Source organism: Oncorhynchus tshawytscha, linkage group LG11, assembly GCF_018296145.1.
Source record: "Oncorhynchus tshawytscha isolate Ot180627B linkage group LG11, Otsh_v2.0, whole genome shotgun sequence".
Classification (NCBI taxonomy): Eukaryota; Metazoa; Chordata; class Actinopteri; order Salmoniformes; family Salmonidae; genus Oncorhynchus; species Oncorhynchus tshawytscha.
The window spans coordinates 52,992,306-53,064,394 of record NC_056439.1 but is presented as its reverse complement, the minus strand read 5'-3'; the positions used below and the strand labels follow the sequence as shown (position 1 = coordinate 53,064,394).

At 43.5% G+C, this 72,089-nt stretch overlaps 4 protein-coding genes across 6 annotated transcripts in view; 2 read left to right on the top strand and 2 right to left on the bottom strand.

Annotated features, from left to right (window-relative positions):
- Nucleotides 1–9,506, top strand: part of rdh12 (retinol dehydrogenase 12) — a 14,168-nt gene extending 4,662 nt beyond the window's left edge. The window contains exons 5-7 of the mRNA XM_024404703.2: nucleotides 4,220–4,429; nucleotides 6,565–6,754; nucleotides 8,323–9,506. Of these exons, the coding sequence (XP_024260471.1) occupies nucleotides 4,220–4,429; nucleotides 6,565–6,754; nucleotides 8,323–8,428 (506 nt within the window). The 3' untranslated portion in view covers nucleotides 8,429–9,506. The remainder of the gene's footprint in view (nucleotides 1–4,219; nucleotides 4,430–6,564; nucleotides 6,755–8,322) is intronic.
- Nucleotides 9,507–14,820: 5,314 nt separating this feature from the next.
- On the top strand, nucleotides 14,821–25,683 carry si:ch211-10a23.2 (Galectin-related protein A-like). The gene is made up of 4 exons (XM_024404698.2): nucleotides 14,821–14,916; nucleotides 15,380–15,465; nucleotides 16,742–16,922; nucleotides 24,638–25,683. The coding sequence occupies exons 1-4, from the start codon at nucleotides 14,887–14,889 to the stop codon at nucleotides 24,779–24,781; spliced, it is 441 nt and encodes a 146-aa protein (XP_024260466.2). The 5' UTR covers nucleotides 14,821–14,886; the 3' UTR covers nucleotides 24,782–25,683.
- Nucleotides 25,684–31,846: 6,163 nt separating this feature from the next.
- On the bottom strand, nucleotides 31,847–40,120 carry plek2 (pleckstrin 2). 2 transcript variants are annotated; one of them, XM_042330337.1, is made up of 9 exons: nucleotides 39,965–40,120; nucleotides 39,650–39,814; nucleotides 38,859–39,049; nucleotides 38,236–38,327; nucleotides 36,675–36,862; nucleotides 36,157–36,258; nucleotides 35,421–35,504; nucleotides 32,644–32,722; nucleotides 31,847–32,221 (listed from the first exon to the last, which is right to left on the bottom strand). In XM_042330337.1, the coding sequence occupies exons 1-9, from the start codon at nucleotides 40,016–40,018 to the stop codon at nucleotides 32,094–32,096; spliced, it is 1,083 nt and encodes a 360-aa protein (XP_042186271.1). In that variant the 5' UTR covers nucleotides 40,019–40,120; the 3' UTR covers nucleotides 31,847–32,093. The 2 variants fall into 2 exon arrangements, 1 of the variants encoding a protein (XP_042186271.1); XR_006084659.1 differs by having other exon boundaries at nucleotides 32,182–32,221; nucleotides 33,013–35,504.
- A 21,654-nt stretch (nucleotides 40,121–61,774) lies between these two features.
- The window catches only part of LOC112236120 (tandem C2 domains nuclear protein), a 34,725-nt gene continuing 24,410 nt past the window's right edge, over nucleotides 61,775–72,089 (bottom strand). For both annotated transcript variants that reach the window (XM_042330336.1, XM_042330335.1), the window contains exons 10-12: nucleotides 65,761–65,866; nucleotides 64,601–64,797; nucleotides 61,775–62,174 (exon numbers count right to left, since the gene is read on the bottom strand). In XM_042330336.1, coding sequence (XP_042186270.1) covers nucleotides 62,064–62,174; nucleotides 64,601–64,797; nucleotides 65,761–65,866 — 414 coding nt within the window. In that variant the 3' untranslated portion in view covers nucleotides 61,775–62,063. The remainder of the gene's footprint in view (nucleotides 62,175–64,600; nucleotides 64,798–65,760; nucleotides 65,867–72,089) is intronic.

Genomic DNA, 72,089 nt, shown 5'->3' with positions numbered 1-72,089 from the left:
CCAAAATAAACGGACATTCACAAACCGAAACGATTGATTGATTGAAACTGAGACCCCCCCATGGCCTGCCAACCGGTCCGAACGTGACACGTGCACAACCAGTCAGCAAGTCTGAAACCCCCGCAGCCCCCAGCCCCGACCAACACGCTAATGCGGTAGCCTTCACCGTCACTCAAGCACCACACTTCCTGAGATGGTCCACATACGGACTCCAAATTCTGTTAAAGAAGTCTGGTTTTTGTTTCTTTATACTATATAGAATCTATGTAGATGGGGTCTTCCCTACAGCCGGGAGCTCCCGGGGGTCTTCCCTGCAGCCGGGAGCTCCCGGGGGAGGGTCAAAATTAGAGAAATTGGCTGAAGGACAATTTTGGGGGCAACCCTGCAGCTACAGGACAGTTTTGATTGGCAGCATTTTGAAGTGCTGGAAGATGACTATTCAGGCACGTTATGTCCAGGATCGGACGGAGGCCTCCGCCTTTTTTATAGGCACTAGAAAATAGATTGAGTAGAACTCGCAGTTTTGTTGCGCTGGTTATACTTCTTCAATTGCATGCTTTTCCAGGATCCAGGATATTTCTGAACAGGGTGTTTTTTGCTTTTGAGCAGGGTTGTGAGCTGTTGTTTTCAAAACACCCCTGAAGTGTTGGCGTCGCTGACAAAATTGTAGTGCGTAGCCTTGTGGTAGAGTGCGTAGCCTTGTGTTAGAGTGCGTAACACCCATCTGTTGGCCTTTGACCTTTTCCAGCTGGAAAAGGGGTGCTGTTGTTCTAGACCAGGCATAGTCATTGAACTATCCTCATGGCATTTTGTATGTTTATGGTAATTTTTTGTTGTTGTTTCTTTCTTGCCTCGTGGCATTTTGTACGTTTGTTTATGTGTATTCCTCCCATTAACAATATTACATGTGTAGCTACTGTCATGACGTGACTATCATTAATCTGATGACTGTTATTTCTTCAAATCAAACTGTTTAATTGTTACTCGATTTAAATTAATCATGTAACAATTAACTCATTAGGAATTTGGGGCACCACAGGAAACTAGTTACTATCTCCCGACTTAAACACTAAAGACATACATATCTTTTTCATCAATAACTGTTAATTATTACTTCATCAGTCTCGTTCTGAACGTTGCATAATCCTTGGATCCGCAAGAACCCGAGCCCTTCTGAATATTCAGTACTACACAAATCGATTTAATCATTTATTAACTAACTGACTTATAACACAGAACATGAAATAAAAGTCCCTAGTGGACCGACAAGACATGACTGCTTGTTACACATATGGAGAGGCAGGGGAAAGAGAGGGAGAGACCGAGAGACAACGCTTGGATACATTTGGAGGCTACGCTCATGGAAATATTAATGCTTGCCACCACTCATTCTGTTTAGAAATGCAATCTATACACGTAGCTGTCTTTCTCTGTTGAACTCGATGGGTCCTATTGTGAAGTTGTCGAGGGATGTAAGACTGGTTTGTCCACCAGACTTCACAATGTCCTTTGTAGAGCTTCTCTGGTAGTGGAGTAGAGTGTTAGAATAGATACTTCAGATGTACCAACTGTTGTCTGTGGGGATTTGTCTTCCCACCCTGTGTCATTAGTCAAAGTTCTATGACCTATTTTACATGCACAGCTGCAGACTGTGAATGTTTCTGGTCTCCAAGGTGACGTTATCTTCTCTTCTAGTGTTGAGGTTGAGAGCTACAGAGAAACTCACTATTTCAACGTGTAGACTATCGTCTCACGTCTTTTGGTATCAATGGTTGATTATTCAGGGTTCAACCATTTTATACGCCAGTTGTAACCCGGCAATGTACAGGTCTCACCTTTTTCATGGTGAGAGGTGTAGCCACCGCTCCATGCTGTCTGGTCTTGTAGTTTTAATCATTTGTAACGTTCAGTTCGCGCTGTACTTTGGCTGTCCTGTATGTTAATTCGTAGTGAGTCCTTTTAAGCACCCTGGCAAAAGGGGGCGTTCCGTCATGCTTACGTGAACTCTGAGCTCACTTGGGCATGACTCCTGACTAGTTTATATGAAAAACAATTATCTAATTAGAAAACTAAAATCACAGTTCTATCTTTTAAAAAAAAATACTCTCATACCTAACAATTTACTTTACACAACACTTAGATGTAAACTTGACAGAATGTGTGTCCTTCCTAAGTTAGTTACTTTGTCATACCATCCTTAATGACATCACAAAATAATAAACAATGACAGGATTATTCTTTACATCCCCCCCAAACCATTCTTAACATTCCTGTCTTATGAATATTGTTCCAAAGGTCATTTTCTTGGAGAAAAGGTTTTTGGAGGCAAGAGTCTCTGTAACAAAGGTATTTCAGTCTTCCAATACTGCAGGGCAAGGAAGAGAAAGTTCTCGCTAAATTTCTGTCCCAGTGTTGCAGTGTCAAGACTGGCACAGCCCCCCACCCCGTTGTCTTGGCTGTGTGCTTAGGGTCTTTGTCCTGTTTGGAAGATGAACCGCCCCAGTCTGAGGTCCTGAGCGCTCTGGAGCAGGTTTTCATCAAGGATCTTTCTGTACTTTGCGCCGTTCATCTTTTCCTCGATCCTGACTAGTCTCCCTGCCACTGGAAACATCCCTACAGCATGATGCTGTCACCACCATGCTTCACCGTGGGGATGGTGCCAGGTTTCCCCACAGCATGATGCTGTCACCACCATGCTTCACCGTAGGGATGGTGCCAGGTTTCCCCACAGCATGATGCTGTCACCACCATGCTTCACCGTAGGGATGGTGCCAGGTTTCCCCACAGCATGATGCTGTCACCACCATGCTTCACCGTAGGGATGCTATTTGCCAGGTGATGAGCGGTGCCAGGTTTCCTCCAGACGTGACGCTTGAAATGAAGGACAAAGAGTTCAATCTTGGTTTCATCAGACCAGAGAATCTTGTTTTTGTCATGATCAGAGTCCTTTTAGGTGCCTTTTGGTAAACTCCAAGCGGGCTCTCATGTGGCTTTTACAGAGAAGTGGCTTCTGTCTGTTCACTCTACCATAAAGGCCTGATTTGGTGGAGTGCTGCGGAGATGTTTGTTCTTCTGGAAGGTTCTCCACAGAGGGAACTCAGGAACTCTGTCAGCGTGACCATTGGGTTTTTGGTCACAACCCTGACCAAGGCCCTTCTCCCCAATTGCTCAGTTTGACCGGGCGGCCATCTCTAGGAAGTCTTAGTGGTTCCAAACTTCTTCCATTTTAGAATGATGGAGGCCACTGTATTCTTGGGGACCTTCAATGCTGCAGACATTTTTTGGTACCATTCCCCAGATTTGTGCCTCGACACAATCCTATCTCGGAGCTCTACGGACAATTCCTTCAACCTCATGGCTTGGTTTTTTCTCTGACATGCAGTGTCAACTGTGGGACCTTATATAGACAGGTCTGTACCTTCCAAATCATGTCTAATCAAATTGAATGTACGACAGGTGGACTCCAATCAAGTTGTAGAAACGATCTCAAGCGTGATCAATGGAAACAGGATGCACCTGAGCTCAATTTCTAGTCTCATAGCAAAGGGTCTGAATACTTATGTAAATAAGGTATTTATTTTTTTATTTTAAATAAATTAGCGAATTTTTTCCAAATAACCTGATTCCGCTTTGTCATTATGGGCTATTGCGATGTCATTATGGGCTATTGTGATGTCATTTTGGGGTATTGTGTGTAGATTTATGGAGGGGGAGGGCACTATTTAAATCATTATAGAATAAGGCTGTAACGTAACAAAATGTTGTAGGCTCTCATCTGTGAAGGGCTGTGGCCCTTATAGCCTCTCCCACTTCATATAGTAGATAGTGTAAGGGCACTCCTGACCTGTAAAACGAGTAAACAACATCTGAAACACCTTTCCTTAACTAATCCCTAACCTACATTTTAACCAGTTCTGAAATTAAATATTATTTTGAATGTCAGGAGTGTCCATTTAGCCTTTTCTGTATGAAGAACACGTGGGCAGCTAGCCTTAACAGTACTAACCATGTACAAGTAGTACTTCAATGACATAAGTGTTTCATTCAACATGATCCTAGTATTATTTCCTTTCTGACAAAGCAACAGCATCATATTACTGTTTCTTCCTGGTAGGTCACTTCCTGTTTGCCCTATGACATAAAAACAGTGTTCTATTCAACAACTCCAATAGTTTACGGATCGCATCATGTGTTGTTGTTTACTGTTTCTTCCTGGTAGGTCACTTCCTGTTGACGTACCTCCTGATTGGCCTGCTAAAGCGGAGCGCTCCGGCCCGCATCGTTGTGGTTTCTTCCCTGGCTCATAACTTTGGCTGGATCCGCTTCCATGACCTCCTCAGCCAGGGCAGCTACAACAGCGGCCTCGCATACTGCCAGAGCAAGCTGGCCAACGTCCTGTTTGCTAGGGAGCTGGCCCGCAGACTCAAAGGTAGGGTGGGGGAGGGAGGGGAAGAGGGAGGGAGGGAGGGGAAGAGGGAGGGAGGGAGGGGAAGAGGGAGGGAGGGGAAGAGCGAGAGGAAGGAAGGGAGGGGAAGAGCGGGAGGGAGGGGAAGAGCGAGAGGGAGGAAGGGAGGGGAAGAGCGGGAGGGAGGGGAAGAGAGAGGGAGGGAGGGGAAGAGCGGGGGGGGAGGAAGGGAGGGGAAGAGCGGGAGGGAGGGAGGGAGGAAGGAAGGGGAAGAGGGAGGGAGGGGAAGAACGAGCGAGAGGGAGGGAGGGAGGGGAAGAGTGGGAGGGAGGGAAAGGGTTAGGGAGGGGAAGAGCGAGCGAGAGGGAGGGAGGGAGAGAATTGCAACCTGCTACATGGATTTATTAACACACAAAATAAACTGAGGAATAGTGGCCATGCACATAGATTTTCAATGAGAAAACGTACCCAAAAGACATGATCAGAAAGGCAAAACCATATTTATGATGGTACATGCTACAGTGCATTTGGAAAGTTTTCCCACATTTTGCAACGTTATAGCCTTATTCTAAAATGGATTAAATAAAACAATCTACACACAATACCCCACAATGACTCAATACCCCACAATGACTCAATACCCCACATTGACCCACATTGACTCAATACCCCACAATGTCTCAATACCCCACAATGACTCAATACCCCACATTGGCCCACATTGACTCAATACCCCACAATGACTCAATACCCCACATTGACTCAATACCCCACAATGACTCAATACCCCACAATGACTCAATACCCCACATTGACTCAATACCCCACATTGACTCAATACCCCACAATGAATCAATACCCCACATTGACTCAATACCCCACAATGACTCAATACCCCACATTGACTCAATAGCCCACAATGACTCAATAGCCCACATTGAATCAATAGCCCACATTGAATCAATACCCCACATTGACTCAATACCCCACATTGACTCAATAGCCCACAATGACTCAATACCCCACATTGAATCAATACCCCACATTGACTCAATACCCCACATTGACTCAATACCCCACATTGACTCAATACCCCACATTGACTCAATACCCCACATTGACTCAATACCCCACATTGACTCAATAGCCCACAATGACTCAATACCCCACATTGAATCAATACCCCACATTGACTCAATACCCCACATTGACTCAATACCCCATCATTATTTTAGAATAAGGCTGTAAAGTAACAAAATGTGGAAAAAGTGAAGGGGTCTGAACGCTTAATAAAAATGGAAATGCAACATGCAACAATCACAAAGATTTTACTGAGTTACATTTCATATAAGGAAATCAGTCAATTGAATTAAATTCATTTGGTCCTAATCTATGGATTTCACATGACTGAGTAGTGGCGCAGCCATAGGTGGGCCTGGGTGGGCATAGGCCCACCCACTGGGGGGTGGGGCCAGACCCAGCCAATCGGAATGAGTTTTTCCCACAAAAAAGTCTTTATTACAGACAGAAATACTCCTCGGTTTCATCAGCTGTCCTGGTGGCTGGTCTCAGACGATCCCACATGTGAAGAAGCCGGATATGGAGGTCCTGGGCTGGCGTGGTTACACGTGGTCTGCGGTCGTGAGTCCGGTTGGACGTACTGCCAAATTCTCTAAAACAACGTTAATTTCACTCATGTTAAATCCTCTGGCAACGGCTGCAGTCAGCCAATTGCGCGCTCCCTCAACTTGAGACATCTGTGGCATTGTGGCACAAAACTGCACATTTTAAAGTGGCCTTTCATTGTCCCCAGCACAAGGTGCACCTGTGTAATGATCATGCTGTTGAGTCATATTCTTTATATGCCACACCTGTCAGGTGGCTGGACTTTCTTGGCAAAGGATAAATGCTCACTAACAGGGCCGTAAACAAATTCGTGCACAAAATTTGAGCGAAATACGTTTTTTTTTTGTGCGTACGGAACATTTTCTGGGGTCTTTTATTTCAGCTCATGAATCATGCGACCAACATTTTTTTTTTTTACATTTCACATTTGTATATTTTTGTTCCGTTACCAATGTGTCTCAGGGGTTTGGGGATCAAGCAAAAAGCCTGACAATAGCATGGTAACTGAATCCTCTCTTCTTCCCTCTCTCCAGGTTCCAGTGTGACGGTGAACTCTGTCCACCCGGGGTCGGTGTGTTCAGACCTGGTACGCCACTCCACCATCATGTCTCTGCTGTTCTCTCTGTTCTCCTTGTTCCTGAAGAGCCCTCGGGACGGGGCCCAGACATCCATCTACTGTGCTGTGGCAGAGGAGCTGCACTCTCTCACTGGGAAACACTTCAGGTGAGGTTACAGTATGAAGTTTTGACCCCTCGACCCTCGGTGTTTTAGATGGAACTGGGATTCCAATGGCTCAGTGGGTTATAGTGAGTGATTTTAGTGCTTTTTGAGATCGTTTCGGTTTGATATATGAAAAAAATCATCACTGTTTTCAGTTTTGGATAATAATAAAAATGCCTTTTGCCTTATGTGGGTTGACTGCTGTGACACAGAATTAAACAATGAATAGTTCCATGATGGTAGTGACTGCCCATTTACTGTTTAGCACTTATTATGATTATTATTATTATTATTTATTAACCATCATTTACTTTAATCATATTATTTCAGATGTTTTATTTGATGACTTAATTATTTAATTCCCAAGTTGTCATCATCTCTATAGAGCTGCTGTCTGACAACAAAAAAATCACTATTTTAGTAGTTCTTCGAAGTAAATAAGGCATCGTTTTATGACTGCTGAATACCAACTATCAATCACTTAGATTGTGTATTTTCAGGTAGCGATAGTGCTCTCTATCCCTCTTAATAGTGTGTTCTTCTGTCTCTCTCTGTTTCTGCGCTCCCCGCATAGACCAGACAAGTAGACGAGCAATGGGTTATGGTTATTGTAGTTAATTACCACATTTTCTGCGCGTAACTATGTAGAATATTGGCCTGTTGGAAACTACATTGCGCATTTCAGGCGTGATCTGATTCATCTCTAGAGAAACTGTGCATTGAGCTCACAGAAAAAACCCTAACGAAATGGAATCCAAATACTTGAATCAATGGCGTTGGCCAAATAGTTTAAAAAACGAAAAATAACACATTTCGGATAATCGCTCAGCACTAGGTGTTGGGGGTTAGAACAGGGTGCTGTGTGTTAGAACAAGGTGCTGAGGATTGTGGGTTAGAATAAGGTGCTGAGGGTTGGGGGTTAGAACAAGGTGCTGTGGGTTAGAACAAGGTGCTGAGGGTTGTGGGTTAGAACAAGGTGCTGAGGATTGTGGGTTAGAACAAGGTGCTGAGGGTTGGGGGTTAGAACAAGGTGCTGAGGGTTAGAACAAGGTGCTGTGGGTTGGGGGTTAGAACAAGGTGCTGAGGATTGTGGGTTAGAACAAGGTGCTGGGGGTTAGAACAAGGTGCTGAGGGTTAGAACAAGGTGCTGAGGGTTGGGGGTTAGAACAAGGTGCTGAGGGTTAGAACAAGGTGCTGAGGGTTGGGGGTTAGAACAAGGTGCTGAGGGTTGGGGGTTAGAACAAGGTGCTGAGGATTGTGGGTTAGAACAAGGTGTTGGGGCTTAGAACAAGGTGCTGAGGATTGTGGGTTAGAACAAGGTGCTGAGGATTGTGGGTTAGAACAAGGTGCTGAGGATTGTGGGTTAGAACAAGGCCCCACATCGACCACTTAATACATACTCTGTCAGTTTTGACAATTCTGTGAGTCACCATGGAGTAAACACCTGCTAGATGACCAAATTATTTATTAGAAACATTCTACTTTCATTTGATGACAGAATAAATCAAAAGGGAAGCACTGATCATGCAGATAACTAAAGTCCTCTTCCTCCCGCTCACACTCTCTCTCAGTGACTGTGCCCCGGCCTTCGTGGCACCCCAGGGGAGGAAGGAGGAGACAGCCAAGAAGTTGTGGGACGCCAGCAGTGAGCTCCTGGGCATCGTCTGGGACGACTGATCTGAACTACCCTGTTAACACTATCCACAGCTTGCATCGCCAAGTGCACACTATTCCCTTTATAGTTCACTACTTCTGACCAGGACCCACAACCTTGTTCCCTGTCTCAATTGCTTCTGGATAGGAAAGAGCTGGCTAGTAGATGAAATTAGGGCCCACGGGGCTCTGGTCAAAAGTAGTGAACTATAGATTAGTGCTCACACTATATATAAGGTGCCATAGGTGACGCAACTAGGCTCTCTGTTCTCAAATCATTATCATTTCATGACATTAATTAACCTCAAAACTACAGTTATGCCAACGGGACTTGAGGAAATGGGTAGGAACCATAGAGGTTGAAAGATGCCGTAATGGCACAGAGATGAGTCCTCTATCTCTATGGTAGAAACTGTAAAATGAGTCCTCTATCTATCTCTATGGTCGTAACTGTAAGGTCAAATGCATTACTGTACTGTGAAGGGTCTAGTCAGGGCATAACCAGGTCTAGTCAGGAAATAACCAGGTCTAGCCAGGACATAACCAAGTCTAGCCAGGACATAACCAGGTCTAGTCAGGGCTTAACCAGGTCTAGCCAGGACATAACCAGGTCTAGCCAGGACATAACCAGGGCTAGCCAGGACATAACCAGGTCTAGCCAGGACATAACCAGGTCTAGTCAGGGCATAACAAGGTCTAGTCAGGGTATATTACAAACTGTTTGTTTTGTATCTTATTATATTACAAACCATGTAGATTCAGCTTTATGTTTGGTTGCTTTTAAGCTCGCCTTTTCTAAACCATTGCAAGCTGTTATTTACCCTCCTGTTTGTTTGTTCCATTTCATTCCCCGTCAGCATTCACCACATGTTAAACTGCCAAGATTGTCTTTTTTATACAAATGTGAAACATGCCTTTTTCTACATTTTGGGGTTGGAAGATTCCTGAAATGATGAAGGAACAGAAAGGAAATCTGGGAATCCTCCAACCAGGAATTCTGGAATTTGGGGAAATTTTTCAGAAATGTGCAACCCAACTACATAGCAGTCATGTCAGGAGTTGAATGTTTACATCTACTGTAAATAAAGATTAAATGTTACTAGCTACTTTTCCTAATATTGGTTTGTTTAGAAACACAAATACGTGTAATAAGGAACGATTCAAATACCTCACACTCTTTAATTACCTCTCTGGGCTTCCAACATGGCCACGATAAGACAGACAGTAGCCCTCTGGGCTTCCAACATGGCCACGATAAGACAGACAGTAGCCCTCTGGGCTTCCAACATGGCCACGATAAGACAGACAGTAGCCCTCTGGGCTTCCAACATGGCCACGATAAGACAGACAGTAGCCCTCTGGGCTTCCAACATGGCCACGATAAGACAGACAGTAGCCCTCTGGGCTTCCAACATGGCCACGATAAGACAGACAGTAGCCCTCTGGGCTTCCAACATGGCCACGATAAGACAGACAGTAGCCCTCTGGGCTTCCAACATGGCCACGATAAGACAGACAGTAGCCCTCTGGGCTTCCAACATGGCCACGATAAGACAGACAGTAGCCCTCTGGGCTTCCAACATGGCCACGATAAGACAGACAGTAGCCCTCTGGGCTTCCAACATGGCCACGATAAGACAGACAGTAGCCCTCTGGGCTTCCAACATGGCCACGATAAGACAGACAGTAGCCCTCTGGGCTTCCAACATGGCCACGATAAGACAGACAGTAGCCCTCTGGGCTTCCAACATGGCCATAAGGGTCTTTAATCTGAGTTTTTGGTCGTCAGCCTAAATAAATTCAAAATGGTGCATTTATCCTCAGTGTGCGGAGATTACTTTTCATTTAAACATTTCACTCCTTGTAAATGCCAAACAAATGACACGGAAGTACAAGGAGTGAAATGTTAGCCCAAAACAGGTCTGGATTTCAGGCTAGGAAATAGCTCCTTGGGGATAGCTAGTGTGAGGTCAAGCTGATAATCAGTCGACTGTAACACGTCAAAGACAGGCAGACATCTGAAATCCACTCTTGTGATTAAAAAAAAAAAACACAGATACTCATAGGATTTGATACATCCTCCCTCGTCTTCTTCAACCTCTATGGGGATCGGTGTCCCTAAACCGGGACAGTTGTTGCTCAACATGCGATAATGCGACATCCTCCCTCGTTTTCTTCAACCTCTATGGGGATCGGTGTCCCTAAACCGGGACAGTTGTTGCTCAACATGCGATAATGCGACATCCTCCCTCGTTTTCTTCAACCTCTATGGGGATCGGTGTCCCTAAACCGGGACAGTTGTTGCTCAACATGCGATAATGCGACATCCTCCCACGTTTTCTTCAACCTCTATGGGGATCGGTGTCCCTAAACCGGGACAGTTGTTGCTCAACATGCGATAATGCGACATCCTCCCTCGTTTTCTTCAACCTCTATGGGGATCGGTGTCCCTAAACCGGGACAGTTGTTGCTCAACATGCGATAATGTGACTAGAATGACATTGTAAACAATGGCCAATTCCGGGACATAGACATGTCTTATTCGCGCAGAAAGCTTACATTATTGTTAATCTAACTGCAGTGTCCAGTTTACCGTAGCTATTAAAACATAGTGCACAACAACAAGATACTTTTATCACGGCAACTGGTTTGATACATTCACCTCTGAAGGTAAATCATGTACTTACATTCAGTAATCTTGCTCTGATTTGTCATCCTGAGGGTCCCCGGCTGGGATTAAAAATAAATATATAAATAAAATATAAATATAGGACAAAACACACATCACGACAAGAGAGACCTAAGACAACAAGGCAGCAACACATGACAACACATAACAACACAGCATGGTAGCAACACAACATGGTACAAACCTTATTGGGCACAGACAACAGCACAAAGGGCAAGAAGGTTAGAGACAACAATACATCACGCAAAGCAGCCACACCTGTCAGTAAGAGTGTCCATGATTGAGTCTTTGAATGAGGAGATGGAGATAGATGTTGTAGCACTTGGTCCCCTTCTTGATTCTGCTCCAGTAGCTCCAGTAGCTCTCCTGTTTCTCCTGCGCCTTGTCCATGGTCAGTCTCACCTTGATTGATAACATGAATAAATGACAAGCGTGTGCAAAGCTCTCATCAAGGTGGCTACTTTGAAGAATATAACATATATTGTGATTTGTTTAACACATTGTTGGTTACTACATGACTCCATATGTGTTATTTCAAATTATTGATGTCTTCACTATTATTCTACAATGTAGAAAATAGTTTTTTTTTTTTTTTACTTGAATGAGTAGGTGTGTCCAAACTTTTGACTGGTACTGTATACTCACATAACCAAATAATTGACTAAAACACACAATAAAGGTCTATAGTAGCCTCAACAACACTCTCTGGGGTAGTGCCATGGTCTAGCCGGAGGACAGTTGGTTTCCGTCCTCCCGTTGGTACATTGACTTCAACAGAAAACTTAGGAGACTCATTTTTCTCACTCCCTTCCATAGACTTACACAGTAATTATGATGACTTCCAGTGGACGTTCTCCAACCTATCAGAGCTCTTGCAGCATGAACTGTCGTTAGCTGACGTTAGCTAATATGGTGACAATGATGTAGGCTGTGTGTAGCGGTCATGGTATGAAGGTTTGGCTTTGAAAGTTTGTTTCTGTCCACAAGCCAAGGGAAAAGGTGAAACGAGACTGCTATTAAAGTGAACTGTGTGGATGATTAGGGATGTATTAATTCTGACAATTCTGTTAAAAACAGAAGGAAGCAGAACGAAACGTACCTGCATTTGTCCAATAGAAACTCTTGTTTGCAACTGTTGGACTAATGATTACACCCTAGATCAGCTCGATGCAGGAAAGAGTTATTATTTTACCTTGTATTTAACTAGGCAAGTCAGTTAAGAACAAATTCTTATTTTCTATGAAGGCCTAGGAACAGTGGGTTAACTGCCTGTTCAGGGGCAGAACGACAGATTTGTACCTTGTCAGCTCGGGGAGTTGAACTTGCAACCTTCCGGTTACGAGTCCAACGCTCTAGCCACTAGGCTACCCTACCACCCCAGTGTGCAAGGAGTTATTGAATGTGAATCTGTCATCTTGATGATGCCAATTTGTCTCGACATTATAAACTTCCATTCGCAAGCTAGGTTGTAGCAACCTCATGCTGGGTATAGTGAACATTTTATGTAGTAGCCAAAAACCTATCGATGTTACATTGAGCCGGGTGAATGGAATATGAATGACAGCCATCTGATATGCTGCTATAGAGATAAACCCATGATTAATAGGTCATAATAATCGTCCTCCCTAATCTTAAACGGCACCAACCGCCACTGGTGTACGGTGACGTTTTAGGCTCCTTTAGTCCAATATTGGGCTAGGCCGTGACTAGTTAACACAGCCACAAAGTCGTCAACCCCACCTATTTCTAAAATGTGATATTAAACCCACCTTTATCCGCACTGATAACCTTATGCCTAACCCTAACCTTAAATTAAAAACAAAAAGCATCCCCCCCCATACATTTTGTACGATTTAGCCATTGTTGACATTGTGGCTGTGGTAAATAGTGGGAACCCCTACGTGCCTTTTGTTTACACGCTTATCTGCCCTCTCATTGGCTAGAATGGTCCCACCTGATTCTGCCTGCCTTTTCCATCATTGTTAGAGTCGCTACTAGACTATCTGATTTTTTTTATGGATCATCTGGGGTGTCGCCTTTCTAACAAAGACAGTACAGCCACAGAGTTTCTTATTTGGTACAGGTTTAGAGTAGTGGCTGTACGCTTGCAGGATAGTCCATATCTCCAATTATTTTTTTGTTGATAGTGATGTTGTGTTTCCATAAGTGGGTGAATTGGTCTAATTTAACATGTACGATAAAGCCTCATCCCTTAGCTACATTGTACAAATCAAATAAGCGTTTTGTTTTGGGTGACTACAGCGCCAGCGATAAAACGCTAAAATAGAGACATTGTAATTGAGCGTGGCGTTAAAGCGTATAACCCGCCCAGCCGCCTTCGGATATGTCAATACATCAGTGCATTGTAAAACAAATTACACACAAGCTCGCCTTTCGGTGAGCTCAGGCCATCATTATATTGACATCGCATCATTTTGGCTATATCGATAAAAAAAAAATGTAAACAAAAACGACAGCTTTTTGGTCTTCATTTAAGGTTAGGCATAAGGTTAGCAGTGTGGTTAGGTTTAACATCAGATGTTAGGAAAATAATTGTAGAAACATACATCGTTTACCCATAATTATGACTTTGTAGCTGTGGTAATTAGTGACGCCCAAGCGCCATGGAGGGCATCATCTACTACTGAGCGCACAAAACATTAAGAACACCTGCTCTTTCCATAACAGACTGACCAGGTGAAAACTATGATTCCTTATTGATGTCACTTGTTAAATCCACTTCAATCAGCGTAGATGAAGGGGAGGAGACAGGTTAAATAATATTTTTTAAATCTTGAGAGAATTGAGACATGGATTGTGTACGTGTGCCATTCAGAGGGTGAATGGGCAAGACAAAATATTTAAGTGCCTTTGAACGGGGTATGGTAGCAGGTGCCAGGCAGCAGGCGCACCGTTTTGTGTCAAGAACTGCAACGCTGCTGGCCATTTTAGCATGGGCAGTGCAATTGAGGGTTTCGCCCATTTTCCCACCATTTTAAAGTAGTCAAAGTTGTCACCTTGGTGGGTATTCCCATGGGCTGTAGCCTCAATGGAGCTGCCCATGTTGTCACAGACGCTATAATGGCACAGACATAAAGATGGGTCCTCTACTTAGCTCTAGTGTCCCACCCAGTTGACTACTTCAAAATGGTGAAAGTCCTCAATGGCTCTGCCCATGCTAAAACAGGCTTTTGGGCACTAGAGTTCTCTATCTATCTCTATGGCCCGAGTGGCCATACAAATGTGTTATATATTGTCCAATATTGGCTAATAGTAGGCTAGGCCTTTTCTTAAACTTAAAGAATTGGGTATGGGAAGGGGGAGTTTTCCCCAAACCAAACTGGCAACCATAAGAAAGCTCATCATCAGACTTGAGTTTCTTTATCATATTATAGGCTATTAATGTTGTGCAAGGTATATATTCACCATTAACCTAAGCTTACTCAAATCTGAGTAACAATTATTTTATTATAATGGTTGCCAGGTTGGGAAAATCTCCGATTTGGGAGTTATTTTATGTTATGAGTGAACAGCATTATTTTAAAATTTGTTTTAAATACCCTATTGGAATGAAAGGGTCTCACACTTGATAAGTGGGATCGTGCACCCTCATCACATTAATATTTGATAACCATCATTCAGTGCCACTTATTTTATCAGGAGCCTGTCGCTATGACAACGAGCGGAAGGCGGGGTTTGCCAGCTCTACTATAGTATTTCGAGCTCCTCTTGGCATCACGCTCCCAACACCACCCGGTGCAGATATCACACATTGAAAGAAAGGAGAGGGGGAATGGCAGAAAAGGACAACAAGAAAGAAAATGTAAGTAACCTAGTCTGGTTTTTCCTATTGCTTTGGTTGGATTACACTTTTATTTTAGATTGACGTATATTGTCATTTCGTGATTTTTCAAATGAGATTATTAGGTTATCACAAAACAACTGAATGCAACTGTTTTTTTCTTATTCACACAATTACATTATATTGAATAAGAATGAAATCCATCTACCCGAATGGAATAATTGGAAGCAGTAATAGTGCATACTGAATTGTAGCCTGTTGTTTAGTGCTAAAGTTCGCCTGGAGCATTCTTAGAATTCTGAAAATCAATCATCAATTAAGACTGATCAGCTATTTCACTTATTTCAAAGAACCCCCTTCTAATCGATAAAGAAACAATGTATTGTCAACGGCGGCTGTCATTCAGCTAGCCAATGTGGTGATATCTAAGAATAATATGATGTATATGTTGCATGTAGCCTTATTTCCAGCCACTATGTTTCAGGAGGAATATGTCGGGACAATAAAAGGTGGGCTGCGGCCCACGATGAGACTGGTTGTCATGGGTATTGTTAACAAGAAGCCTCAGAGGTTGGTAAACAGACACCTGCTTTCAATGTCTCTTCTGTAGCCTAAGGAAATGAATTGTTTAATTTACCGTTTTAAATCTGAGTGTGACATGAGTGAATGAATGGACCGTCTGCGTTTGACATTTGCAAGTCCACCGTCAAGGCAGGCACAGAGACAATGGGAGGATTGTGCAGCGCATCACACCGTGTAGTTGAGTTGAGATCAGGAGGGATTGAAGATACTGCTATATCGAGATCCTATAGCTCTGGGCAATTTCAGAATACTGCAAGAGAAAATAAATATCTAAGAGTGCAAATTGTAGAATATAATTCCATGTAAAGCTTTTGAGCTTTCTGGTTTAGCAACCATGCAACAGGATTTTAACTCTCTTTCTTCACATCTTTCTTCACTCTCTTTGTCGTCGGGAATATTTCTCTAATTGACTAATGTATTGTTTAATTCGATACGTGGGAAAAATGTCAGAACCCATGAAGTGTTCGGTGAGCTGACCTCTCTGCTAGGAGCTCTGTGCGGAGATAAGATCATTTATCCCCTATTTATCTATGGGATGGAGTGGATGACGAAGAATATAAAACAATCTCAGTTCTAATGTTTGTATTTTAAAGTCACTATAGTGTTTTGATCCTTTGTGGCCTGCCCTGAAATACTTTACTCTGTAAATGATTCAGCCCTATCTGATTACGGTAGCCTGGTACTGTACTCACAGCTTGTGGTAATGTCAAATAGACAGACGATGTCACTATTGTATCTCTCTGTAGCTGCCTTTTCTTTGCTGTTTTTTATTGTCAACATCAAATAATTTGTGGTTAACCTTACCGTGATTGTTTTCTTTGCAAAGAGCCATTTCTCAAGCAATAATTTAGCTTTTAGACTGTCTGGGAGTGGCCTGAGTGGGGAGGGAAAAACTGAAAACTATCTGTTATTGGCAGAGAGGTTTGGAACTCTCTTTCTTATTGGTCTATTAACTAATTTACTGTGGTGATGTCACCAGGCAGGCCAAAAGTCCATCCCAACAAAACAGGTTGAAACGTCATACAGTCTTTACAAACAGCTCTTACATTTAAACAGCATTATTTTATATATATTTTATATATATATATATAATTTTCACAATTTCACAGTGCTATTTTACAACCTCATAATGTGGGTAATAAATATATATAACGCAGGAATATCATGTGTTTTGACAGAATGGTTTTTGACTGAGTCTTTAAATCAACAATGTTTAGATTGTTTGCCTGAATTCTACATCTGCACCACTGTTTATTCTGCCTAGCATGGTGGTGTCCCTGTCCAGTGATCCAGTGGAAGAGGACTTTGAGGGAGACGTGGGTTTGCAGTTAAAGGTCAACTTCCTGGCTAAAGCTGTGCAGAGGAACGCCCGTCTGGCTGGGAACTGGGGGACATCAGAGAACACCTTGTCATTCTTCCCCTTTGCTGCTGGGGAGCCCTTCAAGGTATAAAGCCTACTACACTCATAGGGACGGTACATTTATGAATATAGTTCTACAATCATAAATACGTTAATACACAGGCCTAGATATGTCTGGGAGCTGTTTAATACACAGGCCTAGATATGTCTGGGAGCTGTTTAATACACAGGCCTAGATATGTCTGGGAGCTGTTTAATACACAGGCCTAGATATGTCTGGGAGCTGTTTAATACACAGGCCTAGATATGTCTGGGAGCTGTTTAATACACAGGCCTAGATATGTCTGGGAGCTGTTTAATACACAGGCCTAGATATGTCTGGGAGCTGTTTAATACACAGGCCTAGATATGTCTGGGAGCTGTTTAATACACAGGCCTAGATATGTCTGGGAGCTGTTTAATACACAGGCCTAGATATGTCTGGGAGCTGTTTAATACACAGGCCTAGATATGTCTGGGAGCTGTTTAATACACAGGCCTAGATATGTCTGGGAGCTGTTTAATACACAGGCCTAGATATGTCTGCTCCCAGCCAGAGAATGCCAAGAGGGTGCAAAGCTGTCATAGAGGCAAACGGTGGCTACTTTGAAGAATCTCAAATATGAAATATATTTTGATTTGTTTTTTGGTTACTACATGATTACTACACATGTGTTATTTTAGAGTTGTGATGTTTTCACTATTATTCTACAAAATAGAAAATAGTAAAAAATAAAGAAAAACCCTTGAATGAGCAGGTATTCTAACACCTTTGACTGGTAGTGTACATCTACACTAATACATAGATCTACACTAGTACACAGATCTACACTAATACATAGATCTACACTAATACATAGATCTACACTAATACATAGATCTACACTAATACACAGATCTACACTAATACATAGATCTACACTAAAACACAAATCTACACTAATACATAGATCTACACTAATACACAGATCTACACTAATACATAGATCTACACTAAAACACAAATCTACACTAATACATAGATCTACACTAATACATAGATCTACACTAATACACAGATCTACACTAATACACAGATCTACACTAATACACAGATCTACACTAATACACAGATCGACACTAATACACAGATCTACACTAATACATAGATCTACACTAATACATAGATCTACACTAATACACAGATCTACACTAATACACAGATCTACACTAATACATAGATCTACACTAATACACAGATCTACACTAATACACAGATCTACACTAATACACAGATCTACACTAATACATAGATCTACACTAATACACAGATCTACACTAATACACAGATCTACACTAATACATAGATCTACACTAAAACACAAATCTACACTAATACATAGATCTACACTAATACATAGATCTACACTAATACACAGATCTACACTAATACACAGATCTACACTAATACACAGATCTACACTAATACACAGATCTACACTAATACATAGATCTACACTAATACATCTACACGAATACACAGATCTACACTAATACATAGATCTACACTAATACACAGATCTACACTAATACATAGATCTACACTAATACACATATCTACACTAATACACAGATCTACACTAATACATAGATCTACACTAATACACAGATCTACACTAAAATATAGATCTACACTAATACATAGATCTACACTAATACACAGATCTACACTAATACACAGATCTACACTAATACACAGATCTACACTAATACACATATCTACACTAATACACAGATCTACACAAATACACAGATCTACACTAATACACAGATCTACACTAATACACAGATCTACACTAATACATAGATCTACACTAATACATAGATCTACACTGATACACAGATCTACACTAATACATAGATCTACACTAATACACAGATCTACACTAATACACAGATCTACACTAATACATAGATCTACACTAATACACAGATCTAAACTAATACACAGATCTACACTAATAGAGAGAGCTCCACTAATACATAGATCTACACTAATACACAGATCTACACTAATACACTGATCTACACTAATAGAGAGATCTACACTAATACACAGATCTACACTAATACATAGATCTACACTAATACACAGATCTACACTAATACATAGATCTACACTAATACACAGATCTACACTAATACACAGATCTACACTAATACATAGATCTACACTAATACATAGATCTACACTAATACACAGATCTACACTTCTACATAGATCTACACTAATACACAGATCTACACTAATACACAGATCTACACTAATACATAGATCTACACTAATACACAGATCTACACTAATACACAGATCTACACTAATACATAGATCTACACTAAAACACAAATCTACACTAATACATAGATCTACACTAATACATAGATCTACACTAATACACAGATCTACACTAATACACAGATCTACACTAATACATAGATCTACACTAATACACAGATCTACACTAATACACAGATCTACAATAATACACAGATCTACACTAATACATAGATCTACACTAATACATCTACACGAATACACAGATCTACACTAATACATAGATCTACACTAATACACAGATCTACACTAATACATAGATCTACACTAATACACAGATCTACACTAATACACAGATCTACACTAATACATAGATCTACACTAATACACAGATCTACACTAAAATATAGATCTACACTAATACACAGATCTACACTAATACACAGATCTACACTAATACACAGATCTACACTAATACACAGATCTACACTAATACACATATCTACACTAATACACAGATCTACACTAATACACAGATCTACACTAATACACAGATCTACACTAATACATAGATCTACACTAATACATAGATCTACACTGATACACAGATCTACACTAATACATAGATCTACACTAATACACAGATCTACACTAATACACAGATCTACACTAATACATAGATCTACAACTAATACACAGATCTAAACTAATACACAGATCTACACTAATAGAGAGAGCTCCACTAATACATAGATCTACACTAATACACAGATCTACACTAATACACTGATCTACACTAATAGAGAGATCTACACTAATACACAGATCTACACTAATACATAGATCTACACTAATACACAGATCTACACTAATACATAGATCTACACTAATACACAGATCTACACTAATACACAGATCTACACTAATACATAGATCTACACTAATACATAGATCTACACTAATACACAGATCTACACTAATACATAGATCTACACTAATACACAGATCTACACTAATACACAGATCTACACTAATACATAGATCTACACTAATACACAGATCTACACTAATACACAGATCTACACTAATACATAGATCTACACTAAAACACAAATCTACACTAATACATAGATCTACACTAATACATAGATCTACACTAATACACAGATCTACACTAATACACAGATCTACACTAATACATAGATCTACACTAATACACAGATCTACACTAATACACAGATCTACAATAATACACAGATCTACACTAATACATAGATCTACACTAATACATCTACACGAATACACAGATCTACATTAATACATAGATCTACACTAATACACAGATCTACACTAATACATAGATCTACACTAATACACAGATCTACACTAATACACAGATCTACACTAATACATAGATCTACACTAATACACAGATCTACACTAAAATATAGATCTACACTAATACATAGATCTACACTAATACACAGATCTACACTAATACACAGATCTACACTAATACACAGATCTACACTAATACACAGATCTACACTAATACACATATCTACACTAATACACAGATCTACACAAATACACAGATCTACACTAATACACCGATCTACACTAATACACAGATCTACACTAATACATAGATCTACACTAATACATAGATCTACACTGATACACAGATCTACACTAATACACAGATCTACACTAATACATAGATCTACACTAATACACAGATCTAAACTAATACACAGATCTACACTAATATAGAGAGCTCCACTAATACATAGATCTACACTAATACACAGATCTACACTAATACACTGATCTACACTAATAGAGAGATCTACACTAATACACATATCTACACTAACACATAGATCTACACTAATACACAGATCTACACTAATACACAGATCTACACTAATACACAGATCGACACTAATACACAGATCTACACTAATACATAGATCTACACTAATACACAGATCTACACTAATACACAGATCTACACTAATACACAGATCTACACTAATACACAGATCTACACTAATACATAGATCTACACTGATACACAGATCTACACTAATACATAGATCTACACTAATACACAGATCTACACTAATACACAGATCTACACTAATACATAGATCTACACTAATACACAGATCTACACTAATACACAGATCTACACTAATAGAGAGAGCTCCACTAATACACAGATCTACACTAATAGAGAGATCTACACTAATAGAGAGATCTACACTAATACATAGATCGACACTAATACACTGATCAACACTAATAGAGAGATCTACACTAATACATAGATCTACACTTATAGAGAGATCTACACTAATAGAGAGATCTACACTAATACATAGATCGACACTAATACACTGATCTACACTAATACATAGATCTACACCAATACATAGATCTACACTAATACACAGATCTACACTAATACATAGATCTACACTAATACATATATCTACACTAATACATATATCTACACTAATACACAGATCTACACTAATACATAGATCTACACTAATACACAGATCTAAACTAATACATAGATCTACACTAATACACAGATCTACACTAATACATAGATCTACACTAATACACAGATCTACACTAATACATAGATCTACACTAATACACAGATCTACACTAATACACAGATCTACACTAATACACAGATCTACACTAATACACAGATCTACACTAATACATAGATCTACACTTATACACAGATCTACACTAATACATACAGGTAACTGCCAAAATGAGGGCTACAAAGTATATAGAAAGCAGGTGCTTCCACATAGCTGTGGTTCCTGAGTTAATTAAGCAATTAACATCCCATCATGCTTAGAGTCATGTATAGAAATGCTGGGCAGGACATTATTTTAGCTACCATGGCGATGCCTCCATAGGATGACAATGCCCCCATCCACAAGCCACGAGTGGTAACTGAATGGTTTGATGAGCAGGAAAAGGATATAAACCATATGCCGTTGCGGTCTCAGTCACCAGATCTCAACCAAATGTAACACTTATGGGGCTTAATCATACATACATGTCAGCCTACATTAATACACAGGCCAGCAGTCACACACAGGCCAGCAGTCATACACAGGCCAGCAGTCACACACAGGCCAGCAGTCATACACAGGCCAGCAGTCACACACAGGCCAGCAGTCATACACAGGCCAGCAGTCACACACAGGCCAGCAGTCACACACAGGCCAGCAGTCATACACAGGTCAGCAGTCACACACAGGCCAGCAGTCATACACAGGCCAGCAGTCACACACAGGCCAGCAGTCATACATGTCAGCCTACATTAATACACAGGCCAGCAGTCACACACAGGCCAGCAGTCATACACAGGCCAGCAGTCACACACAGGCCAGCAGTCATACATGTCAGCCTACATTAATACACAGGCCAGCAGTCACACACAGGCCAGCAGTCATACACAGGCCAGCAGTCAAACACAGGCCAGCAGTCATACATGTCAGCCTACATTAATACCCAGGCCAGCAGTCACACATGTCAGCCTACATTAATACCCAGGCCAGCAGTCATACAGAGGCCAGCAGTCATACACAGGCCAGCAGTCATACATGTCAGCCTACATTAATACACAGGCCAGCAGTCAAACACAGGCCAGCAATCATACACAGGCCAGCAGTCATACACAGGCCAGCAGTCATACACAGGCCAGCAGTCAAACACAGGCCAGCAGTCAAACACAGGCCAGCAGTCATACACAGGCCAGCAGTCACACACAGGCCAGCAGTCATACACAGGCCAGCAGTCACACACAGGCCAGCAGTCATACATGTCAGCCTACATTAATACCCAGGCCAGCAGTCATACACAGGTCAGCAGTCACACACAGGCCAGCAGTCATACATGTCAGCCTACATTAATACACAGGCCAGCAGTCATACACAGGCCAGCAGTCAAACACAGGCCAGCAGTCACACACAGGCCAGCAGTCATACATGTCAGCCTACATTAATACACAGGCCAGCAGTCACACACAGGCAAGCAGTCAAACACAGGCCAGCAGTCAAACACAGGCCAGCAGTCAAACACAGGCCAGCAGTCACACACAGGCAAGCAGTCAAACACAGGCCAGCAGTCAAACACAGGCCAGCAGTCAAACACAGGCCAGTAGTCAAACACAGGCCAGCAGTCATGCTACAGTCACAGTCAGGTCAAGGTACAGCCTACAGTCATCCTACAATATTAGATAGGCCTATAGTCATCCTACAATATTAGATAGGCCTATAGTCATCCTACAATATTAGATAGGCCTATAGTCATCCTACAATATTAGATAGGTCTACAGTCATCCTACAATATTAGATAGGTCTACAGTCATCCTACAATATTAGATAGGTCTACAGTCATCCCACAATATTAGATAGGCCTACAGTCATCCTACAATATTAGATAGGCCTACAGTCATCCTACAATATTAGATAGGTCAACAGTCATCCTACAATATTAGAAGGCCTACAGTTATCCTACAATATTAGATATGTCTACAGTCATCCTATAATATTAGATATGTCTACAGTTATAGACAGGCCTACACTAATATATATATACCTGCCCATCCAATAGTGTGTTTATTATTCCAACACTCCTACACGTAACTGATTTATGTTTATTCCTGCTTTGACCCTGCCCAAGCTCTTCATTATAATCTCTCTCTCTCTCTCTCTCTCTCTCTCTCTCTCCTCTCTCTGTCTCTCTCTCTCTCTGTCTCTGTCTGTCTGTCTGTCTGTCTGTCTGTCTGTCTGTCTGTCTGTCTGTCTGTCTGTCTGTCTGTCTGTCTGTGTCTGTCTCGCTCTCTCTCTCTCCCTGTCTCTCTCTCTGTCTCTCTCTCTCTCTCTTTGTCTGTCTGTCTGTCTCGCTCTCCCTCCTCTCTCTGTCTCTCTCTGTCTCTGTCTCGCTCTCTCCTCTCTCTGTCTCTCTCTCTCTCTCTGTCTCTGTCTCGCTCTCTCTCCTCTCTCTGTCTCTCTCTCCCTCCCTCTCTCTCTCTCTCTCTCTCTCTCTCTGTCTCTGTCTGTCTGTCTGTCTGTCTGTCTGTCTGTCTGTCTGTCTGTCTGTCTGTCTGTCTGTCTGTCTGTCTGTCTGTCTGTCTGTCTGTCTGTCTGTCTGTCTGTCTGTGTCTGTCTCGCTCTCTCTCTCTCCGTCTCTCTCTCTGTCTCTCTCTCTGTCTCTCTCTCTCTCTCTCTCTGTCTGTCTGTCTGTCTCGCTCTCCCTCCTCTCTCTGTCTCTCTCTGTCTCTGTCTCGCTCTCTCTCCTCTCTCTGTCTCTCTCTGTCTCTGTCTCGCTCTCTCTCCTCTCTCTGTCTCTCTCTCCCTCCTCTCTCTCTCTCTCTCTGTCTCTCTCTCTCTGTCCACGCCCCCCAGATGGAGATAGTTTGTGAACACCAGCAGTTCCGTATCCTGGTGGATGGCCAGCCCCTGTGTGGCTTCACCCATCGTCTGTCTCCGCTGGCCTCTCTCACCGCCCTGCGAGTCTTTGGAGACCTACGGCTCACTAAGGTAGCATAACACCAGGAACAGACCCGGGGGGGGTCCCAAAATTACACCCTAGACTCTATATAGTCCACTACATTTGACCAGGGCTCTGGTCAAAAGTAGTGGACTATATTGGGAAGAGTGTGTCATTTGAGACGGCCATTTCCCCACAGTTTAGTCAGACAAGGTATTGTGAAGATAGGCGGGCCAGGGTATTAGCGTCGTAGAAGGTGGAGCATTTTGGTGATATCTTGATCCTTGTGAAATGTGAATGTTCGGACACTTAACACCTGCTCCTTAATAATTACGCGAAGTGAAGTGCCTTCACTCTAGATTAGCTGTTTATGGTTGTGACTGGGTGATTTTGACTACAGTTACTGAATGTAATCCATGTTAATGATTGATTGATTGATTGATTTCCTTAAGCAAACCATTTGATGGACTATATATATATATACACACTATACTGCGTTGCCCTTGGGAACACAATATTTTTTAGATTTAGGTAAATGAAATATGAAATGCTGCATTTGTGACTGCGTCTGTCGAGATACCAACGTGAGATGAACGTGTATCAAAACATTTCAAATGTTCCTGAAAATAAACAAACACATTCCTTATAGTTCATGACGGTGCAGGTTTCCAGAGTAGCAATTACCAAAACAAAAGCAATGTCTTTAATATGTGCCTGTGATACAGCAGGGTGCCCAGTTCATTGCTTCTGTAACACCTATAGAATTAATACTACCTTACTGCATGGTATTTGTGTTAGCCTGTGTTAGCTGTTAGGTCAACATATTGTCGTCTACTGTAGCCCTCGACATCACAGGACTGTAAATCCTTTCAAACAATCTGTCAAATCCTCTTTAAACCATATTTAGTTGTTTGAAATAGATTGTTGTAGAAATTAACTTAAATAAAACAATTTTCCCAAATGATTGTGTTATCATATGTCCTGTAAAGAAGTAGGTCTGTGTGCGTTTTGTTAAATATTGTCCACAACCACATACTTCTACAATGCATTATTACAACTAGCCAGGTCTATGAAGCAACATAACAATCCATCCAGTCATGTCATCAATCACCTTATTATTGTGTTGCCAGACATATTATTTATGAGAGGTCCTGTGCTGTGGTCTCTGTGTTGCCAGACACATTATTTATGAGAGGTCCTGTAGTCTCTGTGTTGCCAGACACATTATTTATGAGAGGTCCTGTGCTGTGGTCTCTGTGTTGCCAGACACATTATTTATGAGAGGTCCTGTAGTCTCTGTGTTGCCAGACACATTATTTATGAGAGGTCCTGTAGTCTCTGTGTTACCAGACACATTATTTATGAGAGGTCCTGTAGTCTCTGTGTTGCCAGACACATTATTTATGAGAGGTCCTGTAGTCTCTGTGTTGCCAGACACATTATTTATGAGAGGTCCTGTAGTCTCTGTGTTGCCAGACACATTATTTATGAGAGGTCCTGTAGTCTCTGTGTTGCCAGACACATTATTTATGAGCGGTCCTGTAGTCTCTGTGTTGCCAGACACATTATTTATGAGCGGTCCTGTAGTCTCTGTGCTGCCAGACACATTATTCATGAGTGGTCCTAAGGACACGTGACACACGGTCCGTGCCATGGTTGAAACTTGCACTCCTGTTTATCTGAAATAATTGGACGGGTGAAACCTTCGATCTTTAGAACATTTCTTTATATCTGCCTCTTTGTTGTTGTTGTGTGTGTGGAATATAGCTACGTCAATGGAAACCTGCCTAGTGTTATCTAGTCACGCCCTCATTGGCTCTCTTTCAACGAACTACAGCTCTGGTTCACCTCAGAACACTTCAGTTACCAGGGTAACCGGGATGATGATACCAACAGGGAAGGAATGCATCCCAAATGGCACCCTATTCCCTATATAGTGCACTACTTTTGACCAGAGCCCCATAGAGTTCTGGTCTAAAGTAGTGCACTATATAGGGAATAGGGTGCCATTTGGGATGCGGACTAGATTACACTTTATGGCTCTATTTTATTGTTTGGGGGAAAAAAGCATGTCTCATCTCGCTGTGGGTGTGACACACTTCTCCCGGTGCGCTGCATGTCTCCACCTGAATCACATTTCTGGTATGCGCGTACTGAAACCATAGAGTGATTTCAATGTTACACATAAGACACACACTAAGAACAATACACACGAAACACACGCTAAGAACACAACACATAAGACACACACTAAGAACAATACACACGAAACACACGCTAAGAACACAACACATGAAACACACGCTAAGAACACAACACATGAAACACACGCTAAGAACACAACACATGAAACACACGCTAAGAACACTACACATGAAACACACGCTAAGAACACTACACATGAAACACACGCTAAGAACACAACACATGAAACACACGCTAAGAACAATACACACGCTAAGAACAATACACACGCTAAGAACATTACACATTGTAACGGCTCTCTTCTATCTCCTCCTCTGACGAAGAGGTAGAACAAGGATCGGACCAAAATGTAGCGTGATGATGATTCATGATATATTTTAATGAAGGAAAACCTATACATACAGAAACTACAAAACTAACAAAATTAAATAATGAAAACCGAAACAGCCTATCTGGTGAAATACAAAACACTAAGACAGGAACAATCACCCACAAACACACAGTGAAACCCAGGCTACCTAAATATGGTTCCCAATCAGAGACAACGAGAATCACCTGACTCTGATTGAGAACCTCAGGCAGCCATAGACTATGCTAGACACCCCTACTCAGCCACAATCCCAATACCTACTAAAACCCCCAATACCACAACACAACACAAAATAACCCCATGTCACACCCTGGCCTGACCAAAATAAATATATAAACACAAAATACTAAGACCAGGGCGTGACAGAACCCCCCCCAAGGTGCGGACTCCCGGCCGCACACTAAAACCCATAGGGGAGGGTCCGGGTGGGTGTCTGTCCACGGTGGCGGCTCCGGCTCGGGACGTGGACCCCACTCCAACCAAGTCTTAGTCCCCCTGTAACGCGTCCTTTGATTGGCGACCCTCGCCGCTGACCTAGGCCTAATAACCCTCACCAAGGACCCCACTGGATTGAGGGACCCCACTGGATTGAGGGACAGCTCGGGACTGAGGTAGAAGCTCGGGACTGAGGGGCAGCTCGGGACTGAGGGGCAGCCCGGCACTGAGGGGAAGCCCGGCACTGAGGGGAAGCCCGGCACTGAGGGGAAGCCCGGCACTGAGGGGAAGCCCGGCACTGAGGGGAAGCCCGGCACTGAGGGGAAGCCCAGCACTGAGAGGAAGCCCAGCACTGAGAGGAAGCTCAGCACTGAGAGGAAGCTCAGGCAGGTAGTTTGCTCCGGCAGATCCTGGCTGGCTGGCGGATCTGGAAGAGTCTGGTTGACTGGCAGATCTGGAAGAGTCTGGTTGACTGGCAGATCTGGAAGAGTCTGGCTGACTGGCAGATCTGGAAGAGTCTGGCTGACTGGCAGATCTGGAAGAGTCTGGCTGACTGGCAGATCTGGAAGAGTCTGGCTGACTGGCAGATCTGGAAGAGTCTGGCTGACTGGCAGATCTGGAAGAGTCTGGCTGACTGGCAGATCTGGAAGAGTCTGGCTGACTGGCAGATCTGGAAGAGTCTGGCTGACTGGCAGATCGGGAAGAGTCTGGCTGACTGGCAGATCGGGAAGAGTCTGGCTGACTGGCAGATCCGGCTGCTCCATGCAGACTGGCGGCTCCGGCTGCACCATGCAGACTGGCAGCTCTGGCTGCTCCATGCAGACTGGCAGCTCTGGCTGCTCCATGCAGACTGGCAGCTCTGGCTGCTCCATGCAGACTGGCAGCTCTGGCTGCTCCATGCAGACTGGCAGCTCTGGCTGCTCCATGCAGACTGGCAGCTCTGGCTGCTCCATGCAGGCTGGCAGCTCTGGCTGCACTGAACAGGCAGGAGACTCCGGCAGCGCTGGAGAGAAGGAAGGCTCTGGCTGCGCTAAACAGGCGGGAGGCTCCGGCAGCGCTGTAGAGGAGGAAGGCTCTGGCTGCGCTGAACAGGCTGGAGGCTCCGGCAGCGCTGTAGAGGAGAAAGACTCTGGCTGCGCTGAACAGGCGGGAGGCTCCGGCAGCGCTAGAGAGGAGGAAGGCTCTGGCTGCGCTAAACAGGCGGGAGACTCCAGCAGCGCTGTAGAGGAGAAAGGCTCTGGCAGCGCTGAACAGACGGGAGACTCCGGCAGCGCAGGAGAGGAGAAAAGCTCTGGCTGCGCTGAACAGGCGGGAGACTCCGGCAGCGCAGGAGAGGAGAAAGGCTCTGATAGCGCTAGACAGGCGGGAGACTCCGGCAGCGCTGGAGAGGAGAAAGGCTCTGGCAGCGCTGAACAGGCGGGAGGCTCCGGCAGCGCTGTAGAGGAGGAAGGCTTTGGCTGCGCTGAACAGGCGAGGCGCACTGAAGGCCTGGTGCGTGGTGCTGGTACTGGTGGTACTGAACCGAGAACAGGCACAGGAAGCCTGGTGCGGGGAGCTGCTACCGGAGGGCTGGAGTGTGGAGGTGGCACAGGATGGGCTAGACCGTGAAGGTGTACTGGAGAGCCTGAGAGCAGGGCTGGCACAGGATGTGCAAGGCTAGGTAGGTACACAGGAGGCCTAGTGCGTGAGGCTGGCACAATTTTCACCAGCCGACTAACACGCACCTCAGGACGAGTATGGAGCGCTGACCCAGGTGCCATCAAATCCCTGACTCGCTCCGTCGGACGAATATCGTACCTAAAGCACCAAACTAGCAACTCCCTCATTACTCTCTCCTCCATTTTCCCCATTAACTCCTTCACAGTCTCTGCTTCGCTCACCTCTAACACCGGCTCTGTTTCTGGTCTCCTCCTTGGCTCCTCACGATAAACAGGGAGAGTTGGCTCAGGTCTGACTCCTGACTCTGCCACTCTCTCCCTGAGCCCCCCCCAATACATTTTTGGGGCTGACTTTCGGGTTTCCCTCTGCGCCGCCGCGCTTCGCTCTTCAACTCCATTCTCCTATAGCCTGCTTCGCACTGCTCCAGCGAATCCCAGGCGGGCTCCGGCACTTTCTCTGGGTCGACAGCCCACCTGTCTATTTCCTCCCAAGTAGTGTAGTCCCGATATTGTTGCTCCTGCTGCCGCTGTTGCCTGTTACCACGCCACTTGGTCCGGGTGTGGGGGGTGATTCTGTAACGGCTCTCTTCTATCTCCTCCTCTGACGAAGAGGTAGAACAAGGATCGGACCAAAATGCAGCGTGATGATGATTCATGATATATTTTAATGAAGGAAAACCTATACATGCAGAAACTACAAAACTAACGAAATGAAATAATGAAAACCGAAACAGCCCTATCTGGTGCAAACACAAAGACAGGAACAATCACCCACAAACACACAGTGAAACCCAGGCTACCTAAATATGGTTCCCAATCAGAGACAACGAGAATCACCTTACTCTGATTGAGAACCTCAGGCAGCCATAGACTATGCTAGACACCCCTACTCAGCCACAATCCCAATACCTACTAAAACCCCCAATACCACAACACAACACAAAATAACCCCATGTCACACCCTGGCCTGACCAAAATAAATATATAAACACAAAATACTAAGACCAGGGCGTGACACACATGAAACACACGCTAAGAACATAACACACGCTAAGAACATTACACATGAAACACACGCTAAGAACATTACACATGAAACACACGCTAAGAACATTACACATGAAACACACGCTAAGAACATTACACACGAAACACACGCTAAGAACAATACACACGCTAAGAACATAACACACGCTAAGAACATTACACATGAAACACACGCTAAGAACATTGCACATGAAACACACGCTAAGAACATTACACTTGAAACACACGCTAAGAACATTACACATGAAACACACGCTAAGAACATTACACATGAAACACACGCTAAGAACATTACACATGAAACACACGCTAAGAACATAACACATGAAACACACGCTAAGAACATTACACATGAAACACACGCTAAGAACATAACACATGAAACACACGCTAAGAACATTACACATGAAACACACGCTAAGAACATTACACATGAAACACACGCTAAGAACATAACACATGAAACACACGCTAAGAACATTACACATGAAACACACGCTAAGAACATTACACATGAAACACACGCTAAGAACATAACACATGAAACACACGCTAAGAACATTACACATGAAACACACGCTAAGAACATTACACATGAAACACACGCTAAGAACATAACACATGAAACACACGCTAAGAACACAACACATGAAACACACGCTAAGAACACAACACATGAAACACACGCTAAGAACACAACACATGAAACACACGCTAAGAACATTACACATGAAACACATGCTAAGAACACTACACATGAAACACACGCTAAGAACATTACACATGAAACACACGCTAAGAACATTACACATGAAACACACGCTAAGAACAATACACACGCTAAGAACATAACACATGAAACACATGCTAAGAACACTACACATGAAACACACGCTAAGAACATTACACATGAAACACACGCTAAGAACATTACACATGAAACACACGCTAAGAACATTACACATGAAACACACGCTAAGAACATAACACATGAAACACACGCTAAGAACATAACACATGAAACACACGCTAAGAACATAACACATGAAACACACGCTAAGAACATTACACATGAAACACACGCTAAGAACATAACACATGAAACACACGCTAAGAACATTACACATGAAACACACGCTAAGAACATTACACATGAAACACACGCTAAGAACAATACACATGAAACACACGCTAAGAACATAACACATGAAACACACGCTAAGAACATTACACATGAAACACACGCTAAGAACATTACACATGAAACACACGCTAAGAACACAACACATGAAACACACGCTAAGAACATTACACATGAAACACACGCTAAGAACACAACACATGAAACACACGCTAAGAACATAACACATGAAACACACGCTAAGAACATAACACATGAAACACATAGGTCTCACAGGGGAAATGCTTTATTTAATATTCAAAACAACACCATGTTGAATGATCTATTTACACGATTTAAAACCTTTATTCCAAACTGTTAACTTTGTATGGTTACATTCATAGAATGTATAATTTATTGGAATCTTATACGCTAGAAGATTTGTATAGTAGTTTGTTTAAAAACCTGTATGGATTGGATGTATCAATAACAGCCTCACCTAAAACACTACGTTAAAGTAATAAGCTTGACTTTATTTAACTCTGTCCTCTGATAGCTTCTATCCAGTCCATCCTCTCCTGTCTGCTGGGAGCCTGGATGTAGTAGTGAGTATCAAACTGAGTGATGATCTTCAACAGGTTACCTTGGACTTTACCCTTCACACCTGTGTGAGAGTGAGTGAGAGAGTGAGTGAGTGAGTGAGTGAGTGAGTGAGTGAGTGAGTGAGTGAGTGAGTGAGTGAGTGAGTGAGAAGAGAGAGAATCAGCCTCCCCAGACTGACTGACTCACTGCTCTCTCTCTGGGTCATGTTCAGGAAGGACAAAACGTTTTGAAACAGAATGAAACTAGTTGGGTACAACCTGAACTTCAATGAGAACATTTGGATAAAGATGTTTTTACTAGTGTGCCCTACTGAACTCAACCCGTGCCTGTCACAGGCCAGTCCTATTGTGTTGTCAGCCACACCTTTACTGAAGCAAGACAGCTGTATCTTAGGGCTGTCTGAGAGAGAGAGTGACTCAGTGTGTGTGTGTTGTGTGTACGTGTGCATGTACGCGTGCGCTCGTTTGTGTTTGTGTGACTCACCTGAAGGAACACCGTTGTCGTCCAGAGCAGAGACCAGACAGCCTCGGAGAGAGAACCCGCCCACGGGACTGATGTCATCCTGATGTCATCAACAAGTGACATAACACAGGAAGTGGATGAGACAGAACACGAACAACATGATGTCAATACCCACAGAAGAAAACTGAAGAGAATGAGAACCTGTATGGCAAGATAGCACAAATAGACTGGTACCCAGGCTATGGCAAGATAGCACAAATAGACTGGTACCCAGGCTATGGCAAGATAGCACAAATAGACTGGTACCCAGGCTATGAGTATATATCTATAGTCTACAGCCATTTCACCTTACTGGGATCCTAGTAGTGAAGGTAACCAATCGTCACTCACCTTACTGGGGTCATAGTAGTGAAGGTAACCAATAGTCACTCACCTTACTGGGGTCATAGTAGTGAAAGTAACCAGTAGTCACTCACCTTACTGGGGTCATAGTAGTGAAGGTAACCAATAGTCACTCACCTTACTGGGGTCATAGTAGTGAAGGTAACCAGTAGTCACTCACCTTACTGGGGTCATAGTAGTGAAGGTAACCAATCGTCACTCACCTTACTGGGGTCATAGTAGTGAAGGTAACCAATAGTCACTCACCTTACTGGGGTCATAGTAGTGAAGGTAACCAATCGTCACTCACCTTACTGGGGTCATAGTAGTGAAGGTAACCAATAGTCACTCACCTTACTGGGGTCATAGTAGTGAAGGTAACCAATCGTCACTCACCTTACTGGGGTCATAGTAGTGAAGGTAACCAATAGTCACTCACCTTACTGGGGTCATAGTAGTGAAGGTAACCAGTAGTCACTCACCTTACTGGGGTCATAGTAGTGAAGGTAACCAATCGTCACTCACCTTACTGGGGTCATAGTAGTGAAGGTAACCAATCGTCACTCACCTTACTGGGGTCATAGTAGTGAAGGTAACCAATCGTCACTCACCTTACTGGGGTCATAGTAGTGAAGGTAACCAGTAGTCACTCACCTTACTGGGGTCATAGTAGTGAAGGTAACCAATAGTCACTCACCTTACTGGGGTCATAGTAGTGAAGGTAACCAGTAGTCACTCACCTTACTGGGGTCATAGTAGTGAAGGTAACCAGTAGTCACTCACCTTACTGGGGTCATAGTAGTGAAGGTAACCAATCGTCACTCACCTTACTGGGGTCATAGTAGTGAAGGTAACCAGTAGTCACTCACCTTACTGGGGTCATAGTAGTGAAGGTAACCAATAGTCACTCACCTTACTGGGGTCATAGTAGTGAAGGTAACCAGTAGTCACTCACCTTACTGGGGTCATAGTAGTGAAGGTAACCAGTAGTCACTCACCTTACTGGGGTCATAGTAGTGAAGGTAACCAGTAGTCACTCACCTTACTGGGGTCATAGTAGTGAAGGTAACCAATAGTCACTCACCTTACTGGGGTCATAGTAGTGAAGGTAACCAGTAGTCACTCACCTTACTGGGGTCATAGTAGTGAAGGTAACCAGTAGTCACTCACCTTACTGGGGTCATAGTAGTGAAGGTAACCAATCGTCACTCACCTTACTGGGGTCATAGTAGTGAAGGTAACCAGTAGTCACTCACCTTACTGGGGTCATAGTAGTGAAGGTAACCAATAGTCACTCACCTTACTGGGGTCATAGTAGTGAAGGTAACCAGTAGTCACTCACCTTACTGGGGTCATAGTAGTGAAGGTAACCAGTAGTCACTCACCTTACTGGGGTCATAGTAGTGAAGGTAACCAGTAGTCACTCACCTTACTGGGGTCATAGTAGTGAAGGTAACCAGTAGTCACTCACCTTACTGGGGTCATAGTAGTGAAGGTAACCAGTAGTCACTCACCTTACTGGGGTCATAGTAGTGAAGGTAACCAGTAGTCACTCACCTTACTGGGGTCATAGTAGTGAAGGTAACCAGTAGTCACTCACCTTACTGGGGTCATAGTAGTGAAGGTAACCAATAGTCACTCACCTTACTGGGGTCATAGTAGTGAAGGTAACCAGTAGTCACTCACCTTACTGGGGTCATAGTAGTGAAGGTAACCAGTAGTCACTCACCTTACTGGGGTCATAGTAGTGAAGGTAACCAATAGTCACTCACCTTACTGGGGTCATAGTAGTGAAGGTAACCAGTAGTCACTCACCTTACTGGGGTCATAGTAGTGAAGGTAACCAGTAGTCACTCACCTTACTGGGGTCATAGTAGTGAAGGTAACCAATAGTCACTCACCTTACTGGGGTCATAGTAGTGAAGGTAACCAATAGTCACTCACCTTACTGGGGTCATAGTAGTGAAGGTAACCAATAGTCACTCACCTTACTGGGGTCATAGTAGTGAAGGTAACCAATAGTCACTCACCTTACTGGGGTCATAGTAGTGAAGGTAACCAGTAGTCACTCACCTTACTGGGGTCATAGTAGTGAAGGTAACCAATAGTCACTCACCTTACTGGGGTCATAGTAGTGAAGGTAACCAATAGTCACTCACCTTACTGGGGTCATAGTAGTGAAGGTAACCAATAGTCACTCACCTTACTGGGGTCATAGTAGTGAAGGTAACCAGTAGTCACTCACCTTACTGGGGTCATAGTAGTGAAGGTAACCAATAGTCACTCACCTTACTGGGGTCATAGTAGTGAAGGTAACCAGTAGTCACTCACCTTACTGGGGTCATAGTAGTGAAGGTAACCAATAGTCACTCACCTTACTGGGGTCATAGTAGTGAAGGTAACCAATCGTCACTCACCTTACTGGGGTCATAGTAGTGAAGGTAACCTGGCTCTGATCGCAGCACAAACAGTCGAACCTTCCAGTTCTTTCTTTTGTGTCCCTGTATTAGAGGAAGACAGGAGACATGAATAACCAAACACATGATATGTAGACAAGTGGTGTGGTTATGAGAGCAGAGTTGAAGCAGAGAACAAACACAAAGACTAGGCCACATCCAACCACAGATAGTTTGGGCTGATTGGGAAAGACTAGACCACATCCAACCACAGATAGTTTGGGCTGATTGGGAAAGACTAGGCAACAGCCAACCACAGATAGTTTGGGCTGATTGGGAAAGACTAGGCCACATCCAACCACAGATAGTTTGGGCTGATTGGCAAAGACTAGGCCACATCCAACCACAGATAGTTTGGGCTGATTGGGAAAGACTAGGCAACAGCCAACCACAGATAGTCTGGGCTGATTGGCAAAGACTAGGCAACAGCCAACCACAGATAGTTTGGGCTGATTGGCAAAGACTAGACAACAGCCAACCACAGATAGTTTGGGCTGATTGGGAAAGACTAGACCACAGCCAACCACAGATAGTTTGGGCTGATTGGCAAAGACTATGGCACAGCCAACCACAGATAGTTTGGGCTGATTGGCAAAGACTATGGCACAGCCAACCACAGATAGTTTGGGCTGATTGGCAAAGACTATGGCACAGCCAACCACAGATAGTTTGGGCTGATTGGCAGAGTTTTTCTCACCTGTTTCAGTAGATAGCCCCTTTTCAGGACTTTCCCACTTAGTTCCATGGCTGATAGGGAAGTCTCAGCCTTCACACTGCCTCTTTTCTTAAAGTTCTCTGACTGGGAGAGACAACATAGACACATTCACAAGGAAATACAGTAAGGTACAGGACATCTGGTTTAGACACTGTCTAAAGCACCACAGTACATGTGAATCAATCAGTGAATCAGTCAGTGAATCAAACAGTGAATCAATCAGTGAATCAATCAGTGAATCAGTTAGTCAATCAGTCAGTCAATCAGTCAGTCAATCAGTCAGTGAATCAGTCAGTGAATCAATCAGTGAATCAGTCAGTGAATCAATCAGTGAATCAATCAGTGAATCAATCAGTGAATCAATCAGTGAATCAGTCAGTCAATCAGTCAGTGAATCAGTCAGTGAATCAGTCAGTGAATCCGTCAGTGAATCAGTCAGTGAATCAATCTACCTTCACGGAGAGAAGGGGTTACTGCTATAACTAGGGACAGTCACTCACAAAGCTGTAGAGAGCAGTGGAGTCATCCAGGAACTGCTCACTGAGTCCATGGCTGCGCTGAGCCTCAACGCTCCTCAGACCTACAGGGCGTAGGAAACCTTCCTCCAGGACGGCCGAGGACAGAGTCACAGCCTCTACACGGGTCAGAGCCAGCTGATGGAACACCAGCCAGTCCACCACCGCAGAACCTGGAGAACAGAGGGGGAGAGAGAGGGGGAGAGAGAGGGGGAGAGAGAGAGTATGAGAGAGAGAGGGGGGTGGAGAGAGAGAGAGAGAGAGAGAGAGGGGGGGAGAGAGGGGGAGAGAGAGAGAGGGAGAAAGATTATGAGAGAGAGAGGGAAGGGGAGAGAGGGGGAGAGAGAGGGAGAAAGAGGGAAGGAGAGAGAGAAGGAGAGGGGAGGGGGAAGGAGAGGGAGAAAGAGTATGAGAGAGAGAGGGAGAAAGAGTATGAGAGAGAGAGAGAGAGAGAGAGGGAAGGAGAAAGAGAAAGAGAGGGAGAAAGAGAGAGAGAGAGAGAGAGAGAGAGAGGGAAGGAGAGGGAGAGGGAGAAAGAGTATGAGAGAGAGAGAGAGGGAGAGAGAGAGAGAGAGAGAGAGAGGGGGAGGGGGAAGGAGAGGGAGAAAGAGAGGGAGAGAGAGAGGGGAGGGGGAGAGAGAGAGAGAGAGGGAAGGAGAAGGAGAGGGAGAGGGAGAGGGAGAAAGAGTATGAGAGAGAGAGAGGGAGAGAGAGTGTTTATTTCACTTTATATATTATCTACCTCACTTGCTTTGGCAATGTTAACACATGTTTCCCATGCCAATAAAGCTCTTGAATTTAATTGAATTGAATTGAGAAGGGGGAGAGGGAGAGGGAGAGAGAAGAGGGAGAGGGAGAGAGAGAGAGGATCCACAGCATCAGCACCACTGTCATTACATCCATCCACAACAATCTCAGAGATCCCCTCCACCAACAGCAGTAGTATGTTCAACTGGGATCACATACACACATGTCTGTTAAGTGGCATTTACACTGAGTATACAAAACATGAAGAACTCCCTCCATGACACAGACTGACCAGGTGAATCCAGGTGAACGCTATGATCCCTTATTGATGTCACTTGTTAAATCCACTTTAATCAGTGTAGAATGAAGGGAAGGAGACAAAGGATTTTAAAATCTTGAGACAATTGAGACATGGATTGTGTATGTGTGCCATTCAGAGGGTGTATGGGCAAGACAAAAGATTGAAGTGCTTTTGAATGGGGGTATGGTAGCAGGTGCCCCGGTTTGTGTCAAGAACTGCAACGCTGCAGTTTTTTTCATGCTCAACAGTTTCCTGTGTGTATCAAGAATGGTCCACCACCCAAAGGGCATCCAGCCAACTTGTCACAACTGTGGGAAATATTGGAGTCAACATGGGCCAGCATCCCTGTGGAACGCTTTCGACACCTTGTAGAGTCCATGTCCCCGACAAATTGAGGCTGTTCTGAGGACACAAAGGGGATGTAACTCAATATTAGGAAGGTGTTCTTAATGTTTGGCTCACTCAGTGTATGTCAGGCTGTGTGTCAGAGCGTCTCACCTGAGAAGCAGTTGCTGTAGGAGCTTCCCTGTTCGTTGTGGCTGGTCAGCTTGATGCCACTGTGGACATCATACATAGAGTCCACTACCTGGCTGGGAGAAGGAAGGACAACACACCATGTCATCTGGACACAATTCACCTCTTAGCTCTTCCCCTTGGCCCTAACCCTTTAGCTGGACTGGCTTCACTATTGACCACTATTGACTGTCTTTATGGAATAGCGTCACTATTGACCAGCTGTGTGACTGTCTTTATGGAATAGCGTCACTATTGACCAGCTGTGTGACTGTCTTTATGGAATAGCGTCACTATTGACCAGCTGTGTGACTGTCTTTATGGAATAGCGTCACTATTGACCAGCTGTGTGACTGTCTTTATGGAATAGCGTCACTATTGACCAGCTGTGTGACTGTCTTTATGGAATAGCTTCACTATTGACCAGCTGTGTGACTGTCTTTATGGAATAGCTATAGACTTCACTCATGTGACTAATAGACTAATTACAACCAAGCAGGCAACGTTATTACAACCAGTTTCTAACCATGTAATAAGGTTGTAATAACGTAATTTTAAACCGTGTTGCCGGTTGGGGAAAGTCTTTCAGCCAAGGCCAAGTGTCTCACTTCAGGCTGACGCTGTGTAGTTGTAGTGACTGGTGCCCAGTGGTTTTAGACTGGCTCGGGGTAGGAGAGTCAGCTGGGCGGAGCTTCTCCACCGCTGCACCGATATCCACTGCCCATTGGTCACGCTCCTCCCGAGAACACGCCTCCAGGAAGTACTCGGCAGAACTCTTGGTTTGCAGTTTGAACACCAGCTGAGGTACAGTAAACAACAAAGAAGACCATGATGTTGAATTCCTGAAGATTACATCTTAACCCCAAGATGATATCATGATGCGTCCAACAGCATTGAGAGATGTATCCAACACACCTTTTAAAAACTATGAAAAGCTCACTGTATCTACGATGATAGCGCCCAGTGGTCTAAGGTTGAAACTACTCTAATAAAAAAAAATGCTATTTATGACGGGATGTCCTCGGGCCTTGCATTCTCTAGTATGATTTCAGCAGGAAGCAAAAAGCTGGGCTGGGCTCAACAGAGCTGAGACACTCTCACTTCGCAGCCTGTTTTCGACAACAGAACACGTAATCTATTGACACATCTAGTGCAGCGATATATCCTCAGGGCAACAGTTTCAGAGACATGAACAGCATACACTATATAATGCTATTCTATTAGAATAGAATCATACATTCTAGAATAGAATCATAATTCTGTTCTAATCACATAGATCAGCGTTATAACCATGATGGAGTTATAATATGTAATTATATGATTTGAATGCTGTTCAACAGCCATAATGTCACTGATTCCAGACGAGGTAAACGTAAAAGGGGCTTGTACATTAACTCACCGGGCGGTTGTCATACTCCAGAAACGGACAAGAGATTTTACAATCGGTCAACATGATCCTCCCGCGTTGACAGGAGTCTCTCTTCCCTCCGTCATATTTATAGTAGAGCAACTGATCTGGATAGAGTACAAACCAGCGAGCCTTCCAGTTGTGAACTACATGGCCCTAGATTTACAATTAGAAAATATATATTCATTAAAATGCATTCTATGCATTTTATAACTACTTAGTTAAAACAATGTTATAACACATTTATGAATAATAGTCAAATGAAATGCGCGTAATTTGGACATATAACGGTTTATTTAATCTTACCCGTTTCACAAGGAATCCCTCTTTCAGGATAGGGTTCTTCTGATCTTCTTCCATAGTCAGTCAGTTGTTCTACCTCAACGCAGGTCTCGACGCATGGTTTATCTCTCACCTGGCTGCTGCGTCATCTGGTACACACCCAGCCAGCACAGAACTCTCAGAACATCGGAATGCAGGAAAAACCCCGTGGCTCCAAGTAAAAATATGTATATATGATCCCCTCTTTCCACAAAGGGCTTCTCTATTTGAAATATAAAGGTAAATTCCGATTAAGTCGACATATGCAGAGTATAAGTGAATCCAGTCTCCGCAAAATCAGGGACAGTAATGAGTATCGTCGGTTACATGCAGACAATAATAGTCACATGAATATATTAGTTCAATGTAAACGTTTTACATGCTTTACAAAAGTAACATTTTCCCTAATAATCCTGTTTACATGATCACTTCTGAAATCAGGTCTGGTGGGAATGGAAATAAACGTTCTACCAAGTGTAATAATATTGAGTCATTAGTGTGCATGTAAACGTACTCCTTACTTTGTATTTCTATCGCGCTGTAGTGCAGGTATTTAGCGCCTCAGGTTAAATACGGCCAATACTCTGTCAAATACAACATCTTGTTAGTGGATCTGCTCGCGACAGAGAACGGTAACCCAAAGGCAGGCAGATGGTGATATTAAGTCGTTTCACCTTACTGTCCAAAGGGAATGTTTTCAGCAGGCTATACACTCCTATAGTCACTTGACACCTGGATCACACCGAGAGTGGATTGTTGCGCAAAATGGTCCTCAACATTCACCTTCTGCTACCATTTCTGTCAAGCCGTCTATGCATACAGTTTGAATGCACACAGTTTGACGCAAGGTTCGATCAATCCAACCTATGCACCACACAGAACGCACTGCAAGGCAACGCTGCGAGGCAAACACAGCATTCCACTGGAAATGAATGTACTGTGGGGATTTGGGCCTAGTCTATGGATTTCACATGATATGCATCTGTTGGTAACAGATGACGGGGATTTGGGCCTAGTCTCAGAGAAGCAGTATATCCTTCACGTAGGACTCATTAAAGAAAAAAATCTTTGTGTAATCTGAGGTGAGTTTATCGCTGTTCTGATTTCCAGAAGCTCTTTTCGGTCATAAGAGATGGTAACAGCAACAATTATATACAAGATAACTTACAAACTGGTACTCATGTTATCATTGACTCAGTACTGGTACTCTGTGTATAGAGCCATGTTATCATTGACTCAGTACTGGTACTCTGTGTATAGAGCCATGTTATCATTGACTCAGTACTGGTACTCTGTGTATAGAGCCATGTTATCATTGACTCAGTACTGGTACTCTGTGTATAGAGCCATGTTATCATTGACTCAGTACTAGTACCCTGTGTATATAGCCATGTTATCATTGACTCAGTACTGGTACTCTGTGTATAGAGCCATGTTATCATTGACTCAGTACTGGTACTCTGTGTATAGAGCCATGTTATCATTGACTCAGTACTGGTACTCTGTGTATAGAGCCATGTTATCATTGACTCAGTACTGGTACTCTGTGTATAGAGCCATGTTATCATTGACTCAGTACTAGTACCCTGTGTATAGAGCCATGTTATCATTGACTCAGTACTGGTACTCTGTGTATAGAGCCATGTTATCATTGACTCAGTACTGGTACCCTGTGTATAGAGCCATGTTATCATTGACTCAGTACTAGTACCCTGTGTATAGAGCCATGTTATCATTGACTCAGTACTGGTACCCTGTGTATAGAGCCATGTTATCATTGACTCAGTACTGGTACTCTGTGTATAGAGCCATGTTATCATTGACTCAGTACTGGTACTCTGTGCATAGAGCCATGTTATCATTGACTCAGTACTGGTACTCTGTGTACAGAGCCATGTTATCATTGACTCAGTATTGGTACTCTGTGTATAGAGCCATGTTATCATTGACTCAGTACTGGTACCCTGTGTATAGAGCCATGTTATCATTGACTCAGTACTGGTACTCTGTGTATAGAGCCATGTTATCATTGACTCAGTACTGGTACTCTGTGTATAGATCCATGTTATCATTGACTCAGTACTAGTACTCTGTGTATAGAGCCATGTTATTATTGACTCAGTACTGGTACCCTGTGTATAGAGCCATGTTATCATTGACTCAGTACTAGTACCCTGTGTATAGAGCCATGTTATCATTGACTCAGTACTGGTACCCTGTGTATAGAGCCATGTTATCATTGACTCAGTACTGGTACTCTGTGTATAGAGCCATGTTATCATTGACTCAGTACTGGTACTCTGTGTATAGAGCCATGTTATCATTGACTCAGTACTGGTACTCTGTGTATAGAGCCATGTTATCATTGACTCAGTACTGGTACCCTGTGTATAGAGCCATGTTATCATTGACTCAGTACTAGTACCCTGTGTATAGAGCCATGTTATCATTGACTCAGTACTGGTACCCTGTGTATAGAGCCATGTTATCATTGACTCAGTACTGGTACTCTGTGTATAGAGCCATGTTATCATTGACTCAGTACTGGTACTCTGTGTATAGAGCCATGTTATCATTGACTCAGTACTGGTACTCTGTGTAACTTCCCTTGTTTTCTAATCGTTTGGGACGATGTCCAAGATGTTGACAGGATTCCCCTAAAGGTAAGTGTCTTTTTTGAAATGCAGCAAAAACCTCAAAATCCCCAAGTATCACTTTAACCAAATTCGACACTCTCTCATTGACGCCACCTGTCGGAGAAGACAGATTTTGGGCCCAGTTATGCCTCTCGCTTCGCCTCTTCCTCTCTGACCAGACATATTCATTAGTTGACGTCATTTAGAAAAACGTTTTGCAACAGAAAAGAAAGCAGGTGTTTCTTATTGGACATAAGTAACCTATACTGTTCATAGTACCTCCCACAATTTCAGCTCAACACCCGTTGAATATGGCTGGTGTCAGTAAAGCGTCGTCAAAAAAACCGAATTAAATGATTGCCAGTGTTGTGGAAAATATGTAAAAATAAATACTAGTCAGATACCGGGAGCTTGTGAATTCAATTAGACGTTTATTACAGAGAAAAAGCCGAGCATCTCCATGGAAGAACTGCCTCCTCATTCTTAGCGCTTGGCTTTTATACAGTTTCACCTTTACATAATGATGTCATCACCTCATTTGCTTTTGTTACATAGTTTCCATTCTCTTATTGGCTCAGATATTTCGGCGCATAGATTCTATTGGTGGCATGACATGCCCCTTAGCTAATGTTCCTGTCCAAAGGTCTTTACAAGTTCAGACCTACATTATCAATGTATGTTTAACTTATTTGCGTGTCCAGTAGCAAGATCAGATATGGCCCAGACCAGTCACGTCTTGTTAGTTTACCTTGCCTCATCTACACAGATTCTGCTCAGGTTCTGTTCTTTACGTGTCCAGTAGTCAATTCGATGTTGATCCAGCCTTGTACACTCACATGGCTTCAGCCTTCATTCTGTTTACACATGTCTAATATTTAAGCTTATATTGATTATTCTTTCTACTTCAAAGAGAACAGTGTAGGTTACTGAAAATCATCAGACGACTGGAACATCTCCAACACCAGCAGCACAGTTACAGTCACCAACACTCTGGATAATACAAAAACAGCCAAATCAGCTCTGCTGGGGGGAGTAAAATGGTCAGAGTGAGGTGTTCTCTCATTAGGCTACCCCTGGGGTGGCAGGGTAGCCTAGTGGTTAGAGCGTTGGACTAGTAACTGGAAGGTTGCAAGTTCAAACCCCTGACAAGGTACAAATCTGTTGTTCTGCCCCTGAACAGGCGTCATTGAAAATAAGAATTTGTTCTTAACTTGCCTGGTTAAATAAAGGTAAAATAAAAAAAATAAAGTAGCTAGTGAAATTTAGCCAGTTAGCTTGGGGGGCTTGACTGCCAGACAACGCTCTGAATTTACGAACGCCCAGAGCACACTCTGAGCACTCCAGAGTGAATTTGCGAACGCCCCCTTGTTGTTTGACAAGGTGCTGTGTTTGACTCTGCACTTGATTTCTTTCTTCGTTCACGCTCCTCTCCGGTCTGTGGAATCTGACTTTGCGGCTGTGTTATCTAGTGGAAACCGTCCTCTCCTGTCTGAGAGCGAACACATGTTCATGGAAAACAAGGTATGTGTTAATAAAAGCCGTTTAGTCGTCCTCTAAAACTATACACACTGAACAAAAAAATAAACACAAAATGTCAATGATTTTACTGAGTTACAGTTCGTAAAAGGAAATCAGTCCATTTAAATAAATTCATTAGGCCCTAATATATGGATTTTACATGACTGGGCAGGGGCGTAGCCATGGGTGGACCTGGGAGGGCATAGGCCCACCCATTTGGGAGCTGGGGAGTCAGGCCCAGCCAATCGAAATGCGTTTTTTCATAGTCAGACTATGTTACAATGCAACCTGTCTTTTTTATTTATAAATCCATTGTTTAACATTGTGTGTATAGAGTGAAATTTATATTTAAAGACATTGTAACCATTGTTTGCACAATGCTCAGCCCTGCTGTGGTAGTTCACTAAACTACAGAGCATGTTGTCCTGCCCTCTACAGTAGTTCATTAAACTACAGAGCATGTTGCCCTGCTATGGTAGTTCACTAAACTACAGAGGATGTTGCCCTGCTATGGTAGTTCACTAAACTACAGAGGATGGTGTCCAGCCCTGCTATAGTAGTTCACTAAACTACAGAGCATGTTGTCCTGCTATGGTAATTCACTAAACTACAGAGCATGTTGTCCAGCCCTGCTATGGTAGTTCACTAAACTACAGAGCATGTTGCCCTGCTATGGTAGTTCACTAAACTACAGAGGATGTTGTCCTGCTATGGTAGTTCACTAAACTACAGAGGATGTTGTCCTGCTATAGTAGTTCACTAAACTACAGAGCATGTTGCCCAGCCCTGCTATAGTAGTTCACTAAACTACAGAGGATGTTGCCCTGCTATGGTAGTTCACTAAACTACAGAGGATGTTGCCCTGCTATGGTAGTTCACTAAACTACAGAGGATGGTGTCCAGCCCTGCTATAGTAGTTCACTAAACTACAGAGCATGTTGCCCTGCTATGGTAGTTCACTAAACTACAGAGCATGTTGCCCTGCTATGGTAGTTCACTAAACTACAGAGGATGTTGTCCTGCTATGGTAGTTCACTAAACTACAGAGGATGTTGTCCTGCTATAGTAGTTCACTAAACTACAGAGCATGTTGCCCAGCCCTGCTATAGTAGTTCACTAAACTACAGAGCATGTTGTCCAGCCCTGCTATGGTAGTTCACTAAACTACAGAGCATGTTGTCCAGCCCTGCTATGGTAGTTCACTAAACTACAGAGCATGTTGCCCTGCTATGGTAGTTCACTAAACTACAGAGCATGTTGCCCTGCTATGGTAGTTCACTAAACTACAGAGGATGTTGTCCTGCTATAGTAGTTCACTAAACTACAGAGCATGTTGCCCAGCCCTGCTATAGTAGTTCACTAAACTACAGAGCATGTTGTCCTGCTATAGTAGTTCACTAAACTACAGAGCATGTTGCCCTGCTATGGTAGTTCACTAAACTACAGAGCATGTTGCCCTGCTATGGTAGTTCACTAAACTACAGAGCATGTTGCCCTGCTATGGTAGTTCACTAAACTACAGAGGATGTTGTCCTGCTATAGTAGTTCACTAAACTACAGAGCATGTTGCCCAGCCCTGCTATAGTAGTTCACTAAACTACAGAGCATGTTGTCCTGCTATAGTAGTTCACTAAACTACAGAGCATGTTGCCCTGCTATGGTAGTTCACTAAACTACAGAGCATGTTTCCCTGCTATGGTAGTTCACTAAACTACAGAGGATGTTGTCCTGCTATAGTAGTTCACTAAACTACAGAGCATGTTGTCCTGCTATAGTAGTTCACTAAACTACAGAGCATGTTGCCCTGCTATAGTAGTTCACTAAACTACAGAGCATGTTGTCCTGCTATAGTAGTTCACTAAACTACAGAGCATGTTGCCCTGCTATGGTAGTTCACTAAACTACAGAGCATGTTTCCCTGCTATGGTAGTTCACTAAACTACAGAGGATGTTGTCCTGCTATAGTAGTTCACTAAACTACAGAGCATGTTGTCCTGCTATAGTAGTTCACTAAACTACAGAGCATGTTGCCCAGCCCTGCTATAGTAGTTCACTAAACTACAGAGCATGTTGTCCTGCTATAGTAGTTCACTAAACTACAGAGCATGTTGCCCTGCTATGGTAGTTCACTAAACTACAGAGCATGTTTTCCTGCTATGGTAGTTCACTAAACTACAGAGGATGTTGTCCTGCTATAGTAGTTCACTAAACTACAGAGCATGTTGTCCTGCTATAGTAGTTCACTAAACTACAGAGCATGTTGCCCAGCCCTGCTATAGTAGTTCACTAAACTACAGAGGATGTTGTCCTCTGTAGTTCCTCTAGTTTACTAAACTACAGAGTGTTTCCAATTCACACCCCAGCCCTATAGTCACAGCACTGATGAAAAGGGAAGCTATCTATAATAATACTATTTTGTCATAGCCTACAAATAGGACCCAGAGTTTTACCTGACCAGGTCATGATATCGTGAAAAACTCAAGCCCTAGAAAAGATACATACTAATTTTGCGATACCATTTTTGAACTTGTGGTGCCACGTTAAGAAACAACGTTATTCTGTGTGAATTTCAGTACTTCTGTGTAACGTTTTTCTCATTGGTTGTTTCTGACAACTGTAAGAAAACGTTTCATAAAAACCACACATTTTTAACGTTCAAGGAATGTTCTAAGAATGTTATTTAAAAACATACATTCCATTCTCAGCATCAACAAAAAAACACTATCTTCTATCTTGTTAAGTCTGGGCTACCATTGTACGTTTTGCCACAGTATGCTATGCCTAATGAATTCCAGCTAGCACATTTGGTTCCCTGGACGTTGTGGGAAGTTTTTGGTTTCCCATTGTTTCTGGGAACAAAGTCGTAAGTTTCCAGACTGGTAAAACATAACGTTTTTTTTTAAAAATACGTTATGAGAAAGGAAGTGACACTTTATCCTGTTCTGAGAACATACATTTTTAGGTTGCAGGGAGGTTCTGAGAACATTTTACTATGATTTCCCTTAAAGGTTACCTGGGAGGTTTTAACATTCTGAGAATGGAAATGATTAGGTTATTTTGAAGGTAATTAAATAACATTCTGAGAACATGTTTCAAAAACACTTTTTAATAACACTGCTAGCTTAGTTTGGATTAAGTATTTTAAACTTGAAGCACAGATAGGACACATTTACATTTATTCTCTTTGGCATTAATCATGCAAACACCTCTTTTTTTTAATGTGGCACGGCATCAATCTTCTGTTCTCTATCCATGGAATTATTAGTCCACTGTGCCACCAGGATGGAGCTAGCATGCCAGGTTTTATGTTTTTTCAACTCATACAAAGCTGTTAATTTTAGTGTATTCAAACAGACCCCATTTCAAAGGAAACAAGCCCTATTAATTAAGATCAGGTGTGGCCAATTAGTGGGCGAGGCCAAAACATCTGAACACACTTAACAAGATAGAGGATAGAGTTTTGTTGACGCTAAGAATGGAATCTATGTTTTTTTTAAATAACATTCTGTTAGTATAATTTAATTATGCCAATGTGCTTTCATCAATTGAAAGCCCTTCATCTATTTTATGAGAATTTGTAAGATTTCTTGTTTGCATAAAATAGACGCAGACCAGTCTTTAAATAATAGGTAATAGAATTTATTCTCGGAGCGCGCTACCACTTAAACACATGCATGAGTTTATATACAGATCAGGACGTCATTTCACAGCCTTAACCGACCGGGACAAAGTAAGGTGAAAAGTTCATTCTAACTTACTAACACACTCCCAGATAACTTTTGACCCCTCAACATTATCGATCACCACTGAACTGACAGTTTTAATTAACAGAAACCCTAGGAATGCACTCACTGCCTTATCTAAAAATCACAGAGCTAAGTTTCAGTTGGGTCAACCATAGGCTAACGACCTTATGTGTTTACACAGTCCACAACCCATTTGTTCCTGCCCAGTTGGAATGGTGTTCATTAACATTTTATTACTCCTTGTCTTGTCACACAATTTCTTCTTATGAACTCATATTGTCTATTAAACATACAGAGTATAAGTTTACCTTATACTCTGTAATCATACTCTGTATGATTAATATGATTTAAAATGGGGATATTGTTTATTCATTTATCCATAATAAATCCATAATAAATTCAACACATTCTTAGATGTTTTCTTGTAGGTTTTTTTTGAAGGTCTTCTTAACGTTCTCGTAACAATTTAAGAACATGACTTCAAATAGAACCACGAGGAAACCTGTACGAAACCTTATGCAGAATGTTTTAAAAATATTTATTTCTATTTTTTACATTCTCTGATTTCTTAACGTTCTCTGAACTTTTTGAGAGCTTTCCCAATGTCAAACCAGTTGGAGAATGTTCCTACAACATTACCAAAATTGAAATGAAATGCAACCGTCTTGGATCCTTTAAGCAGCGTTCTGTTAAAGTAACGAACTACCAGGATTATTATTATTTTTTGTTTGTTGTCAAGTTCCTTGCCAAAGTGCTGAGAATGTTCCAAAGCCAAGCAACTATCCTGCACCATTCCCAGAAAGTTGTGGGAAGATTGTATGCAAAATAACCAAAGGACAACCACACTCTCACCAAACTCTAGGAAACATATGGTTCTCAGAACTTTATGTGTTAGCTGGGAGTCACACTTGGACAAGTTCAGATACATAAGAATGAGAAGCCTAGTCTTTTTTAGGATTGAGTGAAATAGGGAGACTATATATATATATATATATATTTTTTTTTATATATTTTTTTTATATATATATATATATATTTGACTTAATTATATTTAGGGTTTAGTCTCTGAATAGAGGATTGTGTACATTCCCTTGGCCTCCTGGTTAACTCTCGATGCCTTGTCTTGTTTAAAGAGACTGAATACAGCAGGATTATTGATAGATTTATTTTGTCTTCAACGTTTTAATTGACTAGCCAAACTAAACTACCTTTAAGAGCCTCTGTAGAATAACCTCTGTTATTTTTTTGTTAGAAATAAGAAGACGAAACAAGGATATTTAATTTTCTAATTAAGAGTAGGCTATGCATTTGTGAAATAATATACTTGAAGGAATAATGATTTTATTTAATGTAAAGACTATTTTTGTTGTTTTTCTTCTGGGTTTTTTTGTGGCAAAATTAAGAAAAGACACTGCATCAAGACCTGTTTTGAACATGGACTTATTCTACCATCAAATATGAAGTAAGTGGAAGTGCACTTTAAAAAAAAAAGGAGGAATTATTCCACTGGCATTCTCCGCTTTAGTAGCCCTCCAGGCGCACCCTCTCCAACTTCTGATTCAGAACCACTGGCATTCTCCGCTTTAGTAGCCCTCCAGGCGCACCCTCTCCAACTTCTGATTCAGAACCACTGGCATTCTCCGCTTTAGTAGCCCTCCAGGCGCACCCTCTCCAACTTCTGATTCAGAACCACTGGCATTCTCCGCTTTAGTAGCCCTCCAGGCGCACCCTCTCCAACTTCTGATTCAGAACCACTGGTATTCTCCGCTTTAGTAGCCCTCCAGGCGCACCCTCTCCAACTTCTGATTCAGAACCACTGGCATTCTCCGCTTTAGTAGCCCTCCAGGCGCACCCTCTCCAACTTCTGATTCAGAACCACTGGCATTCTCCGCTTTAGTAGCCCTCCAGGCGCACCCTCTCCAACTTCTGATTCAGAACCACTGGTATTCTCCGCTTTAGTAGCCCTCCAGGCGCACCCTCTCCAACTTCTGATTCAGAACCACTGGCATTCTCCGCTTTAGTAGCCCTCCAGGCGCACCCTCTCCAACTTCTGATTCAGAACCACTGGCATTCTCCGCTTTAGTAGCCCTCCAGGCGCACCCTCTCCAACTTCTGATTCAGAACCACTGGCATTCTCCGCTTTAGTAGCCCTCCAGGCGCACCCTCTCCAACTTCTGATTCAGAACCACTGGCATTCTCCGCTTTAGTAGCCCTCCAGGCGCACCCTCTCCAACTTCTGATTCAGAACCACTGGCATTCTCCGCTTTAGTAGCCCTCCAGGCGCACCCTCTCCAACTTCTGATTCAGAACCACTGGTATTCTCCGCTTTAGTAGCCCTCCAGGCGCACCCTCTCCAACTTCTGATTCAGAACCACTGGCATTCTCCGCTTTAGTAGCCCTCCAGGCGCACCCTCTCCAACTTCTGATTCAGAACCACTGGCATTCTCCGCTATAGTAGCCCTCCAGGCGCACCCTCTCCAACTTCTGATTCAGAACCACTGGCATTCTCCGCTTTAGTAGCCCTCCAGGCGCACCCTCTCCAACTTCTGATTCAGAACCACTGGCATTCTCCGCTTTAGTAGCCCTCCAGGCGCACCCTCTCCAACTTCTGATTCAGAATCACTGGCATTCTCCGCTTTAGTAGCCCTCCAGGCGCACCCTCTCCAACTTCTGATTCAGAACCACTGGCATTCTCCGCTTTAGTAGCCCTCCAGGCACACCCTCTCCAACTTCTGATTCAGAACCACTGGCATTCTCCGCTTTAGTAGCCCTCCAGGCGCACCCTCTCCAACTTCTGATTCAGAACCACTGGCATTCTCCGCTTTAGTAGCCCTCCAGGCGCACCCTCTCCAACTTCTGATTCAGAACCACTGGCATTCTCCGCTTTAGTAGCCCTCCAGGCGCACCCTCTCCAACTTCTGATTCAGAACAACTGGCTTCAAGGAGGGTTGGAAGCAACAGTTCCCAACAGGGCAGTGTCTAGTATTGCGTAAATATCTACGTCAGCCCTGCCGATCCTCTCCCACATCTGGGCACATACATAAACACTGTGAAACTTTGGATTGACAAAACTGTGTATATATGCACCAAGGTTAGCCTAAAACCCGGTAGCACAATTGATATACTTCTGTCACAACGAAAGGCTCGGTTTAGACGGTAAGATGCGTCCTGGTAACCGCTTGGCACCCAGCGCTGGACTCCACGCATTAAAAATAAACCCGGGGGAAAAACGCTCTCACGAAGGTTATCATACCCATCAGTCTTCAGCACCAGTACCGGTACCACAGGACCTTGTAACCCAGCTGGAAAAGGGACAGCTCTGAGAAACTGACCCCTTCTGTGGTATCAGACAGGGGCAATTCATAATTCAATCAAATTCACAGGAATGAAACCAATCGCCTACAGGAATCCATAACCAATATCAACAAGCACCTCAGAGGGACTAGTGAACTTCAAGCAGGAATCAGCAATGAAGGCCAGAAATGAGCCATCCATGGGGAAGGAGTGCCCCCTTGTGGAAAGAGAGCGACTCACACAACTTTTTACTCCCACTCTAGGGAGATTGATATACCTTTTGAACATCATAGAATTCGGGGTGGGGGAGAGGGGGCTTTAAAAATGGACAAGCTTCCAAACTCAGTTGTGCTCCCCCTCCCCTGAAATACAGAGCTTGATAAGAGGAATAGATTAATAGGGAGACCGTGAATGACCTCACACTCCAGTACAATAGGTGACAGTGTATGCACCTTTTGCTCACCTGACCTAAAATACCTTACAATCAAATACTGACCGTACTACCTCCCAAGAGAATTCTCTTCGGCTATCAAAAACAGCCATGTATATTCCACCTCAAGCCGATCCCACGGCGGCCCTAAATGAACTACACTGAACCTTGTGCAAACTGGAAACCACATATCCTGAGGCCGGATTTATTGTAGCTGAAGACTTTAACAAAGTGAAGGGTTAAAGTTGATTTTGGGGGTTTTCTAAAGACCCCCACCATTGATTATGTTGTTCTTAATTTGCTTACGTGCCATTGTACTTATGGTCACTATATAGCTGAATATTGAGGCTTATGTCTGTGTCACGCTCTCTGTCAAAACCCGCAGCCCCACGTCTGTGAGAAAAGGGACTGAGGGTGATAGCGAGACACAGAGAGACAGCTTCTGTTTTTCTCTGAAACAAGGGCAGATTTGATGATCTGTTTGTTAACTTGGTTAGGAAGACCTTAGAAAGGCAGGGTAGGATAGATATAGGTCTGTAACAGTTTAGGTCTAGAAGAGGGGATGACCGCGGCTGCTTTCCAATCTTTGGGGATCTCAGACGATACGAAAGAGAGGTTGAACAGGATAGTAATAGGGGTTGCAACAATTGCGGTGGATCGTTTTAGAAAGAGAGGGTCCAGATTGTCTAGCCCAGCTGATTTGTAGGGGTCCAGATTTTGCAGCTCTTTCAGAACATCAGCTATCTGGATTTGGGTGAAGGAGAAATGGGGGAGGTTGGGCAATTTGCTGTGTGGGGTGCAGAGCTGTTGACCGGGGTAGGGGTAGCCAGGTGGAAAGCATGTCATCGGTGGTGACAGTATTTCCTAGCCTCAGTGCAGTGGGCAGCTGGGAGGAGGTGCACTTATTTTCCATGGACTTTAATGTCCCAGAACTTTTTGGAGTTTGTCCTACAGGATGCAAATTTATTTTTGAAAAAGCTAGCTTTTTCTTTCCTAACTGCCTGTGTATATTGGTTCCTTGGCAGGAACTAATGGGGATCCATAATAAACCCCAGGAAGAGTAGCTGCTGCCTTGGCAGGAACTAATGGGGATCCATAATAAACCCCAGGAAGAGTAGCTGCTGCCTTGGCAGGAACTAATGGGGATCCATAATAAACCACAGAAGAGAAGCTGCTGCCTTGGCAGGAACTAATGGCAGGAACTAATGGGGATCCATAATAAACCCCAGGAAGAGTAGCTGCTGCCTTGGAAGGAACTAATGGGGACCATAATAAACTCCAGGAAGAGTAGCTATTGCCTTGGCAGGCAGGAACTAATGGGGATCCATAATAAACCCCAGGAAGAGTAGCTGCTGCCTTGGCAGGAACTAATGGGGATCCATAATAAACCCCAGGAAGAGTAGCCGCTGCCTTGGCAGGAACTAAATGGGGATCCATAATAAACCCCAGGAAGAGTAGCCGCTGCCTTGACAGGAACTAATGGGGATCCATAATAAACCCCAGGAAGAGTAGCTGCTGCCTTGGAAGGAACTAATGGGGACCATAATAAACCCCAGGAAGAGAAGCTGCTGCCTTGGCAGGAACTAATGGGGATCCATAATAAACCCCAGGAATAGTAGCTGCTGCCTTGGCAGGAACTAATGGGGATCCATAATAAACCCCAGGAAGAGTAGCCGCTGCCTTGGCAGGAACTAATGGGGATCCATAATAAACCCCAGGAAGAGTAGCTGCTGCCTTGGAAGGAACTAATGGGGACCATAATAAACTCCAGGAAGAGTAGCTATTGCCTTGGCAGGCAGGAACTAATGGGGATCCATAATAAACCCCAGGAATAGTAGCTGCTGCCTTGGCAGGAACTAATGGGGATCCATAATAAACCCCAGGAAGAGTAGCCGCTGCCTTGGCAGGAACTAAATGGGGATCCATAATAAACCCCAGGAAGAGTAGCCGCTGCCTTGACAGGAACTAGTGGGGATCCATAATAAACCCCAGGAAGAGTAGCTGCTGCCTTGGCAGGAACTAATGGGGACCCATAATAAACCCCAGGAAGAGTAGCTGCTGCCATGACAGGAACTAATGGGGATCCATAATAAACCCCAGGAAGAGTAGCTGTTGCCTTGGCAGGAACTACTGGGGATCCATAATAAAAAAGTACCTAGCCACAATAAAAATATTTGAGACATTTTTATTTTTTGTGTGATATAGATCTGTCATTCTCATTGAAAGCCAGCCTAAGAAGTGGTAGAGCTAGATCTGTCATTCTCATTGAAAGCCAGCCTAAGAAGTGGTAGAGCTAGATCTGTCATTCTCATTGAAAGCCAGCCTAAGATGAGGTAGATCTGTTCTGTGTGTGCTATGTCTATGCTTCCCGTTTTTTCAGTTTAATTATTGTGTCTTTTTTACTTTCGGGTTTTGTACACCAGCTGAAAATTACAATATTTTTCACAGCAGTTCAGATGGAACAATGATTCTCTACACTATACTTGCTTATTTTGTCATAAACTGAAATTAGGCGAAGTATTAGAATTTTAGCAATCAGGAAATGGTGGATCGATTTCTGCATAGTGCATTTTAATCACGTGTCACTATTTTTTAACCACCCCCCAGAAAGTTGATTGCCAATGTGAATGCCCCTTTGAATGCCACTGTGAATGCCACTGTGAATGCCACTGTGAATGCCACTGTGATTGCCACTGTGAATGCCCCTGTGAATGCCACTGTGAATGCCACTGTGAATGCCACTGTGAATGCCACTGTGATTGCCACTGTGAATGCCCCTGTGAATGCCACTGTGAATGCCACTGTGAATGCCACTGTGAATGCCCTGTGAATGCCACTGTGAATGCCCTGTGAATGCCACTGTGAATGCCACTGTGAATGCCACTGTGAATGCCCTGTGAATGCCACTGTGAATGCCACTGTGAATGCCCTGTGAATGCCACTGTGATTGCCCTGTGAATGCCCTGTGAATGCCACTGTGAATGCCACTGTGAATGCCACTGTGAATGCCCTGTGAATGCCACTGTGAATGCCACTGTGAATGCCACTGTGAATGCCACTGTGAATGCCCTGTGAATGCCCTGTGAATGCCACTGTGAATGCCCTGTGAATGCCACTGTGAATGCCACTGTGAATGCCCTGTGAATGCCACTGTGAATGCCCTGTGAATGCCACTGTGAATGCCCTGTGAATGCCACTGTGAATGCCACTGTGAATGCCCCTGTGAATGCCCCTGTGAATGCCCCTGTGAATGCCACTGTGAATGCCACTGTGAATGCCCCTGTGAATGCCACTGTGATTGCCCCTGTGATTGCCACTGTGAATGCCACTGTGAATGCCACTGTGAATGCCCCTGTGAATGCCACTGTGAATGCCCCTGTGAATGCATACTTTGTTTCTCATTTTAGTCACAGGTCCTCTATTTGCTATACTAGAGGGACATGAAGTCTGACTCCTTCCTCAACATGTGGACCTGCCCTGAATATGTTGGACACCACTGTTACACCTTCAGCCTTTGTTGATTTCCTGTCAGACTGGTTGTCTTTGAACTCAAGAGGAACACAATGTTCAACAGACTCTCTCCTCGCCAGTGGGACTGATCACTCAAACTGGTTGTCTTTGAACTCAAGAGGAACACAATGTTCAACAGACTCTCTCCTCGCCAGTGGGACTGATCACTCAAACTGGTTGTCTTTGAACTCAAGAGGAACACAATGTTCAACAGACTCTCTCCTCGCCAGTGGGACTGATCACTCAAACTGGTTGTCTTTGAACTCAAGAGGAACACAATGTTCAACAGACTCTCTCCTCGCCAGTGGGACTGATCACTCAAACTGGTTGTCTTTGAACTCAAGAGGAACACAATGTTCAACAGACTCTCTCCTCGCCAGTGGGACTGATCACTCAAACTGGTTGTCTTTGAACTCAAGAGGAACACAATGTTCAACAGACTCTCTCCTCGCCAGTGGGACTGACTACTCAAACTGGTTGTCTTTGAACTCAAGAGGAACACAATGTTCAACAGACTCTCTCCTCGCCAGTGGGACTGATCACTCAAACTGGTTGTCTTTGAACTCAAGAGGAACACAATGTTCAACAGACTCTCTCCTCGCCAGTGGGACTGATCACTCAAACTGGTTGTCTTTGAACTCAAGAGGAACACAATGTTCAACAGACTCTCTCCTCGCCAGTGGGACTGACTACTCAAACTGGTTGTCTTTGAACTCAAGAGGAACACAATGTTCAACAGACTCTCCTCACCAGTGGAATGACTCCTCTGACTGGTTGTGAGGTCACAGGAAATAGAGTCATCTGTTACGAGGGCACTGCAAGTCTTTATTGACATTCGTTGTATGGGGTTGTGTAACAGAATAACACAGCTATTTTGTAAGGCCATCTGATACCGTTGGTTTCTGTTGTCGCAACTGTTCGTGTGTCTTATATAAAAGGCCTGGGAAAGAGGCCACGCTTTCAGGAATTTACATACAGTTATTTAGGAAAACAGCTAACTTCCTGCATTTCTACAAATGTTTCCATAGGCAGAGAAACAGAATGAGTTTTATCGCTAATCTCATGCTAATTCTATTCTACACATTTTGCCATGAGGCAGAGAAACAGAATGAGTTTTATAGCTAATCTCATGCTAATTCTATTCTACACATTTTGCCATGAGGCAGAGAAACATAATGAGTTTTATCGCTAATCCCTGAAGATTGGGACCCCAGGGCACGTGCCTGGTCTGTAATCTGTCCCTGCTGTTATGTCAGGGGTTCCCAAACTTTTTCTGCAAACAACCACAATTTGAAATCAGAAAATGAAAGAGGATCCCACATGGGAAAATGATAATCCCTAATTACCACGGTGTTCATATTCACTACATTGTGCCTCAGGTTTGCCCTGACACATATATTACATGAAGTGCATTCTAATAGTGTAAAATACCCTTAGCTGACACTAAGAAGGTTGTATTCTATAACCCATTTGAAGAAAAACAAGTTGCTCATTTGTTTGATAAGATTAGTTTCTCAGAGGACCCCACATGGGCTGTTCTCCCTCTAGCCAAAACCCAATCACAAGGCATATAGCTGTTCTCCCTCTAGCCAAAACCCAATCACAAGGCATATAGCTGTTCTCCCTCTAGCCACAGTCAGAACACACAGAATTAACATAAATCCTGGTATCCCGGGATGACTCTGGCCACTTTGGAAACAGCGAGATCATCGTCCGTCATCGTATCCATAGCGATGGAATGAGCTCTTTCTTACAAGAGAACGTAGACGACAGGTTGGAATGAGTGTCTGATTGCCAACATGAGAACCTGTTACACACAAAGACCTGGTGTCAAATACTAATCGAAATCATTTCGTATACTGTATCTGTGCTTGATTGAGCTAGCCTGTTGCAATGAAAACCAATAGAGAAGGGTTAAAAGTTCAAACACCGCAGACGGTATAAGAGAGTGGCCAAACCGGCACGTTGATTTTATCCGGGACTTCCAATAATTACTGAAATGGGGAGTCGGGAGCATGTCCTCTTCTAATTGGCTAACGTTTCAGTGGGCCTGTCCAAAAGTTCAAGTTCATCTGAACATTTTGTTTGTGAAAACGGATAGCCATTTTGAAGGTTAATAAGGATGCGTCATTTGGTGTCTGTTCTCAACTGATATGTTTGGACGCCCTAAAGCAAACCCTGCACGTATTTAAACCCAAGTCTTTTACAACCCCCTAAAGATCAAACTAGCAGCACATCATGTGAATTAGGGACACAGATTCTCATGTCCTCTGTGTTAGCCAGACCCTTTGCTCTCAGAAAGGTGTTGACTGAAAGGTAGTGTTGACAGAGAGGTAGTGTTGACTGAATGGTAGTGTTGACTGAATGGTAGTGTTGACTGAAAGGTAGTGTTGACTGAAAGGTAGTGTTGACTGAAAGGTAGTGTTGACTGAATGGTAGTGTTGACTGAATGGTAGTGTTGACTGAATGGTAGTGTTGACTGAAAGGTAGGGTTGACTGAAAGGTAGGGTTGACTGAATGGTAGTGTTGACTGAATGGTAGTGTTGACTGAATGGTAGTGTTGACTGAAGGGTAGTGTTGACTGAAAGGTAGTGTTGACTGAAAGGTAGTGTTGACTGAAAGGTAGTGTTGACTGAAGGGTAGTGTTGACTGAAAGGTAGTGTTGACTGAAAGGTAGTGTTGACTGAAAGGTAGTGTTGACTGAACGGTAGTGTTGACTGAAAGGTAGTGTTGACTGAACGGTAGTGTTGACTGAACGGTAGTGTTGACTGAAAGGTGCTGTTGGGTGAAAGGTGCTGTTGAGTGAAAGGTAGTGTTGACTGAAAGGTGCTGTTGGGTGAAAGGTGCTGTTGACTGAAGGGTAGTGTTGACTGAAGGGTAGTGTTGACAGAAAGGTAGTGTTGAATGAAAGGTAGTGTTGACTGAACGGTAGTGTTGACTGAACGGTAGTGTTGACTGAAAGGTGCTGTTGGGTGAAAGGTGCTGTTGAGTGAAAGGTAGTGTTGACTGAAAGGTGCTGTTGGGTGAAAGGTGCTGTTGACTGAAGGGTAGTGTTGACTGAAGGGTAGTGTTGACAGAAAGGTAGTGTTGAATGAAAGGTAGTGTTGACTGAAAGGTAGTGTTGACTGAAAGGTGCTGTTGAGTAATAAGACAAGCTTATGGCCAAGGTTGTGTCTGGAATGCCTGAGTATACAGGCTGAGTAAACATTAACCTGGACCAAATACTTATTACGTAAACAATGACTGCCGAAGCACACACCGACAAGGACACAAACACATGTCTTAGTTCACAATATATGTCACGTGTACTCCCTCTCCGGCCTCTAGGTCATCGGGCTGCTGATTATTCCGCACACCTGTCACCATCGTCTCACTTCACCTGCGCCTCATGACACTCATGAGTGAAATACCAAGAGTGTGCCAAGCTGTCATCAAGGCAAAGGGTGGCTACTTTGAAGAATCTCAAATATAAACAATATATTTAGATTTGTTTAACACTTTTTCTGGTCACTACATGATTCCATATGTGTTATTTCATAGTTCTGATGTCTTCACTATTATTCTACAATGTAGAACATAGTAAAAAAATAAAGAAAAACCCTTGAATGAGTAGGTGTGTCCCAATCTTTGACTGATACTGTAAAAGTAATTGATTTGGGTTTGAGATAAACCTACTGTAGTTTTAATCATACGTATCCTTACAATCTTCACATGGCATTTACATAAAATGTATAAAATGACATAAGATGGGATGAAAGATTCAGTTTGTACGATGACTATATGCTAATGACGGTTAATCAATTCTTATACTAAAAATATACAGTAGATGTCTAGATTAAGATTAGAATATTAGACAAGGCTCTATTCAATCCACATCACAGAAGTTCAGCTTTACAATGTGATTGAAATTTAAAGGCAGTTTTTCCCTCTTTAGCGGAGGCAACATTCATGGTAAACGCTTCAGCTTTACAGACTGAATAGAGCCCTAAGTCTTCAGCTTTACAGACTGAATAGAGCCCCAAGCCTTCAGATTTACAGACTGAATAGAGCCCTAAGTCTTCAGATTTACAGACTGAATAGAGCCCTAAGTCTTCAGCTTTACAGACTGAATAGAGCCCTAAGTCTTCAGATTTACAGACTGAATAGAGCCCCAAGTCTTCAGATTTACAGACTGAATAGAGCCCCAAGCCTTCAGCTTTACAGACTGAATAGAGCCCTAACTCTTCAGCTTTACAGACTGAATAGAGCCCTAAGTCTTCAGCTTTACAGACTGAATAGAGCCCTAAGTCTTCAGCTTTACAGACTGAATAGAGCCCTAAGTCTTCAGCTTTACAGACTGAATAGAGCCCTAAGTAGTCAGATTTACAGACTGAATAGAGCCCTAAGTCTTCAGCTTTACAGACTGAATAGAGCCCTAAGTAGTCAGATTTACAGACTGAATAGAGCCCTAAGTCTTCAGCTTTACAGACTGAATAGAGCCCTAAGTCTTCAGCTTTACAGACTGAATAGAGCCCTAAGTCTTCAGCTTTACAGACTGAATAGAGCCCTAAGTCTTCAGCTTTACAGACTGAATAGAGCCCTAAGTCTTCAGCTTTACAGACTGAATAGAGCCCTAAGTCTTCAGCTTTACAGACTGAATAGAGCCCTAAGTCTTCAGCTTTACAGACTGAATAGAGCCCTAAGTCTTCAGCTTTACAGACTGAATAGAGCCCTAAGTAGTCAGATTTACAGACTGAATAGAGCCCTAAGTCTTCAGCTTTACAGACTGAATAGAGCCCTAAGTAGTCAGATTTACAGACTGAATAGAGCCCTAAGTCTTCAGCTTTACAGACTGACTAGAGCCCTAAGTCTTCAGCTTTACAGACTGAATAGAGCCCCAAGTCTTCAGCTTTACAGACTGAATAGAGCCCCTTAAATATGTGAGAAACACTAAACAGTGTGAGCGGAGAAGATGCAGAAGACCAGGGATTCATCAGGACCACCAATGAGAACACATCAACTCTGGGGTACCATTACTCCTTGCAATTCATGCAACAGAACTTCATGAATGTTTTATATTTTTATTATAGCATTATTTAAGTCAGTTAAGAACAAATTCTTATTTACAAAGACAGCCTACCGGGGAACAGTGGGTTAACTGCCTTGTTCAGGGGAACAGTTGGTTAACTGTCTTGTTCAGGGGAACAGTGGGTTAACTGTCTTGTTCAGGGGAACAGTGGGTTAACTGTCTTGTTCAGGGGAACAGTGGGTTAACTGCCTTGTTCAGGGAACAGTGGGTTAACTGCCTTGTTCAGGGAACAGTGGGTTAACTGCCTTGTTCAGGGGAACAGTGGGTTAACTGCCTTGTTCAGGGAACAGTGGGTTAACAGTCTTGTTCAGGGGAACAGTGGGTTAACTGTCTTGTTCAGGGGAACAGTGGGTTAACTGTCTTGTTCAGGGGAACAGTGGGTTAACTGTCTTGTTCAGGGGAACAGTGGGTTAACTGTCTTGTTCAGGGGAACAGTGGGTTAACTGTCTTGTTCAGGGGAACAGTGGGTTAACTGTCTTGTTCAGGGAACAGTGGGTTAACTGTCTTGTTCAGGGGAACAGTGGGTTAACTGTCTTGTTCAGGGGAACAGTGGGTTAACTGTCTTGTTCAGGGGAACAGTGGGTTAACTGTCTTGTTCAGGGGAACAGTGGGTTAACTGTCTTGTTCAGGGGAACAGTGGGTTAACTGTCTTGTTCAGGGGAACAGTGGGTTAACTGTCTTGTTCAGGGGAACAGTGGGTTAACTGCCTTGTTCAGGGGAACAGTGGGTTAACTGCCTTGTTCAGGGAACAGTGGGTTAACTGCCTTGTTCAGGGGAACAGTGGGTTAACTGTCTTGTTCAGGGAACAGTGGGTTAACTGTCTTGTTCAGGGGAACAGTGGGTTAACTGTCTTGTTCAGGGGAACAGTGGGTTAACTGTCTTGTTCAGGGGAACAGTGGGTTAACTGTCTGTTCAGGGGAACAGTGGGTTAACTGTCTTGTCCAGGGGAACAGTGGGTTAACTGTCTTGTTCAGGGGAACAGTGGGTTAACTGTCTTGTTCAGGGGAACAGTGGGTTAACTGCCTTGTTCAGGGGAACAGTGGGTTAACTGTCTTGTTCAGGGGAACAGTGGGTTAACTGTCTTGTTCAGGGGAACAGTGGGTTAACTGTCTTGTTCAGGGGAACAGTGGGTTAACTGTCTTGTTTAGGGGAACAGTGGGTTAACTGTCTTGTTCAGGGGAACAGTGGGTTAACTGCCTTGTTCAGGGGAACAGTGGGTTAACTGTCTGTTCAGGGGAACAGTGGGTTAACTGTCTTGTTCAGGGGAACAGTGGGTTAACTGTCTTGTTCAGGGGAACAGTGGGTTAACTGTCTTGTTCAGGGGAACAGTGGGTTAACTGTCTTGTTCAGGGGAACAGTGGGTTAACTGTCTTGTTCAGGGAACAGTGGGTTAACTGCCTGTTCAGGGGAACAGTGGGTTAACTGCCTGTTCAGGGGAACAGTGGGTTAACTGTCTTGTCCAGGGGAACAGTGGGTTAACTGTCTTGTTCAGGGGAACAGTGGGTTAACTGCCTTGTTCAGGGGAACAGTGGGTTAACTGTCTTGTTTAGGGGAACAGTGGGTTAACTGTCTTGTTCAGGGGAACAGAATATTATATTATATCAACTGAACATACAACACAAAACAAGTCTATGCAACATAAATGAGTAATCTACATACTTTATCTACAAAATAATACAAGGTCATTATTTTCTTTAGGAATGTAGTGAAGTCAAATTAAACGTTGGCAAACATATAAATAGTAAAGTAAAGTACAGATACCTCCAAAAACTACTAAAGTATTTTTACTTAAGTACTTTATACCACTGGGTGGCAGTACAGGTGGCGATACAGGTGAGGCTGTCAACTCCTTTGGGACACTGTGGGAATTTATACAGGTGTGTCAGAATCCGTTGAGTCTGTGCCATACAGCCACCATCTTCTCAGGGTGAGAAATGCTGTCCCTCCACTGCTCTGCTGCTTCCTGTGTTGGGCTGTCGAAGCCAAGGTGAACCTGTAGAAGCAGTTATGAAAGTTATGGAACTGGCCTGATCTTAGAACTCAATTTAAGACCTGTTGGCCTGGGCATCAGTCAGCCTAGCTGGTATTTAAGACATGCTGGCCTGGGCATCAGTCAGCCTAGCTGGGATTTAAGACCTGTTGGCCTGGGCATCAGTCAGCCTAGTTGGTATTTAAGACCTGCTGGCCTGGGCATCAGTCAGCCTAGCTGGGATTTAAGACCTGCTGGCCTGGGCATCAGTCAGCCTAGCTGGGATTTAAGACCTGTTGGCCTGGGCATCAGTCAGCCTAGCTGGGATTTAAGACCTGCTGGCCTGGGCATCAGTCAGCCTAGCTGGGATTTAAGACCTGCTGGCCTGGGCATCAGTCAGCCTAGCTGGGATTTAAGACCTGCTGGCCTGTGCATCAGTCAGCCTAGCTGGGATTTAAGACCTGCTGGCCTGTGCATCAGTCAGCCTAGCTGTTATTTAAGACCTGCTGGCCTGGGCATCAGTCAGCCTAGCTGGGATTTAAGACCTGCTGGCCTGTGCATCAGTCAGCCTAGCTGTTATTTAAGACCTGCTGGCCTGGGCATCAGTCAGCCTAGCTGGGATTTAAGACCTGCTGGCCTGGGCATCAGTCAGCCTAGCTGGGATTTAAGACCTGTTGGCCTGGGCATCAGTCAGCCTAGCTGTTATTTAAGACCTGCTGGCCTGGGCATCAGTCAGCCTAGCTGTTATTTAAGACCTGCTGGCCTGGGCATCAGATAGTTCTTGAGAGAGTAACACCTTCTGTTGGCTCTCGCTGTTTATTAAGTACTGAAACAAAGCCTTTTATGTGTGTGTTTTCCCTGTTTCCTTTAGATCAGGTTTCTATTGACTCTCTCTCCTTAATTATTGTGTGATTTTCTGTTTCCTGTAAATGTGGTTTCTATTGACTCTCTCTCCTTAATTATTGTGTGATTTTCTGTTTCCTGTAAATGTGGTTTCTATTGACTCTCTCTCCTTAATTATTGTGTGATTTTCTGTTTCCTGTAAATGTGGTTTCTATTGACTCTCTCTCCTTATTTAGTGTGCGGTTTTCTGTTTCCTTTAAATGTGGTTTCTATTGTTGTGGGATTTTCTTTTTGTCTTCTCTTCTCCTGGCCACATTTAGTGGGAATCCATTCTGGGAATGTTTTAGGGCACATTTCCTAGTTGGTGTCAACTTTCAGTGGAGACCCACATGGGTGCCTTTCAGTACCCCCTTTCTGTTTTGGTTGTCTGTTAGTTGTTTGTTAGTTCCCTTTGTTGTGAGCGACATTTTGAGTTTGTCTTGTGGGAACGCAACAGACAAAACTGCGTGTCAAATCCACAACGGCTCCCGGCATTATTGGCTGCCCGCAGTCGCATTGAGAGAAATCCTTATGTAGCCTTGTAATCTACACCTTGAGTAGGCTGATAGAAATGATGAAATATTCATTTATAATTTTTTTGTTTCAATGATTTTTCAATCTGAATGTCATTAATTCTACGGAGCCTAGACTTTCTCGTTCTAAACATCTATCTCAAGTGAGGAGGGTGTGGCTTCATGACAATGTGAGGAGGGTGTGGCTTCATGACAATGTGAGGAGGGTGTGGCTTCATGACAATGTGAGGAGGGTGTGGCTTCATGACAATGATCACCGGAGCAACTGCTCACTGATTTTACACACCGACACAGTTCCACCTCCGACACAGTTCCACCTCCGACACAGTTCCACCTCCGACACAGTTCCACCTCCGACACAGTTCCACCTCCGACACAGTTCCACCTCCGACACAGTTCCACCTCCGACACAGTTCCACCTCCGACACAGTTCCACCTCCGACACAGTTCCACCTCCGACACAGTTCCACCTCCGACACAGTTCCACCTCCGACACAGTTCCACCTCCGACACAGTTCCACTCCGACACAGTTCCACTCCGACACAGTTCCACCTCCGACACAGTTCCACCTCCGACACAGTTCCACCTCCGACACAGTTCCACCTCCGACACAGTTCCACCTCCGACACAGTTCCACCTCCGACACAGTTCCACCTCCGACACAGTTCCACCTCCGACACAGTTCCACCTCCGACACAGTTCCACCTCCGACACAGTTCCACCTCCGACACAGTTCCACCTCCGACACAGTTCCACCTCCGACACCGCCAAAAACATCAGCTATGCAGGTGGCAGGTGTCGGCTCTCGCCGGGTCAATGCTTGGTCTGATTAAATCTAGGGGCTCTATTTAATCTGGAAAATCTGAAGCGTTACAGCTTCCCGGGATAGAAATGTAAAGGTAATTTTACGTTGCAGCGTCTACCATGAAAACAGTCTCCGCTGAAGTTGGAACATTGCCTTTAAATTTCAATCTCGCTGTAAAGCTGAACTCCCACTATTCGGATTGAACAGAGCCCTAGGCCTTTCGTCTCACCTGTCCTAGGTAGTGTTTCCGTCTGACAGAACTGCGGCTGTAGAGTTTGACTGACAGCAGGAAGCCCTGGTCCAAAGCGAAGGGGAAGTAGAAAGACTCAGTCCAGGTCAGCTGACCTCCGGAGGACTTTAGGGTGTGAGTCTTCTTCTTCATCACCACCGTGCCCTGCAGCTGCATCAATATCTTCACAAAGAACGCTGATTGATGGACAAGGGAAGCACAAGGGAAATGGAAAAGCACAAGGGAAATGGAAAAGCAAAAGGGAAATGGTTACTTAGTAGACAGTGTGTATACAGCTGGCAGATTTTAAAATGGTTCCAGGTTGAAGCTCTCCGACTAAACCTAACCTTAACTAATTTTAGAACTGGTTAAATATCCACATCCTGTTCATTAAAACACATTTTTCTCTGTTACAAAGAATGACATACACGATATATACAAAAGTATGTGGACACTCCTTCAATTTTTGGATTTGTCCCGTTTCAGCCACACATGTTACTGGCAGGTGTATAAAATCGAGCACACGGCCATGCAATCTCCATAGACAAACATTGGTAGTAGAATGGCCTTACTGAAGAGCTCAGTGACGTTCAACGTGGCTTTTCCTACAAGTCAGTTTGTCAAATTTCTGCCCTGCTAGAGCTGCCCCGGTCAACTGTACGTGCTGTTTTTGTGAAGTGGAAACCTCTAGGAGCAACAACGGCTCAGCCGTGAAGTGGTAGGCCACACAAGCTCAAAGAACGGGACCGCCGAGTGCTGAAACACTTAGGGTGTAGAAATCGTCTGTCCTCAGTTGCAACACTCACTACCGAGTTCCAAACTGCCTCTGGAAGCAACGTCAGCACAATAACTGTTTGTCTGGAGCTTCATGAAATGGGTTTCCATGGCCGAGCAGCCGCACACAAGCCTAACATCACTATGCACAATGCCAAGCGTTAGCTGGAGTAAACAGATATATAACAGACTATGTAGACCCCTACCCTGGCTGAGTGGAGCAGGGAGGTTATAACAGATATATAACAGACTATGTAGACCCCTACCCTGGCTGAGTGGAACAGGGAGGTTATAACAGATATATAACAGACTATGTAGACCCCTACCCTGGCTGAGTGGAGCAGGGAGGTTATAACAGATATATAACAGACTATGTAGACCCCTACCCTGGCTGAGTGGAGCAGGGAGGTTCTGGGCAGCGAGGACCTGCAGTTGGATGCGTCCGTTAACAGGCTGGAAACAGGTGGCCAGGTGCAGCTCAGCGTGACACACCTGGAGAAGGAGTGAGAACATCAGACGCTGGAGACAGTAGGTTCACATTTCTACAGTTTAAAAATAATGTTCTACCAACTTCATGTTGCTGAACATACTGGTCCCCATCCCAAATGGCTGTACTTGGTTAGGTAGCTACAGTGCCTTCATAAAGTATTCACACCCACTGGCCTTCACACAGTACCCCATAAAGTGGAATTATTTCTACAAATTAATAAAAATAAAAACCTGAAATGTCTTGAGTCAATAAGTATTCAACCCCTTTGTTATGGCCTAAATAAGTTCAGGAGTAAACATGTGCTTAACAAGTCACATAATAAATTGCATGGACTCACTCTGTGTGCAATAATAATGAAGATGATTTTTGAATGACTACCTCATCTCTGTACTCCACACACACAATTATCTGTAAGGTCCCTCAGTCAAAGTAGTGAATTTCAAACACAGATTCAACCACAAACACCAGGGAGGTTTTCCAATGCCTCGCAAAGAAGGCCACCTATTGGTAGATTTTAAAAAAAGCAGACATTGAATATCCCTTTGAGCATGAAGTTATTAATTACGCTTTGGATGGTGTATCAATACACCCAGTCACTACAAAGATACAATCTGACCATAATTCTATCCTCCTGATTCCTGCTTATGTAATGGATGTGAAACGGCTAGCTTAGTTAGCGTTGGTGCGGCGCTAAATAGCGTTTCAATCGGTGACGTCACTTGCTCTGAGACCTTGAAGTAGTGGTTCCCTTTGCTCTGCAAGGGCCGCGGCTTTTGTGGAGCGATGGGTAACAATGCTTCGAGGGTGACTGTTGTTGATGTGTGCAGAGGGTCCCTGGTTCGCGCCCGGGTATGGGCGAGGGGACGGTCTAAAGTTATACTGTTACACTTACAACCACCAAACTTAAACAGGAAGTACCAGTGACACGCTCGACACAGAAGTGGTCCAATGAAGCGGACGCTACAGGACTGTTTCGCTAGCACAGACAGGAATATATTCCGCGATTCATACGATAACATGGAGGAGTTAACCACATCATTCACCGGGTTCATTAATAAGTGCATGGACGAAGTCGTCCCCACAGTGACGGTACGTAGAACCATGTGGTTCAACGTCCGAGCTAAAGGCTAGAGCTGCCTCTTTCAAGGACAGTATAAAGGCTAGAACTCTTTCAAGGAGCCAGAGAGTAAAGTCAAGAACTCTTTCAAGGAGCAGGACAGTATAAAGGCTAGAACTCTTTCAAGGAGCAGGACAGTATAAAGGCTAGAACTCTTTCAAGGAGTGGGACAGTATAAAGGCTAGAACTCTTTCAAGGAGTGGGACAGTAAAGGCTAGAACTCTTTCAAGGAGTGGGACAGTATAAAGGCTAGAACTCTTTCAAGGAGTGGGACAGTAAAGACTAGAACTCTTTCAAGGAGTCAGAGAGTAAAGTCAAGAACTCTTTCAAGGAGTCAGAGAGTAAAGTCAAGAACTCTTTCAAGGAGCAGGACAGTATAAAGACTAGAACTCTTTCAAGGAGCAGGACAGTATAAAGGCTAGAACTGCCTCTTTCAAGGAGCAGGACAGTATAAAGGCTAGAACTGCCTCTTTCAAGGAGCAGGACAGTATAAAGGCTAGAACTGCCTCTTTCAAGGAGCAGGACAGTATAAAGGCTAGAACTGCCTCTTTCAAGGAGCAGGACAGTATAAAGACTAGAACTCTTTCAAGGAGTGGGACAGTATAAAGGCTAGAACTGCCTCTTTCAAGGAGCAGGACAGTATAAAGACTAGAACTCTTTCAAGGAGCAGGACAGTATAAAGGCTAGAACTCTTTCAAGGAGTGGGACAGTATAAAGACTAGAACTATTTCAAGGAGTGGGACAGTATAAAGGCTAGAACTGCCTCTTTCAAGGAGCAGGACAGTATAAAGACTAGAACTCTTTCAAGGAGTGGGACAGTATAAAGACTAGAACTCTTTCAAGGAGTGGGACAGTATAAAGACTAGAACTCTTTCAAGGAGCAGGACAGTATAAAGACTAGAACTGCCTCTTTCAAGGAGTGGGACAGTATAAAGACTATAACTCTTTCAAGGAGCAGGACAGTATAAAGGCTAGAGCTGCCTCTTTCAAGGAGCAGGACAGTATAAAGACTAGAACTCTTTCAAGGAGCAGGACAGTATAAAGACTAGAACTCTCAAGGAGCGGGACAGTATAAAGGCTAGAGCTGCCTCTTTCAAGGAGCAGGACAGTATAAAGACTAGAACTCTTTCAAGGAGTGGGACAGTAAAGACTAGAACTGCCTCTTTCAAGGAGCAGGACAGTATAAAGGCTAGAGCTGCCTCTTTCAAGGAGCAGGACAGTATAATGGCTAGAACTCTTTCAAGGAGCAGGACAGTATAAAGACTAGAACTCTCAAGGAGTGGGACAGTAAAGACTAGAACTCTTTCAAGGAGTGGGACAGTATAAAGGCTAGAACTCTTTCAAGGAGTGGGACAGTAAAGACTAGAACTCTTTCAAGGAGCGGGACAGTATAAAGGCTAGAACTCTTTCAAGGAGCAGGACAGTATAAAGGCTAGAACTCTTTCAAGGAGTGGGACAGTATAAAGGCTAGAACTCTTTCAAGGAGTGGGACAGTATAAAGGCTAGAACTCTTTCAAGGAGCAGGACAGTATAAAGACTAGAACTCTTTCAAGGAGTGGGACAGTATAAAGGCTAGAACTCTTTCAAGGAGTGGGACAGTATAAAGACTAGAACTATTTCAAGGAGTGGGACAGTATAAAGGCTAGAACTGCCTCTTTCAAGGAGCAGGACAGTATAAAGACTAGAACTCTTTCAAGGAGTGGGACAGTATAAAGACTAGAACTCTTTCAAGGAGTGGGACAGTATAAAGACTAGAACTCTTTCAAGGAGCAGGACAGTATAAAGACTAGAACTGCCTCTTTCAAGGAGTGGGACAGTATAAAGACTATAACTCTTTCAAGGAGCAGGACAGTATAAAGGCTAGAGCTGCCTCTTTCAAGGAGCAGGACAGTATAAAGACTAGAACTCTTTCAATGAGTGGGACATTATAAAGACTAGAACTCTTTCAAGGAGCAGGACAGTATAAAGACTAGAACTCTCAAGGAGTGGGACAGTAAAGACTAGAACTCTTTCAAGGAGTGGGACAGTATAAAGGCTAGAACTCTTTCAAGGAGCAGGACAGTATAAAGGCTAGAACTCTTTCAAGGAGTGGGACAGTATAAAGACTAGAACTCTTTCAAGAAGTGGGACAGTATAAAGACTAGTACTCTTTCAAGGAGCAGGACAGTATAAAGACTAGTACTCTTTCAAGGAGCAGGACAGTATAAAGGCTAGAACTCTTTCAAGGAGTGGGACAGTATAAAGGCTAGAACTCTTTCAAGGAGTGGGACAGTATAAAGGCTAGAACTCTTTCAAGGAGTGGGACAGTATAAAGACTAGAACTCTTTCAAGGAGTGGGACAGTATAAAGGCTAGAACTCTTTCAAGGAGCAGGACAGTATAAAGGCTAGAACTCTTTCAAGGAGTGGGACAGTATAAAGGCTAGAGCTGCCTCTTTCAAGGAGCAGGACAGTATAAAGGCTAGAACTCTTTCAAGGAGTGGGACAGTAAAGACTAGAACTCTTTCAAGGAGCAGGACAGTATAAAGGCTAGAACTCTTTCAAGGAGTGGGACAGTATAAAGACTAGAACTCTTTCAAGGAGCAGGACAGTATAAAGACTAGTACTCTTTCAAGGAGCGGGACAGTATAAAGGCTAGAACTCTTTCAAGGAGCAGGACAGTATAAAGGCTAGAACTCTTTCAAGGAGTGGGACAGTATAAAGACTAGAACTCTTTCAAGGAGCAGGACAGTATAAAGGCTAGAACTCTTTCAAGGAGCAGGACAGTATAAAGGCTAGAACTCTTTCAAGGAGTGGGACAGTATAAAGGCTAGAACTCTTTCAAGGAGTGGGACAGTATAAAGGCTAGAACTCTTTCAAGGAGCGGGACAGTAATCCTGACACCTGCTACGACCATCAAACAGTCAGAAGGTCAATACAGGATGAAGATCGAATCCTACTACACATAATGCATTATGTCTATATACGGTGTTGTAACGATGTGCAAATAGTGAAAATACAAAAGGAAAAATAAATAAACATAAATATGGGTTTTATTTACAATGGTGTTTGTTCTTCACTGGTTGCCCTTTTCTTGTGGCAACAAGAATCTGTGTAATCTAAGGGAAATTCTCTCTCTCTCTCTCTCTCTCTCTCTCTCTCTCTCTCTCTCTCTCTCTCTCTCTCTCTCTCTCTCTCTCTCTCTCTCTCTCTCTCTCTCTCTCTCTCTCTCTCTCTCTCTCTCTCTCTCTCTCTCTCTCTCTCTCTCTCTCTCTCTCTCTCTCTCTCTCTCTCTCTCTCTCTCTCTCTCTCTCTCTCTCTCTCTCTCTCTCTCTCTCTCTCTGCGCCTCTCTCTCTGCGCCTCTCTCTCTGCGCCTCTCTCTCTGCGCCTCTCTCTCTCTCTGCCTCTCTCTCTGCCTCTCTCTCTCTCTCAAGCCTGATGGCTTTTTCCAATAAACCTTTCACCTCCAGTTTCTGTTTCCCTAAAAATTCCCTACTCCCAGATTATGCAACCCCAGAGAGGCTCCATCAATATTGGCATGTTCCTCAATATGCCAACAGCCTGCAATATATCAACAAAGACAAACACTGTTTCATGATTGGCAGACGTTTTGTTCTTTACATACTGTTCTGATAAGGAGATAAGGAGTTATAATAGGAAGATATCCAGAGCATTTTAATTACTAAGTCATAGGCTTGTCCCATTCTACAGGCATTTCCTCTTGGCCAGAGACCAAAAGACGATGACAACACCAAACTACAGGCAGAATGTGATTTACCTACACGTTCGGAAAAATGCCTTCGGAAAGTATTCAGACCCCTTGACTTTTTCCATTTTTTGTTTACGTGACGTTTACAGCCTTATTCTCAAATGGATTATATATATATATTTTTTAATCCTCACCAATCTACACATAACACCCCATAATGACATCACAATTCCCCATTATGACATCACAATGCCCCATTATGACATCACAATGCCCCATTATGAGATCACAATTCCCCATAATGACATCACAATATCCCATAATGACAAAGCAAACCGGTTTTTAGAGATTTTTGCAAAATATATTACACATTTTTTAAAAACTAAATACCTTATTTACATAAGTATTCAGACCCTTTGCTATGAGACTCGAAATTGAGCTCAGATGCATCCTGTTTCCCATTGATCATTCTTGAGATGTTTCTACAACTTGATTGGAGTCCATCTGTAGTAAATTCATTTGATTGGACATGATTTGGAAAGGCACACACACCTGTCTATATAAGGTCCCACCGTTCACAGTGCAAGTCAGAGAAAAAAACCAAGCCATGAGGTTGAAGGATCTGTACGTAGAGCTCAGAGACAGGATTGTGTCAAGGCACAGATCTGGGGAAGGGTACCAAAAAATGTCTGCAGCATTGAAGGTCCCCAAGAACACAGTGGCCTCCATCATTCTTAAAAGGAAGATGTTTGGAACCACCAAGACTCTTCCTAGATCTGTCCGCCCGGCCAAACTGAGCAATTGGGGGAGAAGGGCCTTGATCAGGGAGGTGACCAAGTACCCGATGGTCACTCTGACAGAGCTCTAGAGTTCCTCTGTGGAGATGGGAGAACCTTCCAGAAGAACAACCATCTCTGCAGTACTCCACCAATCACGCCTTTATGGTTGAGGGGCCAGACAGAAGCCACTCCTCAGTAAAAGACACATGACAGCCCGCTTGGAGTTCGACAAAATGCACCTAAAGACTCAGGCCATGCGAAACAAGATTCTCTGGTCTGATGAAACCAAGATTGAACTCTTTAACCTGAATGCCAAGCGTCACATCTGGAGGAAACCTGGCACCATCCCTACAGTGAAGCATGGTGGTGGCAGCATCATGCTGTGGGGGTGTTTTTCAGCGGCAGGGACTGAAAATAGCTGTGCAGCGACGCTCCCCATCCAACCTGACAGCTTTAGAGGATTTGCAGAGAAGAATGGGAGAAACTCCCCAAATACAGGTGTGCCAAGCTCGTAGTGTTATACCCAAGAAGACTCAAGGCTGTAATCGCTGCCAAACGTGCTTCAACAAAGTTCTGAGAAAATGGTCTGAATAATGACTTAAATGTCATATATATATTTTTTTTAAATAAATTAGCAACAAA

Coding starts and splice junctions, on each gene's coding strand:
- si:ch211-10a23.2 (XM_024404698.2), top strand. CDS start 14,887: ATGGCAGAAAAGGACAACAAGAAAGAAAAT. Junction 14,917..15,379: donor AGGACAACAAGAAAGAAAAT/GTAAGTAACCTA, acceptor ACTATGTTTCAG/GAGGAATATGTCGGGACAAT. Junction 15,466..16,741: donor GTTAACAAGAAGCCTCAGAG/GTTGGTAAACAG, acceptor TATTCTGCCTAG/CATGGTGGTGTCCCTGTCCA.
- plek2 (XM_042330337.1), bottom strand. CDS start 40,018: ATGGAAGAAGATCAGAAGAACCCTATCCTGAAAGAGGGATTCCTTGTG. Junction 36,259..36,674: donor CCACTGCTCTCTACAGCTTT/GTGAGTGACTGT, acceptor TGTCTCTCCCAG/TCAGAGAACTTTAAGAAAAG. Junction 35,505..36,156: donor GGGGCTATCTACTGAAACAG/GTGAGAAAAACT, acceptor CCTCTAATACAG/GGACACAAAAGAAAGAACTG.